Source organism: Anopheles marshallii, chromosome 3 (assembly GCF_943734725.1).
Source record: "Anopheles marshallii chromosome 3, idAnoMarsDA_429_01, whole genome shotgun sequence".
In the NCBI taxonomy this organism is placed as follows: Eukaryota; Metazoa; Arthropoda; class Insecta; order Diptera; family Culicidae; genus Anopheles; species Anopheles marshallii.
In genome coordinates this window covers 820,874-885,038 of record NC_071327.1, presented here as the reverse complement: position 1 = coordinate 885,038, position 64,165 = coordinate 820,874, and the positions used below count along the sequence as shown (strand labels likewise).

The following is a 64,165-nucleotide window of genomic DNA, read 5'->3' as shown; positions in this document are numbered from 1 at the left end:
AATTCTGTTGGAGCTACTTTAACGTCAATTTTTAAATTTAAACACTAAACTATAAGAAACAAACATTATGGAAAACGAGTGCTCCATTTACTAATCATCTGCAAATCGACCATTTAAAATGTAACAAATGCACACATTAATCATAACAAGCTGCTTCCATAATGTTTTCCACTGTCAGCTATGTCTTTGCTGTGCGTTTGCGTTTTCATCGGCAAGTAAAACATTTTTCCACAAATTAATCGCATTTACTCGTAGCAGTGTACACGCGTATGCGAACGAGACAGTACGCCAATGCCGTGCGATTCCGACAACCGACACACTCGAACGCACATGCACAAAATGCATCCTTCCGTTTGCCCCTTTGTGGCCGCTAGGTGGGTGCGTAGGTGTTGATTTCTGCCACTAAATAAATCCTGAAGACACGCAGAAAAACGAGAGTGGGAATGGAAGAAATCTGGGCCACTTGCACGTTAGGCTAGTCGGGCAGGGAAATGCAGAAAAGTGAATAGGGAAAAACTTCCTCCTTTGCATTATCGATGCGAGTCCCTTGGCCCTTTGGCGCGTTACGAGAGCAACAAATAAACGCACGTACCTTGCGTGTGCTAGTGCTCTAGGGGGGGGGTTGTGGAAAACTTTTCCACCTGATTGGTCTCGGTATGCTTCGAGTATGCACGAGGCACGACTTATATCACACAACCCCGAAAGAGGAAACACTTGATGGGTGGTGAACTCGGGTGATTTTCCGATTACTGATTCCTTCTGCCTGGCAGTCCCCCCCCCCTTTCGGAGGTCAGGACAGTCGATGGGTAAGTGTACCGGCATGGTGCTCTTGAGTCTGGCAGCAACGTTTAAACTTAATTACACATCGTACGTACCCAAGATGCTCGCATCAGGCAGCACTCACATCGTGTGAACCGGTTCGAAAGTGTATCACCCGATGCATATGATATGGTCGGGCCCTAATCGTTTCCCTACTGCCTTTCTTCGTGCATATATTCGATCGAATAATAATTGGTGGGCTTCACGCACGTACAAAGTGTTGATGGAAGATCAAAGGATGTTCGTCCCATCAGGTTTCCTCCTCGGTCTCGGTTGGGGATTACTGGTGCAAGAGTTTTATTTGCCAGTAAGGTACTTCCGCATGTTTGTCACCTGGGTGGTTGGATGGATCGGAGATCTGCTTTTAACAGACCGGTTGGATGGAAATAATTTTCAATTATGCAATATCCATCGGGTGACAAAGTTATTTTTGATTGCACGATAAAGGCTGGTGTTTGACCGATGTATAGAAATCTTGGACCGACATTAAGGAAGTGGTACATTGGATATGATTTGTAGGATATCAATCATTGAGATTGATCGGTAGTGTTTCATAAATAATGTTAGTAACGTAAATAATTTCTTTTCAAATTTAAAACCTCAGTCCGTATTCGATGGTTGTATTTATGAAACCAATAACTTAAAAATACGAAAGGTAGAATTACTGAGCAACATCTAGCAGCAAGATTATCGAAATGATAATCTACTTTACCGTAATTGATATGATAACTACGTACAAATAGCTTAATTACTAACCTAATGTTTAATGTGCAACGTACCGATTTTTCCTTCCACGCTTGATGCAATAGATCATACAAGCATTCGAGCGCACTAATTACAAGTTATCCGTCAAGATCTGTACCGTCAGGCGCTGTTAATGACTGTGGGTAATAGGATGTATAAAACATTTTATCTGATTTTAAAGAGCAACGAGTGAGAGCGCTATGGTGGTAGGTGCTAGCCCATAAATCGCACTGGGAAACCGTTTAGTTATGGTTGTAAGTATTTGCCGACTCCATTTAATGATAGTGCTCAGTGTAAACTAGTGTGGATTTTTCCTGAGTGTGGACAAAGAAAACACTTCATGAATCATACATCATTATTGATTTAGCCTATCAAATAGGCGTTTGCCTTGTTATGACAGTTGTGGAAAATTGGGAAGTTGTGGGAATGGCAGGGGTTTTTATGAACAGTACAGTATCAGGTATTAGGGTAAGTGTACCAATAGTAGTGCAATTATTCAACCAGCTAATGATTGAAACTATATTTGAGGTGTTTCGATGGATAGGAGTATGTTTTAAACGATTCGTAGAAGACCACCCAACATTTCGTGTTACTAGAAATATCTTTATAGTTCTTAGTATGTCGTAGTGATGGTATTTTATTCCACTACCACCACTATTGGTACACTTAGTCTACATGATTTGTTTGGATTACTGAATTACTTGAAACTATAATGTTTCATTTGCAGGAGAATAAACTGACAGACAAAACATGCATGTTCACGCTGTCTGTTAACGAAATACGCCTAAATATCTGCAATTGAATGTACACTCGTGCTATAAATTATTTATGGCATAAGAAAAGCGGGTTGATTTGCTCAACGCATAGATGGCAACTGTGATGAGAAACTTTGTAAAAAATAAACCAATTCAAAATAATTGTTATTTTTAAGGTAAATTATGATTTGTTTAGCTATTCAACTTGCTACAAAACACCTTAGGAGGAGAATAGTTGTAATGAGATGTTGTATTGTTGAAAGAAGAGTAATCTAAAAATATTGAATATGCGACAGATTTATACTTTTAGCCAGCATAAAAAGACTTAATTACTTTAATTGTATCAATTCTTCGATGCATACATTATTTTTCCATTTCTTCCATTATAATTTAATAACTAAAACTTACACCATTAGTTGAATTCCTCAGACGAAACATTTTGCAATATCCAACGGTCATACTTGAGCTACTGATCTTCAAGCACCCACAACACCCATCATCATCATACGGTACAAGATCACCCATCAGGATGTTCCCGCTGTGCTGTAACCGATCTCGAGAGCCCTTCTAAGCAGCATAAATTGCACACCGCACACCGTCGCTCTTATACGAACGACTCAAACAAACGGTGGCACTGCCATAATTGATGCAAAGATCTTCGCTCAACACTTTCAAAATCCATCATCCGTCGCGTACCTTGACCTCGGCACGCGGGCCCATCGGTTTCCCGTGCACCATTGTGCAAGCGAGGCTGCTGGCAGCTCATGAGCGTATGCGACGGCGCATGCGAACATCAAAAACCGATGGTCATCGGAAGACATCCATCAGATGCTCCAGATGATGGGTTTCTGTGGGAGAAGGCCGGTTTTTGCATTGTGCTGTCGATTTGACATCGTTTTTCACCTTTAAGCTTCGATCAGAGCGACCGTTTGCTAATGGTCAAGGGTCATCCGATGACCGGTTGGGTGAAGTTAAAGTAGGTCAACTGTTTGATCAGAGCGCATAATTAGCATAATACATAGCATAGTGTGATGTGTCCAGAAGGCATGATTCATCGGCCGGCAGAATGTCTAATTCAGACAGCCAGAAACTTCTATTAAGCTCGGGTGAAGAGTAGATCTTACGAAATTTTCTTCTTTTATACTCTACAGTGATTGTCGTTCGTAGTATGTGACCTTGTCCTAACGGTAGGGAGCTTGTGAGTTGAGTCACTCGTACTTATCTAATCAGACCAACGTGCGCTAGACCAGATACTTCTTTCAGTACAACGACAACAAAAGAAAACCTCAGTTTGATATTTTTTTATATTTTTTATTACATTTTTTTCATGTCTCATCTGTTTCTGCGTTTTTTTTTACATGTGTACTTACAGAAGTGTAAGACAGGGTAAAATAATTTATGTACAGTTGACAACACGCTGAAAATGGTGGGGATTACGCAGTTCCGTTGTTCTTCCGTTTGATATCGGGAAAGTCAACTCTGATTGCTTTGGTGTACAGAAAGAATGCGATGTATCGTTGAGATGTGGGAAGGAGATCAAGTAGAGTGTGGTGAGTTCGAGGTTTTGCTTGTGAAATGATCGCTTCGTTAGATCGTGGAGGTGCCGGAGCGCTGTAGAATGGTCGACGGGAGATCTTCGAAGAAAATTGTTAGATGGATGCAGTGCAGAGTCATCACAGCGAGGAACGTTGTTGCCAAACCGAGGATCACAATCAAACGGTACTGGTGTGAGTGTTGCTGTGTGTGTGATGTATCTTTGTGTATGACGATGTGGTGCATGCTTTTATCAGCGGGATAGGATAGTTAGAGCACATCTCGCACCGTCTGATAAAAGCATCTCACCCGGTGGATAGTTCCAGTTTACCACGAGTGGAACTCGGAGTACGAGTGGGAATGAGGTTCCCATCCGTGCGACTTGACGACGACCGGGACGTGCTTCTCAACGTACACTGGCTTCTTCACGATAACTGGGACGTGTTTCTCCACGTGCACCGGGTAGGGCTTCGGCACCTCGACGTACTCCTTGTGCACCACCTTGACCGGGACCTTGACTGGGTAGGGAACCGGACGGTCAACGTGCACCGGAACATGCTTCTCGACGTACACCGGCACCTTCTTCTCCACCACAACCGGGACGTGCTTCTCGACGGTGACCGGGTATGGCACCTTCACCGGGTATGGGACGTGCTTCTCCACCTCGACCGGGTACGGGACGTGAACCTTCTTGGTGATGGTGGTTACATGCGGCTCCTCCCAGCCGTGCTTGGGCGAATCCCAACCGTGCGACTCATAACCGTAGCCAAGATCCCACAGGCCACGCTTTTCCTGCTTCTTTTCACCCTCCTTGGGAGCAACCGCCTCAGCATCCTTCTTCTCGACGGCGGCACTCGCCACCAGGGCAATTGCCATCGCAAACACTACGAATCCCTACGGATGGAATGGAATGGAGAAGGCACACAGAGAATTGGTTAGCTTATCATCACTAAAAGCACACAGATCGTCCCGAAACAGTCACTGGCACTGGAAGAAATTCACTTCTGGACGAGCAACACCAAGCACACCCAACGCACCTTCATTTTCGGCTGTCTTTATCACGTAAAACTGGTAGACTCTGAACTGGTGCGAAGACCGAATGATGACTTCCCAAAACTAACTGGCCATATTTATACTGGCACCGTGTCGCTGGATCCGTTGGCAGACCTGGTCGCCAGATCCCACACCTCGATGCCACCGAAAAAACAATGCTCACCGCATTCGTCCCATCCCGCTCCGTCCCTCCGTAACGTGGCTCTGCACGTGGAAAGGAGAGGGCAAATTGTGGCAGCGTGTCGTCAAATTATTCCACCAAAGATCACTTGCACTTCGCCCCACCGTGCAATGTTGGGGAACTTCGTGGGCATTCGCTAGAACGCATTCATCTCCCTCTTACAACACACATCTGCAGGCTCTGTTCGAGAGTGTACGTGGTGAGTGTCGCACCAGCAACAACGTGTGGGCTTGTGTGTGCCCGGTCGAGTTTTTGGCGCGCATTCGATACCTAACATCCAAACAACCCCGTTGGTGCATGTGGACATTTAATGAGGCGCCACTCCACAACGCGGATCCTCATCGGCGCAAAGTGGGGGACACCAGACGGTTTACCGAGAGGCTCTAGAGGACCCCTGAAAAAAGGTATCCTCCTTGTATCGCAACTTGGTGCCCAGCACATGATCCCCATTGTTGAGTAGTGTGCGCTCCCTGGTCATCGCTGGAACAGCTGATTGAGAGCTCCCCACGGTAGCGTTTTCGCTTTTCAATTCTCGCAATCCGGTTTACATGGGAAGGGTGAAGATGTTTCTAACCCTGCGTGCGGTGGTAATCTGCGAGGGGCCTGCTACACTAAACACTAGTATTTGTGTGCGAAAACAAATCCCGACCCGGGGCAAAATTAGGCCATTCGTTGTTTTGGGGCCGTGCTGTGGAAAGAGTGTGACCCGGTCCCGGTCGTTGCCGTTGCCGTGGTCGATCGCTTTCGGTTTCACGTCTCCATGCAACTGGTTCTGGGGCTGTGTTCGGGATGCGAAACGTGCGAATCGTCCACGCGCGGTTCGCTCGCGGAATCAGTTGATCTGAGTTTTCCGTATGAGTAACAGTGCGTGGCCAACGCTCTGTCGGTACCGGTTGTGTCGGTTTTTGGTTTTGCATAAACGGTTTTATCTCGTCCTCGTACGCGAATGGTAATGAGTTTTAATTCGTCGCCATTACAACACGAGATTCAATTGTGTTTTAATCGATTGGTTTGTCAGGCTGGGCGGTTTGTTTCATGTGTGTTGGGAACTGTCACCGATTTGCGCTTTATGTTAGTATGTGAGGTAAAATTTAAGTTGCATTTTGTGATACAATTTGTTTTATTACTGCGTTGAGCGAATGGCAGTCAGTTTATCAAAGCTAAGAAGATGCACGCAGAATAACCTTTTCCTCTATTGATCTACAAGCATTAAACATATTAGTTATTGTACTTCTTTATTACATTATCAGTCGCTTTAGTGAATTAATCTAATGTTATAATGTAATATTTTTCTTTATTTAGCATGACATCCTTTAATATCCCTTCAGGCCTTTCCGTTAGGTGCCAAACCGGCTTGCTTCGTAATACGTTCATTTTGGGGCGGCTTCACATGATTGATAAGTTGTTTTGCACCAATTCCACGGGGGCATATTCAATCTATGCTTGAAAATCGACAGCTTTCGGGCGGGGAAACTCACCTGGAAAGGTTACATAAAATGTCATTTAACACAAAATTTTAACTGCAACTAATTGGGGCATCGCACGCCTTGAATGTCCATCACAAACGAGTTCTGATCGATCTTTGACCAGACGACTGCCTACAATATCACTTTACAATGAAATGAAGCGCGTGGTGTTCGTGGTGCTCCACAAGGTGGTTCGTTATTCGTACCGGTTGCAAGCTGTTAACTGGTGTTACACGCATGCGAACATCCTTCTCCACCGGTGCGCAAGCCAGCAACCCTTGACGGCGCGTGTAAATTGCGTTTTAACATCTAAATTAACGTCCAAAATTAATTACGATGCTTGAACCGTGCCGTCTGCAAACTCCACAGAACAGTTTCGTGCGGCTCGTTTGGGGTAGCACATTTAGCACATTTGCTTTAACGATGGCTTGTGTCACATCATGCCGATTGTTGGTTTTGTCGAGTGTTTGTCGACCGACGGTCGCGAAACCGACTGCAGCAGTGAAACAATAACCCCCCCCTCAATCTGGCACCGCAGCTTTATTAAATGCACAACTTAAGCGGGCGGCCATGCGCAACGTGCTGGGAAAATGGTCCGATTGATACCGTTTATTGTCACACGGGCTTTCCTGGGTTTCATGGCTTCGTAGGAGCAACCGGCGGAGAGGTGTGAGTGGTTTCTGCGAGCTTAGTATTAGCACCGGTAGCAGCAGTAGAGTGTCTCACGGGAAAGGGCGATGAAGACATTTGAGCGCGGCTTCGGTTTGAATGCGAAACAGTTTTCCTCCGCTGGTGACCTTGTCGTTAAGCGAAGTCGAACGAATGAATGGTCGAGGGTTGGTGATGATGGTGAGATGACATTCGAGATAGCATAAGCTGAACGCATCGGTAAAGTCAATTACCCGTTCGGAAGAGGTTGGGCAATATGGGCAGCATCCTCGGCGAGGTTGTGCTTTGCTGTCCTTGCGATTTCCTGTAAACTGGCTGCACATCTTAATGTGACAGCTACGACAAAAGGGTTGAAGAGATAGTTTTGTTATACTTAATCTGTTAAAATAAATTCAAAATGTCGATCAAAAATACCCAAGGTCGTGGGGTTGAAGTCATCTCAGAATAGATAAAATAAAGTACTTTAGTTAAAAATTTTCCATGTTGAGTATTTACAGACCGTGTGATTGGAAAGAAAATCATCAAGAGTTACAGTTAAACGTGATTCGCTTATTTAGTTTCGAACGGTATTGTTTATTATGACACTGGTGTAACAACACGGTCCATCACTGGGAACTCCAAAACCAGATTCACTTTCCTTTTTGTTGCATTTCCAAATAGTTCGGAAACCCAACCTAATTGGAACTGGATACGTGCTGTTCACCGGTTGTTACCGGTTGTTTTTCCTTTCATTTACATAATCCCTGCACTAACTAGCTTTACTTTACAGCTCTTGGACCAGTTCTTGAACATCGTGCATCGTTGGATTGAAGTTGTTGAACCGTTGGGATAGATTAAAATTTTATTATAACTTTCTCACTTGTTGCATAAAACGAAACGCGGTATCGATAAAAGCGATAGCCAATCCTTCTCTGTACGTATCGCTTCTGAGTCGGGTGATTTTTTTTTTTTTACAACTTCTAGTGGCTCAGCTCAGGTGCAGGAATTCTTAGGAAATTCGTCGTTGCTGCGCAATGCTGGCAATCGGTAGGTAATAAGTTTTTTTTGTGCGAGTCATATGCAAAGTTACCGTGCGCTACCTAACCCTCCCCGATGGAAGTCATCTTTTCGAGCATGAAGGCTGCACGGTACGTACTCCTAGCTGCCGCGTGTAGCTTAACCCACGGTATCCAGCTGCCTCGATCTGGCGCGATCGTGTTTGGGTTAATTTCTGAGCACCGGATTCCATTGCACCATCGGCAACATACGAGGTTTTATGATAACTTGGGTAATTTTTACGCTTCACTGGTTCAGCTTCCAAGATCGTCACACTACCATCAGCACGATCTGCTGAACCGTCTTTCCATGGGAGATCGATTTTGTACGACAGCCGATGAAATGGAGGTTTTTATGATTGTGTGCTTTTTCATCGTTTTGCCGTCCACTTCTGTTGCCGCCTCGTACCATAAATGCCATTCTATATGCATCTTTCAGTCGCGTAACGTTTTTGGGAATGAATGGGGTGGTCAATTTTTCCCTCCCTTCACACGTGTCGCACACAACTGCATCATTGCAGCAGATGCTGCTTGGGGGGTTCAAGCGATTGAACTGGGAACCGGTGATCGGGTTGGCTCACTTGGGGTCGACACTCGTCACGGACTCTCCGAATGGAGGCCGGCATTGATTGAGCATGGGGCCACTCAAAAAAAAAAAATAATGCCGATTCTCCATTGTGGGTTTGCTACGAACAGGGAAGGTGTGCTGGGAGATGCTTTTCGTAAAAGGTGCGTTGCTGTTGATGAGCTACATCCGCTGCCCTGCGACGCCCGACAGCGAAAGCGTTCGTTAATTGGAATCTAATAATCATCGAGCAAAATCCCTGCCCAATCGAGCGGCGTTGGTGCGGGTTTAGTGAATGGTTTATTAATTTTGATGATGGCTTTTTTGTGCGGCACGGGTGGAACGGTTTATGCTGCAGGTCATGGGTGCTCGTAATGGGTGCAAGGTTCCCCGTTTTGTTAGCTCATTCACATCGGTCGAGTTGATAGTGTTCGGTGCACATTTTTCATTTGATCACGATGGATTGGGAGAGCTATCGCATTGGGAGGGAACTAGAATAAAGCAAAAATGGAAGGATAATTAAACGTGCTGTCTTATGATAATTATTGAACACTATAATAATACACCAAAATATCTATCAGATCTTACCATTACGTAGGGGCTTTTAACATGCTTTTAAAGTATGCAAATAAATAGATACACAGTTTTGGTTTGAAAGCTAATATGATTCGAAATTGCTTGCTATTGCGTAAATACCGCAACCGAGCTAAACAGCTTTCGATTCAAATAACCGGCGCTGACTCGACCGTTCCCTATCAATCATACCGCGTTCCATTCAGAACTGACTGCCGCTTAGTCCAAGATCTCATTCAGACCTTCATTAGCAGCGGCTTTACATCATCACGGATCTAATGATCATCGCTGGAGAATCCCCCCAAAGAAGCTTTTACTCCACGAAGGATAGGTCGTGATCGGTGATCGCAAAACCAGAACCCTTCAGGCAGACGGCTAGTTAATGTAACTCATTTGTTTCACGGTTTGCATTCGACGGTAGAATTTCATTTGCCAACTGGTACGAATGCCCGGCACCTGGTGGCACTCGTCGTACCGTGACGTACAACAGTTTATGATTCTTCTTTGCTGCGTGTTTCCACCGCTCCGGTCACAATTCCGTTGCACTCTTGAGGTTGGAAATCACTCGGAAAAGCTTACGGATTGGTAGGAAACGAAGTTTTGTGCGGCCTTGTGGAAAATGCTTTTAGTGCGTTCGGTCCGTTTCCGGTAGAATTTTTCATTTCCGGCTATCGGATGCTGGCTGTTCTCATCATTACCATTAAATTGAAATGATTTAATTGAATATTTAGCAACAAGGGCAATTGACGAGGGTAAATATGTGGTGTAATAAAAAGGTATCGCCGAAAATAAAAAACCTACATCAAGCTGATGATGGTGGTTTCATTGAAATAGTTTCACATTTTCATAGGACCATTTTTGGGTTATGGTCCCTTTCGATGAACGGTCTCAAAATCGCGGACCAGAATGTACCGTAGCTTCGTACCAAGAGCGTGCCTAGTCGCAGCTGAAATAATTGGACGTAACTTCTCTAGGTCAGTAGGTAGTCGTCGTCTATCAAGGTCGTTGGTCCCGAGAGGCGCCACTCTCGGACTGTCCGCTGGCGCAACACTACAACCGACCTTCTCCTCATCGTCTTTTTCCTTTCTGTCTCTGGACCTCTGCCGCCACCACCGTCACCAGTATCACCGTGTCCAGTCGGTGGTTGTGGCGGCGGAAAACATATAATTTACATCCGACGGAAGCTACGCAGCTGACCGGCCAGAGACTCCGCTGGTCGTACAAGGTGTGCAGCAGGGTGAAATCATTAGACGTTACATGGGGCATTGTAGATGGAAGTGGAAGAAGTAAAAACACGAGCTAAAACAGTGCACTGAAATAGATTGACCTCTCACTTGGCCCCAGCAGTGGCAGAGAAAAACGTTACGAATTAAACAGAGTAAGGCAGAGTGCAGAAAGAGGGGATGCGTACTTGAGAGTTTAGTTGTAAAATTGGGTTAAATTTCTGTACTGTCATTGTGGAGATGTTTCAGGATTGTGTTTGCTCGCATCTGTACCTTGCAGTGCTCGGATGAGTCGATAATAGCTATTAATATAATAGTAGCGGGAACAAAAAGCGACTAAAAACACTTTGAGGCATAGAGTTTTGCTGAAATTCATAGTAAAAAATAAAAGTATGTTGAAAACAACTCCATTGAAATGAATAAGCGAGGTTGAGAAAAAAAAAAGTATTTTAGTATTTACTCTGATTAGCTAACTATCACGAAACTTTTACTAAAACTACCAGAAATAATCATAATTTAATTGATTTGTTTGAGCTATTACTCTTAACTAACATGAAGTGAGCGATCGGTACGATTAATTTCGGTTTGTAGAAACTGAATTGAATGCGCTATTGAGAGGCTTGCTGGTGGACTAACTCGTCCGAACGAGGTTTCTGTGTTTACTGTGTAGTTTAAGCCACGCTACTACAAACCTTCAAAAACAACATTACCATGAGCACCGTTAGGTTCGAGTATGCAAATGCTAATGTTTCTTACGGCGCAAACGTACAGCACTGTTTGTGAAACATGAATTAATTTATAACCGGCATTGCAACAACACTTCCACTCGCTTAATGAGACGTGTCAAAACCGGTAGCAATTCGATCTGCTCGTATACCGTTCCGCCGTGTCACTGCAGATGGGAATATGTCATTTATTCTAGTTGGATCTAGCTTATGCATGGGGCCAAAGAGCCAATGTAACACTATTTACCATGTTATTTTCGAAATAATTATCTATTAACATTGATGTTACCGATTCAACTGCCGTCTTGCAAGAGTAAATGCACCAAAATGTGCAGAAGGTGACACCATACTTTGTTTGCGTACGGATTGAGCTAATTTTTCACTTAGTAAAGTAGCCAGCGTGATGGCGATAATACGATGACCGATTTAATCATGCTTACTTTAGGTGTGAAAATGTCGAAACGTTTGCATTTGCGAATCGTGTCCTCGACACTATCCGTTTGTTCGAATGCGCTAAACGTCGCATGCGAATTCAACGCAATGCGCATCGTGAACAATAGCACTTGATGGTGATTATCGTGGCTGATCGCTGATGAGAAAGACGGATAATGAGAAGGGTTGGAAAGAAACTACGATGGTAAAGCCGGCCAGGCCGGGGTGTACCCAGGTGGAAGGTAAAACCGGAGCGTCACCAAAATGGAACGCCAATAAAGTTAAACGTTACGATAAGCGACGAACTCTGTCTCAAGTTTTCTAATATTTTTCTCTCTTATGTCTCATCTTTAAGCCACAAAATTAATGCAACCATATTAATCAAAATAATTACCATTTTGGCACATTTGCCCGGTATATTCGTACCGTTTTGACTGACTTTTTCGCACCGTTGTGTTTTCTTCCAGCCATTTTGCTCGTGACAAAGGCTTCATCACCTTAGCGGCACTAGCACCGGCAGGTGGCAATAATGATGGTGATGAATCAGCCACTCAATCTGCATGATGGATCTTCCGCCGGCTTCACAACTTGTCTCATGTTGCAGCAATTTTATCCCTCACTCTATCAGCATGCAGCTGGAATGCTATGACTGTGTCCGGGGTTTGTCGGTGCGTTGCAATACTCGCCATACCTCCCTGGGCAGTGATGTTGAGAAAATTCATTTATAATTTTATTTTCATTACCCGGTCGCGTCCATCGCTGCAATCAATCGGTGTCGGTACTGCGCAGTTTCTCTGCTCGCATCGAAAGAGGAAGCTCCGGGAGGCCGAAAGGAGGAGGCTCTCGAAATTGCAACAGCGGTAGCAGCACGGAGAATGTGTCATCTACCAGCTGTACTTTACCGCATTGCAATCCTCGTACAGTTGCAAGGCTACTGACATTTGGTATGCAGCGCGAGAATCGCATCAAAACATGCTGTCCGCGCGCTGCGGTGAAGCAGCGGATCGGGCAAAACAGGAGGAATTGCAATAATTAATTTACATAACACACTGACCGACTGAAACGGCCGATAGGCGCCTGTACAGACGAGCCGACGAAGAGTGGGTGTTCTGGTCGCGAAGAAATTTCCGACCGGTAACGTTAAACGCGTACTTATGCTGTGTGCAATTCCAGGCACATCGTACTCGTATCTGTCACAATGTCCTCGCAACCATTTCTATCTACGCCCCAATCGGGGAGAAGTATGGAGGGCGGATAATAGTTTCGGTTTGGCAAGTGTTGTCGCCCTGCCGCCACTCCCAGACGGTGTGCATCCTTCCGTTCCGTGCGTTGCATGACTTTGTGCAACGAATGAAACATGTGGTGAGATGATTAATGGTGAGAATTTTTTGTAAATAACTACGATTCCACCAATTAACTACGATTTTCCAATTTTGTAATGTGCTGTGATCAAAAACTTCACAGACCCTCCTTTATGGCTCGGTTAATTTGGAAGCCATATTTTGAGCCGAATGTTCGATGATTTTGCAAACTCGCCACCATCCCAATCAACACTCTATTATCATCGCCAGATTCTATTGTATCGCTTACCCATCGGGGTACGGTTTAATTCCATCGTCAACTTGTTGGGCCACTGGACTCTTGTAAACTTGTGGACCTCCGCTCAAAAAGAGAGAAACCGGTCAACCTATTTATTTATTGAACGGCCGGTAAAGAAACAAAGGAAAAGCCCCGCCGCCGATATAAGCCGGCGTTTGGATGGAATCGCGATTTGGCAACTAGAGGGTATCGGGGCTGGACAAACAACAACAACAACAACAATAACAACAGCAACAAACATAAAGCCATGATTATCTAATGCGAAAACTCAAACAAACTCCCGACAGCGCCGTTTTTCACAGATAAATAATAACCTATGAACGTATGGTGAAGGGCTTGGGAGGTTGTATTACAGTTGGGAGAACCACACGCTCGCGCTCGTTGACCCAAAAGTGTATTGCTTTGCGCGTCATAAAAATGGGGCTGCTTCTCGTTCACGACGCCGTACAGCTTAACATGCCGGGGGTTTCCATCTCTACCAATTACGTGCAAAAGTTGGTCAAGATATCGCGTCAAGAGCGTCCTGAGTGTTCCGGACAATATCTAATTCATGTTTATCGAAATGATAAAGTTATTTATTTGGTGTCTATTACTCCCAATTTCGCAGTAATGCTGTTCACCTCCATAAATAACTCATAAATTTGAAGCAATGGCCAAACAATGGGTATTGTTTCATTCCCGAACGAAGACATGCAACCGTCCCGTGTACATCAAATCATCACCGGACTTAAGGTTATTTTTCTATTATTTATTTTCCTGCTCGACGACTCCCTGTCCACTTTTGGGGCCACTTTCAGCAGTTTACATAACCGAGCGAACGGGCCTCAAGTTTTATGCTGTACCGGACGGGTGTCACTGTTAGTTTGTTTTTCGGGTAGGTTTAGTCGGGTTCGTCACTTACAGCTTTTGGTACGATTCCCCTAATTAATTGTGTCGGTTTATAAGGAGCACGCCCTTCACCTAGTGCCGAAGCTCGTGGCAGTTATTTTCTTATTCATTTCCCTTCTCTGTTTCGTTTTGCTTTCCTTTTCGCCTTTATGCGGGAAAGGTTGTTTCTTTTCTGTTTGCTTTGCAGCATAATCAAGCCCCGAATCAAACCAACCATTTTCCGTTTTTTTTCAAGGCCTCCATTGGGGCTGCAAGCTGAAAAGAAGAGTCTTTCGGTTACGAAGTTGCTTGACTGACCGATTGGATTCGTCGGTGATCGGTGAGTTGATCTTCACCTAATTTACACACCTATTATTATGATGTATCGCCCACTTTGGCCAATCCATCAAGTTCACGCAAGGGCGGTGCGGGAAGGGGAGGAAGGTGCGCAGGAAGTTATGCAGTATGTTTTTCGCACAAGAAGGGATGACCATCACCCTCAGCATGCAGATTTGGTTTTGTCTCGTCGTTTCACGGTGCTACACGCGAAAGGTGAAACCAAAAGTCGTCACTACGAAACAAAAAAACAAAACAAACAAACCCCACCGTGATACGATGACGAATATTTTATTAGTAGCAAATAGCTCCGAACGTACGGTGGCAGCGTTTTTGGACCAGTGACGTCCAAAAGCAGACGTGTGGTTGGGACTGGCAGTTACAGCGATTCCATAAAAGGTTAATCGTTGTTGTAGATCGATGTCTTAATTCACGATTGTTAGCGTATGACAAACGAAATGGTTTCGGTGGCACACGAACAACAATAAAACATCATGTTTCTACCGAAAATGGGCGAGCAAACAGCAGCTTTTAAGGAATGCGTAGCCATTTTCTTTCGAATTGTTTAACTTTACCATTCCACAACTCTGCTTCTCTGCAGATTTTGTTAATTAGAAATATTTAGTTATAATGTTTTCTATAAAATTTAAACAAAGACTTACTAACGATACGCAAAATGACTCGCTCTAATATTAATGGTGTGTCTAGTTAATTAACCCTTTTTAAGACTATCACTGTTAAGCTTTGTTATTTATGAGCTCACAATAAAATGACGCTCTTGCAATACATAAACAACTCCGTTCGGTGCGCGCATGCACGTTTGGCACGATCACCATGTCACGATCCAAATCACGCGCCAATGCAATCACACATACTCACAGCTATCATCACCATCGATGGTTATCGTTAAAACGCACCTAGTGGAGAAAAAAAAAGTCCTATAAATCCCCCGTTTTTTTCCCCATCGGCTTTCCCCGCTGGCCGTCTGTTTTCACTTTCATAACCATGAGCGCTCGTGTAGATCGCGTCCGGCTAGTACGCGTCCTTTGCCTGTTAACCCATTTCCCATGGGTTATTTCCAAAACAGGGACAAAAAGTGGTATCAAAACGGTGTCTGGACGCCTGAGGCAAACCCGATCGTGAATGCGTGCCGTGTGCAGTTTTTGCTTATAACCGTAACCGGTGGGTAAGCTTACAACCGACGAAGGAAATGGTGTGCTACTGAATTGAAATCGTACCGGAAACACCTTGCCATTCGTTGCCGTCCACGAATTCATTCATAAGTTTGGCGCAGCGACTGGTTTTCGCATCCGGGGTCACATGAAAGTGCTTTGCTTCATTGATTCTTTCTACGGAGCCATCAAAATCACACAACAACGAACGGAGCTCCGAGATCAGCGATCAGAGCATGTCATGCGTGTTGATTCGGAATTTTTCGATTTGTCTTTAATGTTTTTATGAGTTAATTTTCTAGACGATCTTTACTGCAGTATTCTGTTTAGTTTATGTTGGAATACATTTCAAAATGAACGTCTTATTGATCAACTTATCAAAACATAGAGGTTTTGTCCATAAAATAGTGGGATAATAATGAAACAATTTTTTTTAGTAGAAAAAATACATTTTATTCTTAAAGAGCATCCTATTCCTGTTTATATAGAATAATACATCAGTAAAGCTTATCTGACTCTCGTGAAAGGTGAGAATATCCAAAACGGCGTCATAAACTTGCAGTCAAACATGAGGAATTCTTACACACCTTACCATCCGTGATGATGAAGATGGTGTTTATGCTTGTTGAAGGTTTTCTCGAACGTAATCGTCTTGGTGAACGATGCGCCACCATGACCTCCACCATGGCTAGCTCCTCCATATCCACCTCCACCAACATTTCCACCATGTCCGCCACCGTAACCTCCGCCAGTATTGCCACCACTACCTCCGTAGCCACCTCCGTTAGAACCGCCATAGCTACCACCGAACCCACCGGCACTGGCACCAGCATGCGCGCTAGCACTTGCACTCGCACTGGCTGCAGCATGTCCCGCACCACTTCCGTAGCCACCTCCACTACTTCCTCCTGTGGGAACTGGGACCTCTTTCACCACCGTGACAGGTACCTCCTTCTCGATGTACACCGGATAAGGTCGATCGACCGGTACTGGTATCGGCTTTTCGATGACGATCGGACGCGGCGGAGGACTGTGATCGACGTGTTTGGTGATCGTGATTTGTTTGGTGAAACCATGGCCACCATGTCCACCATGAACGCCTGAAGGAGCTGGACCTGACACCCCATGTGATTGTTGGGGTGATCCACCATGATAAGAGCCTCCAGCGGATCCCTGAGGTGCACTAGCGTGTCCACCGGCACTAGCTCCAGCACTAGCGTAACTGTTTGCATAACTGTGAGAAGCTCCACCAGTTCCTTGGTAACCGCCGTTGCCTACCGGAGGAGTAAGATGATCGGACGGAGCATGTACAGATCCACCAATATTACCACCATTGTGTCCGTATCCAGACGATCCTCCATGTGCTCCACCAACATTACCACCATTGTGTCCATATCCCGATGATCCACCATATGCTGGACTGTAACTGGAATGATCACCTTGTCCGGCGTGAACTGAGGATCCACTTCCTGCACTTGCACTTGCACTTGCACTTGCAAAAGCGCTGCTTCCAGCTATTTGATGCCCACCGCCTCCACCAGTACCCGAATGACTTGGTGCACCGCCACCATAACCTCCCCCATATCCACCGGTCGAGTGGCTAGGTCCACCGGACGCTCCTCCATAACCTCCACCAGCAGAACCTCCATGGCCACCGCCAGCTCCCGCACCTGCTCCATGCAATCCACCTCCAAATGAAAGTCCAAAACTTCCGCCTCCTAAGGAAAAACTACCTCCTCCACCACCACTATGGCCACCGTCAGATTCCGAGCTGAGGATGAGTTTTTTCTTAAACAAATGTGCGTTTGCAAGTGACAGAGAAAGAAGTGTAACAAGCTGTAATTAAATGAAAAAGAGAAATGCAACGATAGAATTGTAATGACGGAATCAAACGAGAGAACTTAATAAAATACAAAAATTAACAACGCGTGCATGACGCTTAGAGCGACCACTGTGCAGCACAAACTCGCGTGAAGCATTTCCAAGAAACGCTTCAACTTCTTTGGAACGCAGGAAATCAAAAATATTTCTCGCAGAGCAGTAGCCATTTTTTCATAAACATAATGAATAAATAAAAGGCGATAAACTAGTTTGCACTTTGTTTCACATTAATGTGTCACTCCAATCATGGCATCATGTTGAATCCAATCAAAGACACGAATATTTGAATTTGTACATTAGTTAAGCAATGTACTGTACTGAAGAGCCTTTGTTTGGTTAGCACGTTTTTTTTAAACTATTTTCGTTTGTTGATTTTCATGGCACTATTTCATGCTTCATGCGATGCTCAACTCACCAAGAAACACTTCATTTTGATCGTTTAGTATTGTGATACTTCTTATTTATTCAACACCGTTTAAAACTATCGATCGATCGAAGGATTGTAACTCCGACTGTATCAATCCCGAAAGACAAATTGAGCAGGTGCAGCGGTGTTCTCCTGTTTTTATACGTGATCAAGGCACACCCAAACAAGCGTTTGATGCGTTAGAACAATCGTTCCTGTACTGCAATTATCATGCTAATAGAAACATCTCACTCACGAATCATCGCAGCCAGTTGCAATGGGATATTCCGGGCTGGGCGCTCATTGCGGTATAGCACCACAGACACCGGTTTGGCACCGGATCAACAATGACTACAAACGAAATTGAAAGTGATTCACGCTAAGCTGAGAAGGTGGGTAATGATGCAGTTTCCTTGATTCTTGATTATTTATGGTAATATTGTCTCACAAACTTCGTTATTCCTTCGGTCGTGAGTTCATACAGCTGGCGTAAGCGGCTGCCAATAAAACTATTTGAATTTCCAAACATGTTCCACGTGTGTCTGCGTTGGGGAAATCAATCACGACTTGAAGTTGGTAACTTCAGTGCACACTAACGTTGCAAACTTTCTAAGAACCATAGGTAAAATAAATGTCTATAACCACTTTGGAATTCGTTTACTTTTAGTCGATTAGCAAAGTATTCGATGATGTATTGTTGTTAAAGCGTCTCTAAAAAAGAAGGGTAATTTTCCTGCTTCATCGAAGCGCACGTGACTATTGATGAGCAGCTCATTAATCAATTATTCCAAGTATCGCGTGTTATTTATGGAGCTAAAACAGGATCTTTAATGCAACTGCCTGCACCAGGCTTACGGTGCTACTTGCACCGACTTCTAATGGTGCAATTGTGTACGTGTGTTACTATTGAAAGAATTGTTATGTTTGATGAAAGAATTGTGAATTGTTTAGTTTCATATAATTTTCTTATTATTGCTACAGAATTGATGTCTATGTTCCACAAAGTATGGATATAAATGGATGTTAATAAATATAAACCTGTATTTTAAATATTATTAATATTGAAATTTTCCTATAATATTATAGCAATTTATAAGAAATTATAGTAATTTCCCCTTGGAAAGGAATAATACTGAAATTTTTCAAATCGGTTGAGTGTTCGCGTTAGTTATCGGCACAGCCAACAATAGTGTGTAAAAACGAAACCGTTGTCTAACACCTAATGGATGGGTTTTAACTCTTAAAGGCTGTGCAGAAAACATGTGAAGTGTTTATTATATTTATGCTGTCTTTATTATTGAATTCCCATGGTTTAATTTAGACCACCCTGTGCCATTATCTAAACTGCTCCCTAATTAACTGATACAGAGGAATATTATTATGCAATAAAGCATTTATTTAGTGAATTTTGACTAGTCTTCGATAGACTTCTCGTCTCGTTCTTAGTTTTTCATTTGTTTTGGTACGTTCCTGTAAAAAATTGAGATTAGTTTTGGGATTTATTGGAGGGGTGAATTTCAGAGAAGACACTTTTCAGGTAAGTTTCGAGATACTGTTTAACATAATTTCTTAATGATTAGTTGTAATAATTTTTCTTATATTACTTCTACTTATTGTATACACTTTTTCATTTAATTTCCTGTTAAAACTATTGTAAAAGAGATGTAACACCTTTTCAAAACTTTATATCAATTGGGAACGAAGAGCTGTGTGACACACGAATTATATGAAATAAATTACCTTTGATTGCTAAATTCATGTCGCTTGTAATTTCTTCTTCATGAATGTATTTTCCAACTCTGCAACATATTTCCCCTCATGTTTCATATTTCACGCGTCAAGCTTGGGGGAAAAAGTTGCAAGGCTTTATCCTGCAACGCCTGTTGCCGATTAAGTGAATCAAATTTCCCCAGCGACTTTTTCAAGGATTGTCGCTGTTACACAACCCATCCACTTACCTCTGCAACAATTCTGTCGCGTATTACTGCTGTTTAAATGAAACAGAAATTTATTCATGTAACACTCTGTAGCTACGACAATTTTCTGGGGAAATGTTGCATCATTTTCTCCTCGAGGAAAATCACACCGATTTTCCCCATTTTGAGGGAAAATAATTTCTCCTGCAGTGAATTTGTTCATGTGCTATAAAATCGGAAATGTTTCAACGTCCAAATTTAAAATTTTTGTTCACGCCGTGACCGTTAATAACGTTTCATTTCTCCGCATTTCGTCATTTCGTCAACCCCGTTTTTGTGTTCACTTCTCTGCATCGGTTATCGAGAGGATGTTGTTTTCGACACACAACGAGATGTTTTTATCGCCCCTAAATTCTTAACGGATTGTACCTCCGTACCTTTTGGTTTCACAAAGTGCACTCTACCGGGATACGTTAGGTCTCGCTTTTCATTTTGGGCTTATCATTATCCCAGTCGGTTCGCTAGGAGTGGTATTAGTTCCAGAGTAGAGTTTTACATTCTTCTCAAAGCAAAATAAAACGAAACGGACGGATGAAAATGGGAGAAAGGAAAAGACGGTAATAAACATGCCCAAACTGCTGCCGCTGTCCACACTCGTACTCGTGATGAGCGCAATTAAAATCCTTTATTAAAGATGTAAACCTTCGTTTTGTCAGATCACACGGGAGGCGTCCGTGTGGACTCGGTTATCGCCGCACAGTACAAAACACATAATTTCCAACCGTTCCGTTGGTGATGTGAGTTCTGTTTTAAACATGCATACACACCGGGGATGTGAGATGTGATGAAATGTAGGAAATCTCAATAAATTCAACTCCCAACATTAACGTGCACAGGAGGCTTTAAAAATGGTGACCCCTGACGTATCCATTAAATGTAGACATTCCACATTCAATTCTCTTTCTCCGGAGTGCCGGAGTTGTACGCTGGTGGAATGGAATAGCTATGGAAGGAATTTTCACAACCACAACCACTTTTCCTGCTGGCAACTCGTGTTAGCGTCCCTCTCAAATGAGGATATTAATTCAATTTAATACCGGTGTATTGTCTCACCGCTTCTCGTTCGCTTAGTCATTTCGATCGCAACGGTTTTTCGGTTTGTTTTTCCTTTGCTTGTGCAACTAGAACGATAGGCAATGTTGAGGCAGAGGAAGGTTTTTCTTTGTCACTTAAACGCGCGGAAATAGGCTCCCTCCTACGGCTATTTTACCTTTGGGAGGTGAGAGTTTGTTTCGGTTTCGTTTCGTTTTCCCTTTGCCACCCAAACCAAGCGGAACGGGGATTTTGCTCAAAAATTACAAAGCGTGAAAAACCCTCCAAAGAGCCGCGTCCCCGTTCACGTGGGCTAACTTGGCCACACTTTACCGCGCGTACCGTGCAGGTGTCCTAAGCAAACGAGAACCATCTGCTCACCTGAGATTTGCACTGTGGCTGTATTTTTTTTTGCTGGACGCTTTGCGTTTTGTTTTGTTTGCTTGTCTTTATTTGCACTTTTCTACAGAACAGTTTCCATTCCACGGTATTCGCTCATCCGAAGGATATGCTGCTGCTTGTGCGGACGGTGTACCATCCCACTCTAGTAGGATAAAAAAGAATTACAAGAAGTTTGGCGTAATTGTAATTAAGAGATGGTTTAGAAAAATTAGGAATGGTAATTGGTGTCCGCAAATTTGTCACCATAAAGTGTGGAATCGCTACGCGGAAGGGTTCGCTTCCGGGCAATGGTTGGTCCCGGCACCGGGACGCTCGAGTGTGCCCAACAAGTTGCTAATCGTTTGCCGTCCGATTGGGACTGTCCGTGGGGTCCGTTGTTTTTTGTTGTTTTTTTCTTTGCCATGAACCCAATTATCCAGCCCAGTTTTTCGATAGGCTCTCAGCTCCCTGATGATAGCCGGGGGATACTTTGGCACGCAAAATGTCCGTTTACTTTGGATAGATGGTGTAGCGTTTGTTTTACTGCCCAACTTGTACAATTGCGCACGGCAGGATATTACTCTGAATGAGTGACGCAAAACTTCGCGATAAGCGATGTTGGCTTAAAGAACGAAACGGGTGTTTAGCTTTTGGGGCGTCATTATCATCCCAGTTGGTTGATGTGCAATTAGGCTGTTTTCGAATGGAACGAGATTGTTAAATTAGGGTAAAGTAGCTAATAGCATTGGCCATGCCAACAAAAAAATATTTTCATCACAAGGATGAAGAATTGACTTATCTTTTTATCAATTTAAAGAGTATTAATATGAGGTTATGGGTAATGTATTCTAGATCAAAGAGAATAATTAAATGTCTTTAACCATATTGAAAACTGTTAAGTATATCAAAATTACAACAAAGGGTTTGTTAAAGCGATCAATTCAATCGTTTCATCTTTGAACTTCTAGAAAAGAATTTTTACTAATTTTAGTCATGTACATTTAATGTACAATTTTTAAGGTTTCGACAGCCAACTATGATAAATGCCCCTGAAAGCAAGCTATGTGGAATGTTTCGAAAAATACAAATAATATTGCCTACCTTCAGGCGTTTATTTCAGTTGCGAATCGTTCCGCGCCTGCGGATGTACGCTTGCGGAAAATTTTGTCAAAAAACAGCGCTTCCAATTACACGCATATTCCGAAACAATTAATATATTACCCTGTAGAGTATTCTGATCAATATTTACAAAGGAAATTGATTTGTTTAAATATTACTTACAAGTTGAAAGCTTTCCACATAGTTTCCATCGTAAAATAGTCGCTACTGCTACCATGTTGCAAACGCTATTAACGATAACTAAAATATTGAGTGCAGTTGCTAGAAAAGACTTGAAATCAACTATATGCAAGTCCATTCACAATAATGCAGTTAACTTTCAAATGTTGGTCGACGTATGCAGACCGTTGCGCATCAGCTATTAACGGCCTCTTTCTACAGTTCAACATGCACTTCAAAAGCATTGGAATCCACCAACATCCCGCGTAGGCAAAGTGCATTAGTGCAGCTTAGAGCAAACATATCAAACCACCAAATCTACAAGCTTCAATGCAGCACGTAGTACGGCATGCCTTCCTGGATCTTTAACACATCAAAGTTCATCGTCCCTGCAGCAGGCTCCGTTGAGGGTAGAAATAAAAATAAAATAAAATATATAACAACCACCCAACAACCACACAGCACTCCCCTGCACACGGTCTAGACCGGAGAAAAGTGTATGCAAACGGTAGAAAGGCCATTAAAGCAAAATGTTCCGTTTGATTGAACTTTTACCGCGCGTGATACAGTGCGAGGAAACGATTAGAACTTTCCGAACATTTCATCAGCCGAACAAAAACACTCTCTTCGCTCCCCTTGGTTGGTAGGAAAATGATGAACGAAGGGAAAGTACGGGTAAAAAGCTCAAACCAACGCCAACGGATTGGAAGTATTGGTTATCGAGCAAAAACTCACGGTGAAACCATGCAGCATAAAATAAAACAAAACGCAACAGAAATGGGAAATAAAAATCAATCAGCGTACGCCAAACGTGCGCACACAAAAACTACGTTTTTCCCGAAAACTGGGTCCATTAGGTATTGACAGACTCCAACCAGATCCGTGCAGTTGTGCGTGTATGTGTAGGTGAATAGAGAGTTGTATTTAAAGCGAAAAACGGTTTAAAAATCACTCAAATAAAACTAAATAGTTTGACAGCAAAAACAATGCAATTGACAGGCTGCGTCGGGGCGCACTAGCACTAAATAGTGCAGAATTTATCGAGACCAGTATTAGGAGAAATAATAATAATAATAACGCAAAAGCAAACAAAAAACACGCGATAGAAAACTACCCTTTGGCCGGGTTTTTTTTGTATATGTTTGTGTGTGTCTGTGTTATGCTCGACCCCATCTTGTCCCACCATTGTGACGGGTTTTTCTGTTTCAATAAATTTCAATTTGCAGCAATTTGCTCGACCATAACAGGCGTCGTGCTGGCTGACGTATCACCCTGTGTTTTGCAGCTCGGTGTGTTTTGTTTTTCCTTTTACACCCTTTCATTTGCTAGCTCGGGTAGTTTATTGGTGAGGTTTAAATTGGTAAGGTTGGTGCGAATGCCGTAGTTTTGTCGCATTGATCTTCGCAAAATTGTAGTCTTATCTGTTTGTAATGGCCCAGGCATAAAGAAGGAAGTGTTTGAAATCCAACACGGCCCTACAAAACGATGTTATAGTTATGTACAAGTACCTATGTAAAAATGTGTTCGTTTTACGCAAGCTTACAGACTAATAGAGAACAATCCTATTGTTATCGCAATTAGTACTATTTTGTTACCTTTAGTTTAGCAAATGATATGTTGGAAATAACCCGTTGAAAACCTTTCAACAGCCAAATTACACGTAAATACATCTTGAAGTCTCTTTTAAGTAACATTCCCCTGCTCTGTTTTACTGTTTCCAATCGACTGAAGCACACGGCGAAAAGTAAAAGGCCGCGAATTGGAATTGATTGCGGTGTTTCGGTTTGAAAGTGCATATCCTTAATGAAAAGTGAATGAACTTTATTTTTCTGTACGAGGTAACTTGAGATAGATGGCCTAAATAGTGGCAATAGTGCACTGCTCTTCGAAAATATATTTATTAATATGGACACACTAACGATCAAATACTTTGCAGTGTTCTCCTAAAAGCATCCCGAAGCTTTTTATTTGTTATAGTAAACTATGGTTATAAAATAAATCTTTCAAAGTTTTATTCCACTATCCACATTCCCATTGACAAGTATGTTCTGTCAGTTGGCTTGAATGGATCTGAATTATATTTTGCTTAGAAATATCGGTAAGAAAAAGGTCCACCTCAAAACACCCCTAATGCGATGTACAACGGTTTCCCACGCATTGTTTGGGGTGAACTCTAATAAATTATGAAGCAGAAAAAGCATCATTTTGATTGAAAGAGAGAATTAATATTAATTGAATGGTGCGAATATCAAAACAAATACTGATAATACGCAACACTGCGCTTTAAATGATGACCTAATCAAGGGCCCTGCTATTAGAAGGGCATTATTATTTAACAAAACGTAACAAATTATTTGAAAGCAACCGTTAATGATCACTACAACGAGATTGAAATTATGTCTCAGTAAATCGCACCATGTTGGAAATCTCCCTTTACTGATAGAAATTATAATTCATTCAAAGAAACGAATTATCTGCAGTATCTTTCAGACGCTTTTTGTTCACAACTAATTAATCAAATCAATTTCGCTCATAATCATTATTTGATTTTAAAAAGCAACCCCCGAAAGAAAATACAGGTCATTGCATTCCCAGCCTGTTGCAATAAGCTCATCAAACCCAGCACAATCTTCAAACCCTTCGTTACCTTCCGCGTGTTTGTTTAAGCATTTACCTATAATAATCCGAAATTATGTTTTGAGCCACGTTTCATGGCCCACGGCGTACGAAAACGATACGCATTACAATCTCGGATCGGTTTCAGTTACATCTGTGTTTGTCTCGACCACGCTTTTCGGAGACTGGAGGGAGCTTACGTTGATTCGATTTTTCTTGGGCCGATTCTGTGGCTTTACGTTGCCCATTTCCTTCCAGTCTGGCATACTCCACCAAAAGCTCGCGTCAACGAATTACTTAATATCCACGATCATTCGCTGTCTGCCGTCCGGAAAGGGGGTCGATCATGAAGATCTTCTCGAATCCCGTTGCAAATCATCTCAGCGATCGGTGTTACCGGGCGACCATACTCTTCCCGGGGTTTTGCTTGTGTGCGACGAATCGAAACGAAATTAAGTTTAGCGGAAGAGAGCCCCGAACCGCGCATGGGAGGGGCAGGTGTGTGGGCCTTTGGTTCATTTCCACCGTGAGCCATATCTAACGAACGATCGAGATCGAGCGACGATGGTGGGCATGCGTGCGTCGTCCGGGCGAAAGCAACGGTCCATGTAACAAGGGTAAAAGTGTAAGTTATTGAGCAATAAGCTCGAGCATGGTTGTATCATCGATCATCACCGAGAGAGAAAACGATGGAAATCTGGGTCAACCCCAAACGGTTCACGTACCATCGAGAGGAAAATGATCCCCATCGGTACGGTTGGATCGCTGGATCGCAAAGACGCCAAGTGCTGTTAGTTTTTCATTGTGACATTTTCGTTTTGTTTATTTACTTATTTCGTTTCACGCTTATCTTTGAGGGAGGGGATGATTTGTTTTGATGCGTAAGCTTCACTTGTAACTGGAACAAGCATACATCTTCGTTGGTACGAAAGTGTACGATTTGAGACTAGAGAGTTGGTGGTTATAATTCTTAGCTATAAAACAAAATCTTCTCCTTTGGGTGTGTGTGTGGCTTAAGTAGTGGCATGACAACTAAGTAAGTAACTCAGCTAAGAATGGAGGGTATGCATGGAAAATGAATGTGACACTATAAAACTAAACTAGGGAGTAACAACGGATTACTGGGAGGATTCTTTATCGGTGGGCTTTTCCGTCTCTTTCGCTTGTTCGCTGGCAGCATCCGTTGCTGACTTCTGGTTGCTCTCCACCTTGCGCTCGATCTTCTGCGACTCCTCGCCGTACTGATGCTCGTGTTCCGGGACGTGGATAGGTTCGGAGATGAAGTCGGTAGACTTGATGCCAACTGGGCGAATGTTGTGATGTACGGTGTGTTCCTGCTCGTGGCTGTGCTCATGGCTATGCTCATGTTCGTGACTCTGCAGTTCATGGCTAGCGTGCTCGTGACTGTGTAGCTCGTGGCTCTGCTCGTGCTCATGGCTGTGCTCATGCTCGTGCGCATCCACCTGCTCCACCAGTACTTGTTTCTCCACATACACTGGGTAGGGCTTCTCGACTTCTACTCGATGGACGACTGGGACGTGGACCTCCTTTTCGATGTACACTGGGTATGGTTTGGGAATGTGCACCGGGTATGGTTTGGGCACTTCAACTTCCACCTTGTGGTAGACCGGGACCTTCACCTTTACCGGATACGGCACAGGGCGATCGACATGGACCTTCTTCTCGACGTACACCGGCACCTTCTTCTCCACCTCCACGCGGTATGGCACGTGCACCTTAACCGGCACATGCACCGGGACCTTCTTTTCGATGACCACCTGCTTCTCCACGTTCACCGGGTATGGGACGGGCACTTTCTTCGTGATGATGGTGTGCTTCTCCTCCTTCCAGTTGTACACGGAAGGTTCCTTATGGAACGGAGCGTACTGGTTGTGATGGTAGTCTGGGGCAGCGTAGGTCTTAAACTGTGGAACATGATGCTCGTTTACAGTGATGTCATATCCGAAGGAAGGCTTGAAGCCACCCTGTAGCTCTGGTTCTTTGGAGTAACCGTAACCGTAATCGAGCAAACCACGCTTGCCATGGTTCTTGGACTGTACGTCCAACTTACGATCCTGTGCTTCCTTGGCCGACGACTTGTCCAGGCTGGCACCGGCCACCAGTGCCACCGCCAGACTCAACACAATGAACGTCTGCAAGAGATGGGATGGGTGGAAAGAAAACACAAAGATATTTTATTAGCCACACGTCATACACGTCACTGAATGATTTATTCTCCTAAAAAAGTCCACCAATGTATTGTTTGTATGGAAAATCTCCAGATCACTTGAGGAGTTAGTTAGATCACTTCAACAAATTAGTTCTTATTATATCACACATGTCCCAAAGTCCTTCATCACTTAATGTCCTCAATCATACACTCACACTGGAACGCACCTTCATAATTGAGTTCAACTACAATCTTCTGCTGTGTTGAGTTGACTGTGTACCAATATCGAAACACACTGCACCGTTTCAACAATAATGTTGAGGAATTGCGAAACCTCAGCCTCAAACTCTCTAACACGATTGGGATGGTACGAACGATCGCTAGCGACTGATGCTTCCCACCGTGGATCGTAATCAATTTATACCGCGCCCGAATTTTCCATCGACGCACAAGAGTTTTCCACTTCGAGACGAGACCGCGTCTCGACCGATATGAATTGTTTTTGTGGCATCTCTTTCATTCGTGTTGGTGTTGTCCGGTCTCTGCGCTCTCTATCTGTCGCATCCGGATGGAATCTTACACACGTGCCCAGCCTTGCTGTTATTGCACGATCACCACGGGCGATGATGAAAATGCTCGCATGTCTCGGCAGAAGCAAAACATGACAACAAATTAGCGCGATGGAGGACATGAAATGTGCCTGCTTTTCCGTCTTTATCTTGCCAACTTCCACAGCACGATAACGCTGTGACCCGAAAATGTGATGCGTTTTTCATCGATTATTAAAGTAACTGTGAGAGCGAAAGGTTCCGAAACGTCGGTGTTCGAGGGACCGAAATGGAATCGATGTACCGCCGGTTTCGACACACATCCTCTACCTCCGGGGTAACGGAACGGAAAAGCTTGTCACACCCATCGGTTATCGAAAGGAAGATTGACGAAAGAGGGCAAAAAAAATATACAAAAAAGAGAAAAATAAAGCCATCTATTTGGCAGTAATGTCGAGATTAGTCAATTTGGCAAACGGTTACGAAAATGTGAACCACGTGTTACCGTCGCATCTTGGGCCTGGCAGTTGATAAAGCAAACCTCGCCACCTCTCAATTGTGCCATCAAATGATGGAGGCTTCTTCTGGAGGCTTCTTCAACACACCCAAAAGTCATTTCGATCGGTCATCCGTGATCGGTTGATTGAATTCGATTGGTGCGTTCAAAATTTCGCTTTTCGATAGTTTTGTGACCGAAGAAGTTGCAATCAGCCGCACCGCGATCGTATACCCGCGATATGACGACCCAGGGCATGGAAAATGGTTTTTCGATGCGCCAAAATCACGTTGCGGTACTCTGATTGGCCCAATAAAGCCATCTCTCACGTGAGAGATGATAAACGGTGATTTTGGGGATGTCATAAAAACCGATTGGCCCTTTTTTTTGGGCGATAGCGCGTTGGTTACGAAATGTAATGAACGAACGCGTGCGAGCCCATTTGGCGTTCTGCAGCTTCTGGACAGATAAAGGTAGATAAATAAGCGTTTTGTGTACAATGAATGTATGTCAATCGCATTATGCAGCATTTATTTTGCACAACTAATGCGGATTAATGCAGCCGATCGAGTACGGGTGAATGAGCTGAACAGTGTTTAAGCAATTGACTTTACTGAATGATGGGCATTTGAGAGAAGAAAAAAAACACGATGGCGTTTCATGCATAACTGATTGGATGCAGTTATTTGTCAGAGATCAAATAAAATTGCACTCGCACAAGAAAAGAGATAAAAAATAGTTATATATTATCATAACTTAATAGGGCAAATCACACATGGCGAAGGATTTATTTCAAAGAGTCGTTTTTGTTTAATCAGAGCTTGTTTCAATGCTTGGGACTTATTTAAACCTTTTTACCCATTATCCAATGATTGTTGAGTTGTTTTTAAGCAATTCGTTTGGTTTGTTGAGAGTAATGCTTTTTATTGAGGATAAGCTGATTATTTCGGTACAGTGAGCAATTCAACTTCAAATTTATGCAATTAAACACGTACCACCGCCTAAATAGACGTACCAATATTCCATATTTGCTGTTAGTACCCTTAAAGATCCGTAATGAATTGTCCGAAGCACTTTAAAACATTGGCAACTTGGATGAGGGATTTGTGGCCATCGTTTGCCGCATGAGCAGTTCAAGATGCTAGCCGCAACCGCAGGGAAACGTCCCGACACCTTGCGTATATATCCGATCCGAACAAACGAGATATCCCGAAGACAGGATATCCGTTCAGGCGCAATAAATTGCGAGAGGAAACACAATTTTCGGCCCCGATGGCAACGATCCGGAACCGGTCTACTACCATTGGTTTCACAGTGTCGTTTTCCGATCGGTATCGGGGTGGTGAAGATGAACTGATAAACTGACCAGTATGCAAAAGGTTGACTGACCAAGCGAACCGAAGGGAAGGTAGTGGCAAGAGAAGGACAAGGGGGAGTGCAAGGTAGAAGTGCTGCTGCAGCTAATGCCGAAAAGACTGACATCCGGAAATAATTGAATGTACGTTAGCGATAATTTATGGTGCTCATAAAACAATATCCCATTACAGGGACGTCGATGATGTTTCGATGAAGCTCGGTAAGTGATTTTCTGACGTGAGGCTTTCTCGTTAGTACAAGGAGCTTTTTGCGTGAGAAATGCAGCTAACAGACAACTTTAAGCAATTGTTTTGGGATTTATTTGTTTAAAAATAGAAATTATAGAATGGAAGTGTGATTGAAGCGACAAAAGAAAAATGTTTTTAGAAGCTAACTCAGCCAATGGTTTCGAAGACTAGCTACTTTTATAGATACTGCTAGGTCTACAAAGTTTTAGGCCATAGAATTCTTGTGATGTAGCATCATTGGATCCAGCAGAGAGACTTTATGGATATAAGACATCTTAGACATCTTAGACGCATCTGACACAAAATAAAATACTTCGCATATCACTAACTATGTGTGCCTTCAACCGGCCGCTAACCAACACAAAATAACGTGAAATTAAAGTGAAAGACCATCGGGTTCGGCTATGAAAATTAAAAGCCTATTAGTAGCCTTTCGGTTCATTTCCACTGCGTCGTATTTGCATTTCTTAATATTATCAGAACCAGTACACCGTCACCCACGACAAACACCCATGCTTCACGTGGTTTGACGTTTTGTAATGAATAATGCAAACAACGTACTCATCCCACCGCTGTCCAATCCCTCGCAGATGGTTAATTATTTATCAAAAACCATATCACAACGGACGACCGTCCGTTTGATCTTGTCTGCAGCATGCGGACGCTCGTGGATGGTAGCATCTACGCGAGACCGTGACCGTTTGGTTACGGTTGCATGACAATTTAAACCGATGAATTGATTGCATCACCAGTTGAGGTAAGCGATGCCGCAGATTAGACTAATCAAGTTCGTTTTTTACCTTTATCATGCGGCAGCATAAGTAGCCACCTTTCGGTAGGACACAATCGTCCGATTTGAGGTGTTTGGTAAGATTTTATGGAAATGGAGGATGGTTGACGTTATTTGTCTGTTCTTAAAAACCGGTAGATAATCTATGCTGTTGGAAATAGGAAAATAAAAGCATTAAAAGGTGTAAACTTATTGCTTCTTCCCTCCCCGTGTAAAAGATCTTCAAATTCGTACCATTGATTCAGTGTAAACGTAATTAAATTCGGATCGATTAGCCCAAGTACTGTGCAAGGGGCTTTTCCTGGTACGGACACGAACGTAATAAGCGCAAACAACCGTTGGCATGATCCCACGCCGTGGTGAACCCTCCCGCGCTCTCCGACGTCCCGGGTACTGGTGTACAAATACTCGAGAAAAGCTAAAATAGAAAAAGGTGTTTCTCAGAGGATACAGTATATCCTTTCCCTTTAGGCCAGGCCAGGCCCGGTACTTTGATGAGGTGAAATTGAACGCGATCACTGGAAAGACGTTCGGAAAAAGGTGTACATCTGAAGGATGCTTAAAGGTTGAAGGATGAAAAGTCCGGAATTTCAATTCCATCCCGGGGCCCCCATTTACTATAATTGCTGCTAAGAAGTGGGCCGCTTCCGTCGGGCCGGGTATTGCTGTGCAGTAAGCAATTTTAAAGAATAAATAAAACAGCAATATACCTCTTCAACAAGAATGGAAGAAACAAAACAACCATCACAGGTGGTTGCTAACATCAGACGCTTTGCATATTCATCTCCTTCCGTTTGCTGTCGAGGCTTTATGTGCGCATGGAGCACTTCTAGTTGCTTCGTGCTGTCAATCGACGGTAGCTTGGCCTCGTGACGACGGGTTTTTGTCGGCCGGCCCAGAATATTGGCTGATGAGTGACGAGGGTCAAGGGTCAATTAAGGGCCTAGACGTTCGGTTTGGCTGATTGAAATACTTTTTTCCGGTCGGGTCCTTGTTTCGTGCTGCACCACGGTACGGTACGCTTTATAAAGTTGTGTTTTTTGCGATGTATAATTCATTTTCAGTGTGTCATTGTGCACATGGACGTGTTTTTAAGAACTACAATGTTGTATGTATGTTTTTTTGGTTACAATGTTTATTAAATATTAACGGGTTGTTTCTTATAAACGGGTTGTGTTTGAACGGAGTACATGTCTCTTAGATTTATTGGGTGTATATTAGGTATGAAATGTTCGGTAAACGGTTTTCTTCCAATCGGTTTGCAAGCTATATAGATGGATTTTTGTTATCCGATATATCGGAGTTTCGGTAACTTCTTTAGTCACTTCAAATCTTCTCTGAACCAAAGACCCCGATTAGAGAGTGATGTAGATAAGTTATTGAAGATCCTTCGTTAGTAGATCCTTCATAATTAAATTACTCGTAACGAGCAAAATAAATTTCACATCCACAAATTTCTAAATATTTGTTTCCCAACCCTCATGCGTAGATTATCCGCTTATTTCCCATTTATTATCTGATGACATCGCACATCAGACAAACCCAAGGAAGCAGATGGCGAAAACATACACGCATTGTAAGCCACAAGCCACTCACTTAAACAATTCATTCATCTACACCGAGCATTGATGCTGTGATGAGCAAACATGCTGTAAAAAAATTCACGAACACTTCCTGCGTTCCGGCCGGCGAGTTTTCCGCCGGGTGCCATTTGCGACCAGCGAGAGACGTCTCGCTACATTTCACTTTCATGATTCATGATGCAAACCCGGCCTGTAACGATCGCTGCAAAGAAGTGCTTCAATAGCAGCAGACAGCAAATCTTCAAGACGCAACGACCCGTGCGATGTCGCAGGTGAGCGTGGGGTTGATTGCACTAAATCATTGCTGCTTTTACGCATTTGACATTAGTACACCTTTTTGGTCCGTTAAGTGTCCATCCATCCCCGTTCACTTGACCGAGGTCACTACAGTTGAAGCGAAGGGCTGTTATCAGCGAGGCGGTTAGTAGTGTCGCAAGGAATGAGTGAGTGTGTTGCTTCGCGTGGACGATCATCCTTTGCAATAAGGCGAGTCAAAACGCTCCACACCCAACAAAGAAGGCAGCAAAACGGTGGTCACTGCAAAAAGCGCACCAAATACCCGGTGGACCATTGGCAAACTGAGGGCGACGCTGCTGTGTAACTGGAGCGTTGAACTGCATGAAAATGCAATCAAAACCTACCTTCAAAGATGGACAAACGCCGAAAAAAACAGAACAAATGGCAACATTCGACTGGTGGTGTTGGTGGTTTTACTTTAGCCGGTGTCGATGACGCAATCAGCATTAGGTCGGGCGCATTTCTCGCACTGCTAACGATCGCACGGTGGGCAGCGGTTGGGCGAAGGGATTGTTTACGGTGTATGTCATACGTGTTTCGGTGGCGGGTTGCCCCGTTGAGCCTTAACCGTGAACGGGGCCAATTTGAGTTGTGGCGGGTCGGTGTCGGTTGGAGCTTTTGGAGGCGATTTAGCGCACTCATTAGGTTTGCTTTAGCACCGGTGGTGTCGAACAATGTACGCAGACGTATATAAAGTACGGGCGGGCCACCGGTAAAGACATCAGTTAGTTGCGATCTGTTCAGTAGTAAGCAAGTGTTTCAAGCTCCATTTTAGCTCACACCGGCACACAAACACTCAACGTTCAATGATGAAGGTAATGCGGGTGCAAAGTGAAAGTGTGTCCTACGATCGTTTGTTCCTCTTATCTGGTTTCATTCTTCTATCCTCCGTTGCAGACGTTTATTGTGCTTTCGATTGCGGTGGCACTGGTGGCCGGAGCAGCCATTGAGTCGGGCGAGAAAAACATCGAGAAGCGTGGTCTGAGTGAGATCGAAAGTCGGTCGGATCACCACCATGTGAAGCATGTTACCATTACCAAGAAGGTCCCGGTACCGTACCCGGTCGAGGTGGAGAAACATGTGCCGGTACCGGTGAAGATCCCGTACCCAGTGCACGTAGAGAAGAAGGTCCCGGTCATCATTGAGAAGAAGGTGCCAGTATACGTCGAGAAGAAGGTGCCAGTGCACGTTGATCGTCCCGTGCCGGTGGAAGTGAAGGTACCGTATGAGGTGCCAGTCATCCACAAGGAGTACGTCGAGGTGCCAAAGCCATACCCGGTGCATGTCGAGAAACCGTACCCGGTGTACGTGAAGAAGCCAGTCTACATCGAAAAGGCAGTCCCGGTCAGTGTGCACATCAAGAAGGTGAAGAAGCACCATCACTGAGAGCGGGTCTGCAAGGGACCGTTCGGGTTGACACTGTTTTTAGGTGTAAAACGATCGGTGATTGTTGTGATGTGAGGGCGATAAGAAATAAATCTCGGTGCGGAACATAGCACCAAACAGTCAGTCACGGCATGAATGTCTTGACAACAATATTAACCAACCGTATTTTTTGTTATTTATTCTCCGAAGAAGATGATAAGAAATGTGTAAAAAAAAGGATGGAGGCGGTTTTTGGTCATAACAATGTTAAGTTAATTGCATAACTCAATTGACGTATAACTCATAACTCATATGCCAGGTACATGTTGATACATTCAGATAGTTTTATAGGATTCCGTCAGAATATAGGATAAATGCCCAATTCAGCAGTAATTTTCCAGCAATAAGTCATGCTTTTTCATTAAGATATCTAAATGACATTTGAAAATGAACAAAGAATACTTTCAAACGTGATGCATAAAGTGCAAGTTAATAATTTCTCACAAAAAATCCTTCAGAATAAGCTACATTTGCCATTTTGCTTTTTTAAAATGTTTGTCTCCAAGCACCAGGCGTCTCCATTAAGTGAACCACGTTGACCTCGTTCTGAGCGACAGTACAGCGCCATCTACCGGGACGCTAATAGATTGTTTCTGTAGCTGGCAGAGAGTAATTTATTGCATTTCTTTCAAGGTTTTTACATCTGCCAGGTAATGAGAGCATTCTTCCTGTGTTGCTGTGCCTTTTGATAAAAGAATTAAAAGAGGAAAGAAAGCCAAACGCACACAGCTACGGTCCACAGGGGAAACAAAACGGTTTGGCAGGAAAATGGGTGTCCATTCAATGTTGCCTTCCGGGGTTTTATTAAATTTAAACTCAAAAGTTGACATTTTCTTACGTGGCATCGTTTTGGGTTGGCAAAGAGCGATAGTGCAGCAAGAAAAAAAAATGCGCTTTTGTACTGCAAAGGGTAAAACTGTGAGGTAAACAAAAATTAAGAGCACAACTATTATTTTCTCTTTTTGCTACGGGATCGTTTCATTGAATATTTGTGCCCGGGGTTCTTGTGCGCGACCCATAAATTCAAATTTCAAATCATGCTGCACGCGCGCGTTGTGAGTCTTGTTTTCCGCTGCCATTTTTACGTTACGGTGTGTTTTGTTTTCGGACGCGTTCGTTTCATGTTCCATGAAATATCTCTCCACTGCAAACGGGTCGCGTCCCGTTGTTGCAGCGATGAATGCAAAAGTGCAACAATAAAAATCTCGAAAGTCTCAAAGAAACGCCACGGCCAGCGAGCGTTGGCGGTGGTATTTATGGAATGGGTAGTGGCGGACCCAAGTGGAAGGGAGGGAGATGGTACCGTTTTTGTGTATTGTTGTGAGTGAGCTTTGGCCGTAGCTTTTGCGTCGGTATTTGCGCCTTTCTTCCCAAATACGGCTACCCCGGGTATTTCTTTTGGGTGTCAGTTCCCATTGCAACTTTCATGTTTCTTCTTCCCCGAACTGCCAGGTTGCATACCATGCAGTTGGTGTTCGTTTTGTTGCTGGAAACGAATCCTTCTTTTCCCGCAGTTTGGGACCACCTCCCACCACTCGCACCAACTCATGGAGGCCATATTTATGAGCGCGCGAAAATTCCCTTCATTTTGCTGTTTTATTTTTCGCACGAACAATGCATCCATAATTTATACACGAATGAATGGTGGGTGCGGACGGGAACGCAACAGTGGAATGTTTTTTTCGGGAAGGCGATATTACGAAGTGGGGAATGAAGCCGATCTATGCGATCGGGGTAGAGTATAGACGTAACGTAAGCTGGAGTGCCGGAGAGCTGGTAAAATCTAATAACGCAACCACAAAACAAAGAAACCATTCTGCTGGTCGGTATCCCTTGTTAGACGAGTCTGTACGCGCGTGTGTGTGAGTTCGTGTAGTGGAGCGTAGCCCTGGTTCTGGAATCCGTGAGGAGTGTGCATAAAAATGGTTCCTCACAAAAAACAGAAACAATGCAAGGCACACACATCCATTCGGTCGGGTAGATACTTTCCCAACAGGGAATGCAAGATCGTTCGGGATAAGGCTGCACCATAGCATGTTAGCACTAACACACAAATGCCAGGCGTTGGGCGTTTCATTATAGCTACATGCAAAACGTGTCGTAAAAAATCTTTACACAAATCCTGTCAACGAGCAACGAGTGCGAAGAACAGCATCGTCTGAACAAAAACTTCCTTCAGGATCCTCGTTCCGGGAGGGCAATTCTGTGCACCCGGAATCGCAAATCATTGCTACTGGCATTGGAAGAATAGCCCCGCTGGTACAATGACAACCCTTACAGGAAGCAGGAACCATCATCACCATCTCCTACCCACGCACGGTTTGAACATTGATAGTGACGTTCACTAACGCCATCAAAGGCATGGAAGACGAGCTTTAAAGCTCAACATCACGAAGAAAGTTCGCGCCATAGCCATATCTGCATAAAAGGTTGACAGACAGTAAAGCTCCGTAGGCGGTTTTGGGTGGCCAGAAGCGAACTATCCAATAAAAGAGTTGATTCATTGCGTAGCGTTTTATGGCTTTGTGGTATCGGGTAGCGAAGGTATTTGAAGTCTTTCGAGTGTATAACTTTTGAAGCATCTTTTTGTTTTACTCATATACAACGGCAAGGCTGAAGTAAGAGAAGTATATCATAAGTGAAATAGTTAGACCTTGCTCTAGAATGAATACACAATTTTCAGAGATATCAGAAAACCACGGGATTTTCAAATATCATCAGAAATAAAAAAACAAAGGAATTGTGGAAATTATACTAAGTCGTCCTGTCCTCAAGCCAAGAAAAATATTGACTTGATCAGCTCTAAACAGGTGGTTGTCGATGACGGATCTGAGAAGAATTATTACTTAACTCTTTTAGAAATAAAACTGTAATATTCCGACGGGGATAGAAATCAAATATTCTCTTTGTGAAGAAATCCCAATTCTAGTTTAGTGGCTTATAACAAAGTACAACAAAAGGGTACACCCGTATTGCGCTAAAATTACAACCTATTTTTTTAATTCTTCCACGTCACGTTAAACTAATTTTGTCTACGAAACGAACACAAAACGATTTTTCTTTACCTTGGGATGTCCTTCACGAAAAAAAGAAAACAATTAGCCGTTCTTCTCGAAAGTCCAGCAGAACGCTTAACTTTCCTTTGGAGCAATTTAACCGTCAGCCAGAAAAGAAATATCTAAATGAAAAGCGGAAGAACAAGCATGAGGAAAAAAAGCAAACCGACATGCAAATCCAAGCACTTCCAGCGTGTGGTCACTTTTTAGGCAGTTCCACTGGCACAAGGATGGGACAAAGCGGCCCAGAAGTAGCAGTACCGCAGTTAGAAGAAAAACATTTCGCACAGATGACGCTGATCCGCACTGAATCGTTGCATGTGTGGCTATCTGTCTGTGTGGGGGAAAAAACAACAAACTATTATTACTATTCGCTAGCCAATGCGACTGACCACAATTCATCCACGGGGTGGTGCTGGTCCTTGCCGTACGCGAGTTGGTGTCTCTTGTTCCATCGGGCCCGGAACACAGCATGTTGCATGTAACAGCCACGAGGCTGCTAAATCTTAAATGTTTGTGTTTCTGGACAAGGATTTAGTCTGGTGCTGGATGTTGTTGCTGGTGTTGGTGGTTTCACCCGCCTGCAGTCTTCCCTCCCTGCTGTTCCGCCACCATTTTGATAGCAGGTCGCGTTTCATTTCCAACAGTTCCAACCGTTTTGCTTTCCCGGGCAACTCCCGACAACTACAACAACAAAAAAATCGTGTGCTAGCATGGTTGGCAATTATTATTAGTCCATTTTTCATGCAGTTTTTCCAATTTTCTCATGAATTTATTACAACGCGAAATTGATGGCGTTTGAATTGCTTCTTTTTTGCTGTTGTTGTTTCGTGTTTTGTGGCCGTGGAAGCAGGCCGTGAAGTTAGGTGTGAGGTGGTGCGAAGGCTGGTGGACCATGTCGCTTTGCATGTTGTTGATGTTGTTTAGAGCCGTTTTTCTTTTTGGTGTGTATTTTAATGTTTCCATTGTTTCCACCCGGTTCGTTACAAGTTCCGGGGTTTGTCATTTTTTGTGTTTGCGTTATTTCTTCCGACACACGCTCACACGAAACAGATACAAAAGAGCGGAGATGTGATTGTGATACCAGTGATAGCAGGGTATTTGTTCGCAACACGGGCTGTTCACAATTCTACGAACGACGGCGATGAGTTGAGTCTAGATAGTTTCGTTGCTGGTACTGGTTTTTCTATCACTCCCAGTTAAGCCGGTTTTGTTCTATTTGCAAAACTTTATCCCACACTGCGTTTAAAACGATTCCTGGAAGATCTTTGTCTGTCTTTGGCTAAAGCGATAACCAGTGTAGCGTTGCAAGTAACAAGCGAACGATTCATGCTGCATGCATTTCTATTTTATTCCACGCTGTCCCCTTTTGTTCAACTACTGGACGCATCTGATGGTGAAATCAGGTGGCGGAACGGGGAACGTTCACTGGGAGGAGTATGTCGAAGAACATTATAGAGTTCGGATTTGCTGCATGTTTGGTCCGAGTTTTTGGTTGGTTTGCAACAGTTTAATTGGCCGTTCTTTGCTTTTTGCCTACCTTCCAATGTTTTCCGAGCTTATGTTTTGTTCTATTTTGTCCTACTGATTCGAAAATGCTCTCTGCCATTTGTTACACCCACGATGAGGTTTTTTTTTTTATTTTATTTTAGTTTTGCTACTTTTTTGTTTGTTGGTTTGGAGACGAAAAATTGAAAAATGTTTGCTTCCACCAACTACGTTACTATGAATCTGGGTGGAACGTGTTACTAGAATGGCATTCTCTTCTCTCTTGTACTCCATCGTTTCCAATTGTCCAATTTTACTTGCCCGGAAATAAGACCAAATAAAAGCATCTATTCTACGCAATCACTGACAATGTGCATTAAATTATTGTCAACGGGTAAACAGAAGATTAAACGATGTACATATGCACACAAATAGTTTGTGGAAAGGAGGAAATTGTAAATTGTTCTATTTATTATTTCAGTTCCGAAATTTTGCTGTTATATTGACTTAGTACACCATTTATATAGATCAGCAATATCTGGTTAGAAGTTACACATTATTGAGCAATCAAAGTGAGTTATGTGTTACAGCCACGTTTTGTACGGCTGAATTGTAAAGAAACGATCTTGCCAGAAGAGACAGTTTGTAAGAAGAGACAGCAAAGTGCTTGAATGCATTTAATTTTCCAACACTCACCTGGACACGATGGGGATGGCAAGTGAAAACGAATCAAACTGTAGGTTAACAAGAGGCAAAGTAATGGGTAACAGCACAAAGGAAGGACATAATTGGTCGGTATCGTGCAGCATTCATGGTAAGAATATGAAATGACTCCGAATGGAAGATAAAGCGTAGATGGTACGACGAAACGTAACGTCATGAAGTCAAACCGCAAACTACGGCCATCGCAAACCAAGCACCGAGCACCATGCTCCAGAAAAGGTTCCATTTTCAGCACGGTACAACAACTGCATCGGGTGTTCCACGCCTGGAAGACGCTAGCAGGCTGTCCTGTCCGTTGTTCACCACGGAAACCGACCGACGCCGGTGCGAATGTGGCCCGAACACGAACACGGGAAGCGAAAACATTAGCAGTACATCCATTATTATCACGGCTCGGGAGACACCAATTAAAGTTAATATCGCACATAAATTAGGATATGAAGAAAACCACATTAAATAATTACAAAACATCCTAAATTTATACGTCTTGATAACGCAATTTACAGCCCGGTGGCCCCAGTTTTGGTGGGCCATCATCCCGTGCCGGAGCTTTTCACCGAGCGAAGAAAGTTGCACAGCTCGGTCTCGGTATTCGGAGCAAAACGGTTTGGAGCGCACCATGTTTACAGCGACACCATTCATCTCTTCCACTAACGAGGCAGGATTCTGCGGGTGATGGTACGACTGGCAGTTTGACTGCCCTGCCCGGGGTTGCAGGTGTGCGAAGGTGCCGAAGAAGAACGACTACCAAAGTAACCGTTCGATGTAATGTACGGCAAGTGGGGCCAGGTTCCTCACCGCCCGGTTCGATCCATTTTGTTTGGGTTTTGCAGTTATTTACAGGCGAAATCTCTTCGCACAGCTTCAATAAATTGTAAATGGCTTAGTATCGAAGATGGTTGGCGGTTGTACGAGTTTGTACATGGTGTGGCATCAACACACACAGATGGTATGTGTTAATCAATGGGAAGCCGGTGGCAACAGCGTGATCAATAGCTCTCGAAATAGTGAAAATACGGCTGACATTAGCACATATGATTAGAGGAATCAATACTAGTTAGGTACTAGTGCTACTAGTTTTAGGTAATGGTTAGGATTGTTTTAATGTTTTTCAATAATTCTGTTATTGGTTTGAGGAGTCTTGAGGAGAGGACTTTGTGTGAAACAAGTGATTTCTAATTAAAGTTCCAGAAATTTGTTCTTAAATTTACTTCGAAATTAAACAACGGAACGGTGTCTAAAGTGTCTGTTTTATAGTAAATAATATTTTTCCTAACAATTTATATTAAATTAAACTAAAACCAAACTGAAACGATAAATTTGTCTTTCTCTCAGCTGTTCCGAGTGTAGATCTACTGAGTTTTTTAGACAAAAATGTTCCAGCGTGGAATGAAATCGATTTGCCAAAAGCGAGCAATGGCAATGTTGTGCAAAATGGATTGACCAACCATTATACATTGCCTTACTCCACACGGTTTTCGCAGCAGGACGGTTTGCAGTGCTTCAAACGCACGAAGGAAATGTCCTAATGCACACAATAAAATCAATAAAGCCCCATCAATAAACCGATTGCCGGTGTAGTCAACAAGCGGTGATCTGGATGAAGGCATGCTGGTCGCAAAGCGTTTTTAGCTTAACCACGACTTGGTATAAAACCTGTCACCCATTACCCGAACGAGTATCACTTCTTCACTGTGCATCGACGGCAATCGACGCTTAACAACACCATGAAGGTAAAACTGTTCACGCTGCATATCAGAATATCTTGCCCACGGAGTTCTAGAAATGCGTTGAAATGCAAGAACAAAAAATAGTTGCATTCAATGTTGTTTGTTTGGAATTAATTATACTTTCTCGTCTCATTCCTTTCCGTCCAAGTCCTTCGAGGTTGGGTTTTGGCTGCTTATCGTGCTCGCGACAGTCTGCCTATCCGAGGGCAGGTTCAGGAATCGTCGGGAACTCTGTTACCGACCGAACGTAGCCTACGCCTACCAGTATCGAACGGATCAGATCGCGAGCATACAAAAGGTACCGGTCGTACCAGTTGGCTCGGTTCGGTTGGCTCCAAATCAACTGCTGCAGCATGGCAAGACGAGACCGACAGTGCCGACACACGTGCTCCACTTTCCAACACGCCGGCCGATGCAGGCCCTAGATCAGCTGCATACGCGCGTAGACATTGGGCAGCATCGTCGTAGAGGAACTGTTCCCGTAGTGCCAGTCGTTCCTGTGGTGCCAGTTGTGCCTGTGGTACCAGCTGTGTCTGGCACGGTTGTAGCTCATTCGCATACTGAGATCTACCGAAAATATAAATGAGCGATGGAGCGAAAAGGAGTGCAGGAAAAAAAAACAAATAAATGAGTAAAAATTCTCTGACGAACGGTTTTGAATTTATTATTGATTGAAATTGATCAAAATCACTTATAAGGGTCTAGAGTTTCTAATCCTGTGATTTGATTTCCCCATCACAAGCATCCAAATATCAATTCCACGCCTGAGTAAATGATAAATAACCAGAAAGGCTTCTCACTCGCATAGATTTATTCAAATTCACCAAATTTATAACGTTACATAAATGGTCACTATCAATATTTCAACGCTAATTCCACCTTTAAATGTCTGTTATATCTCAGGTCGTCTATTCCTCGTGGTAACTCATTCATAAACGGCTTACTTACGATAGCTCAGTGTGAAAGTTGTGCTAAATTAAATCAAACAAACACTCTCAGCACATGCGTTGCAGCATTGTTCACCTTTAACTCGTCCATTGGTCTCGCATTTCTTGTACAAAACACGGCTCGCGAAAATCCGGCCACCGGCCGAACCCAAAAACAACTCATGCCAAATCTGCACCAATTAAGCGCTATCCGATGGTGAGGTTGTGACTAAATCTTATTAGCAATCATCATCGAAACTGATCACCTGGCACGGCTGGCTGGCGTTAGCAAAATGGCTCGACACCTGCAATTGGGCTTATCATGCGTGCCACGCGCGTGGGTGTGCGATGTTGTGATCTTCCTTGTGACCGTCCATCCGTTACGCTGGCATGCCGGTTGCACGTTGTTCGGTGGCATAGAAAAATAGACAGCCGTTTGCGTAACACCTGAACGCGTGGATGCATTTTCACGCGTGATGAAGACGAAAGCGATCGTGTTGGATGTTGGGTAGCGATCATTTATGCTGCAATGAATATACCGGATTGGTTGATAATGATGTTGCAGATCATACTCGCTGATAAAGCAATATTTGCGAGGATATTGTATAGGGCATTTGGTTGGTAGTAACAAGCGCATCAAAGCGTTAAATATTTTGCGTTAAAGGAAGTAAACAATAGAATTAGTATACTGGGAAACGGAAATGCAACAGTATACTATTTCTGTTTATTAAGCAATGGGATACAACAGAGTGAAGTTCAAATCAAAACTTGTCTTACTGTTACGGTTTCTTTAAACTATCACTTTACTTAACCTCAACCACACAATTTTATTAACCACAATTAAATAAACACTGCAGAACAAAAACTGCTAATGTAACACTACGCTCAAATTGTTACACGAATGAACGTGAAGAGGACTGCAATGTAACTTAAAAACGGACGAAACTTTCATCAAATTGAGTAGCTTGTTTGGACACACAGGTGTTTAATGAAAACAGCAAAACCTGTGTTCCTTTTTTCCTGAGCTCTAGCTTTTGGCAGATGATGGTTTTTGATTTCGATTCCAGTGCACTCCATTAGCAGTGCTGAGTGCCTTTCTCTTTCTCTCTCTCGTCTCTGGACTGACGCTTCTGAGGGTAAACTTACATTCCGTTGCAGTTTTGGGCACCGCACGGAACCCGATCCGACCGTATTTCATTACACAAAAAGCAATGGCCATTGATTATCCCATCCGAAAAATCTGGCTCCTGTCAACCTGGGCATTCGGAAGCTTGTAGCAATTTTCCGTTCCAGCACTACAGCAACATCATCAAAGCGCGCACATGCTCTACAACAGACGGTACCTATGGGTTACTTTATGCGGACCCAAAACACAAAAAAAAGGTAAACCGTGAACCACAGTCGAAACAAGCCTAGAATAATAGTCCGAGAATGATTGGTGCAAGCAGTAGCAAAAGTGTGCCATACTGGGGTAGGCCCGATACATTGCCAAACGGAGCAACAATCCGTGTACCGGTCGTACCCGGCAGACACTTCCGGCCTGGCACTCCTCGATCGGCACTCGTCAAAAGCCATAAAACTCATCGATCAATCATGGTGATGGATTCGACTTTTATACCATCGCTGGCTTTTCCCAAACTCTCTCTCACACACACACACCCTCTATCTCTCTCCAATGCCACCCGTGAAGGATGGAAACTTCATGAAAAGTGCTGGTGCTGCCAGCTTGGCGTAGTGGCAATCGAATTCTCGAACAAAGTTCTTTATCTTCCGTGTGCCAAGCGTTTGTTGCTGAAGGCGTCCGGGCAGAAGACAGGCAGGCGGTGACGCGTGATTGCAAATTTCGGTAATGAAGATGGGCAATTTAATAACGCAAACATTCGGGGCGCATCTGGTTTTTTCTGGTTCCGTCTGAAGCACTTCCTGGTTAGCTAGATGTACACGAATCAAGGGGTAGTCGGTCTCTGCAGGACGGTTAACCACTGGTTAGGGGAAATATCTCGTTGTGCTTCACAACAGCAGTAATAATCTGAGTAGATCCTGTACCATCATAACGAGATGCGCATGGAAAAAAGAAAGGAACGGTCCGGTGCGGAAAAGCACTTCATTCAGATGAAGGCTGGGTTTATTTTCAAAGAAAAAAAGAAACCCCACCATTTACTGCTCCAGCACCAGCCATACACCATACTTTTGCGGTTATGGGGAGATGAATGTCCAACGTTGCTCCGTTTAGCAATACTTACCGATATTACGGTAAACGTTAGCTTAACACAGCATCCAACACGCGTCCCCTATGTCCATTTGCACCCGGTGTCCTCAAGGGTTGTCCTGCGTCAATTTAATATTGCACGTAGTCTGACAATGATCTAAGAACTACCGACTCCTTTCGTTTCTGACATGCAAGACCACCACAAATCCCGCACACAAAAGGGAAACAACCGAGCAGAGGACTCTTTTTCCTGTTGTGAGGCGTCTCTACACCATTGTAGTTGCTATTGTCGATTTAAGTTCCCTCCCATTCGGCCCCAAAGGGCTGGTGGGAGTCAGAAAAGTCACCTCCCCGCACTATTGTGTTCCCGTGGTTCAATGACAGCATTAAGGTCGGTGGTTATATCATTGTGTGGAAGAAATATCATGCTCATCATCAGCGAGAAACCAATCTTCGTGTTTTTTTTTTGCCTCACTTGTCCAACTCGTTTAGAGCAACCACACGGGCATCGCTCGAACCGGAGATGTTTGGTTGAAAAGTTTCCGCAGGCTCTTACGGCGTTTTGGCGTTTGCTTCCATCACTTGCGATTAGCGTTACGCATGAAACGTGCTGCATGAAACTGTCAGCTCGCAGAAGCGCTACCTTCGTTTAAAAGTTTGACGGCATAGTGAAGCAGCGCAGGCATCACGATTACCTTCCAAGTGACGTTCCGATGCAAAAACCACCTCCTTAAGCGCGGAACTCCTATCAAAGTGGCCGTCGTCAGTGCTGAGCGCCGGAGCCAACTCTACAAAGCCTGAAACTGTTGTTTTAAATTGAATTTTGACACCTTACCCGAAAAAAGGGAACCGGCCGGGATGCATTCATCGTTTCTATTCGACACAACAGTGTTCGACGTGCTGGGAAACTTTGCACCGCACCCGCAGTATGTATGGGATAGAAGTATGTAACTCTCTTTTTGTGCCATGGTTACAAGTTGGCCCACCAGCAGCAACACGACAGCATCCAAGAGTGCATCGATGCAGCTTTGTTGCGTGCACGCTTTTCCTACATGGGGCTGCACTTTTCCCGGAAGGAACCAATCGCCCTGATGTATTCTATTTTAACGAGCCCGCAGCTTAAAATCACAGGGTTGTGGAAGATGTGGATAGTGAAACATAATTTATGAAAAGTTATTAATTTGCTGTTTGTAGAACGAATTGTAGGTGAAAAATTTGGGATTTTTTTAAAGTTTAAATTCAAACTCAATAATTAAAGGAAAAAATAGAGCTTAAAAAAAGTTTTTTATGTTCTTTACACCTTCGTAGCACCCAAGAAATTGCATTTAGTTTGACATAAATGAACGATGAATAACAAATTTATGTTTTCCTTAGAATTATGTTTTACTATATGAATATAATCATTTGAAGAGCTTCCATTTATGTTTCCCACAGGAATACCCTGCTTGAAGTGGAGATAAAAAAAAAACTAGAAATGAACCACACACTTCACAACAGAATCACTACAAATTGAATCCCTTTCCTTCGATTTGCGTTCCAGTTGCAGTTACATTTGCTGCGACACTGCTGTATCCTTCGGCCATCAACGGATACCGTAACCAGATACGCCGAGCTATCCCCATCACGACCGTACCAAACAGCCAGCGCATCGTTCTTCTGCAAACGACAGCAATTCTTTGTAACGCTTCACGAAAGCATCACCATCACCCCGGAGCGAATCATAAACTCATCATAGTTCCATGTTTATAGATACCATGTGTAGATTGCATGATCCCTATTCGACCCCCGTTCGGAGGGAGGAAACACGGTTGCGAAAAGCGCTCAAACGGTCTCCATTACAGCGTTCCTTTCTTCGTATGCACTGGGCAGGGTTTGTAGCGCACAGGGCACCTTCCGGGCATTACGTGGAAAGGGTCCTTCGATCCCCATAAAACGATATGTCCGACATCTCAGCATCGTGCGCCCTCACTAAGCGATAATATCGTCAACAAACGGTTACGAGATTTGTGTGTGTTCCGATATGGGTTCGGAAGAAGCTCTGGTCCAATTTTTTTTTGTTTGTTTGGTGTACTTTTCTTTCCTTCAGAGTTTTGTTTCATGTCATCCACTTTATTCCTGTCGCTGCACATTGGCCGCCCGATGTCCGCCGGGTTGCACTATCTTTGCACTGCCGATGGTATGGTCCGGTGGTTCTTTTTTTCTGTACCCCATTTTGCCGTTTCAGGTTATGGTTTCATCTTCAAATTGCATGTTCGTTACGGAGTTCCTCTCTGCGTTCGCCACTGTCCCTATATGTAAGTACCCTCCAGCTCGATCTGTCCGTTACCTCACCCATTAGATGCACTTTATCTAATGCACAAAATGGAGGTACGGACTGCATGCTGCACGTGCAGAAGAAGGCAGTTACTGCTGCTTCTGCTGCAAATCATAACAGTTTAGACAGACCATCGGCAGGATTGAATCCATTGTGTACTGGATGAACTGGACTGGATCATGTGGAGAGGGGGCGTATGCTTCTGTTTTCCGTCCGCAAAAAAAACCTGCGACCGATCGTATTGGCAGGCAGGCCAACCGCATAACAGGATGCCAACCTAAATGGAACAATGGTCGACCAAGGTTCTGGACCGTAGGCTAACCGGAAGAAGAAATATGAACCACATTTTACGTATCTGAAAAAAACGTACATGGTGTGCATCGGTGTACTCAATTTATTTGGGGTCGGTAGCCTTGTTCTTTTAATGGCGTTTGTGAGTTAGAAGCGATGCAGCGCATGGTATTGTAGAAATTTATATTTCATGCTGAATTAGAGATGGGTCCTATAGGTCGTGCGACGAAAGTGTGAGTGTGAACTTGTGTGAAGTAATCGATAGTACAGTTATCTTAAAGTATGTCCATGTCTAAGCGCTTTTCGGAATTCTGAACAACATACCAGGATATTTCTAAATGTTGGTTGTCCTTGTTCGAATGTTAATAAAACGCATTTAAAAACAGTTCAGAGTATGAAAATGGAGCTATCATGACACTGGCAGCTCGTTCAAACGTGCCATGTTCTGTTTCAATTGATGCTAAAGGAGTTTTAGAAGTGTACGAAGATAGTAGATAATTTACCTTCAAAGAACTTTTGCTGCAGGCCAAGATCTCTAAGTGGTTGTAGTGATTGATTAATAGTAGTACTAATTGCTTTTTTTGCGGTTAAAAACCGATAAGAAGCATCTTTACAGGTAGGTGTTTGTGAAGCATGTGAGAAATTTTGCATTACGAACATCGCCGTTTGATCGATTTAACGAAAACTGTGAATCTTATATGAAATATACTACATCCAAAAGGATTACTTTGAAGTGTGGTCATCTTCACAGGTCCGTTGCTGCAGAACTGGATCTCTAGTACACACAAGAGTACTATTAGTAGACATGAAGGCCTTGCAAGTTTGTTTTACCAAGTTTGATTAGTGTTGTACTAGTTTAGTAGGATTGGTCAGGGTTACAGGTTTCATTGAGACATTTACTAAATCTTTGGCTAGTAATAAATGGCATTAAGAGAGTTTGAAAATATGCTATTATAACAATTATTGAAGATTTTGAAGTATTGGAAAGATCAAGACGGAGGTAGAATTTCCTCTGTAAAATATCTGCATATGTTGGATTCCAATTTAAATCCCTTTGCGCCAAGTTATCTTTAGCCTATGATGATGAGGGCATTGATACCGAGCATCGCTTATAATCAAGGAATTCTTATTGCTACGGGACTATGGTATGATAGTAACTTCTAATTGTTCAATGCGTTCAACGTATGATTGTTAGCCGTCCTTTGCTTAAATGCTCCTTGGATGATTTGATCACCAGAAACTATGATGTGTGTCATGCTTGAAATGTGCTGTTTAAAGTGAATTAAACCTCTACCACGATGACCGTATTGACTTTATTTGATGATTGTATAACGAGGATATACTGTCGTTTTAACTGTCTTCGGTTATTTAATCCTAACGGCATAACTTACAATTAACAACTTGCCATTCTTATTCTAATGCACAACTTGTTGGATGAACGAACACTGTAAAGTTACGTAAAGTGTGTCAATGTCCAACGGTCAATTATGCGTTTCACCTTTTATCGCACCCTTACATTTTCTCTTCAATCATTCACACTCGTCAATTCTCTTCAATTTCTAAACAAACTTCGATGATACTGCCTGCGAGCGAGCCAGACATCAGAGAGACAGAGAAAAAGTGGGAACTTTCGCGTGCCTCGATGAGATAACAACTCATCGGAGCTAACACTGACTAATAAGTACCACCTTTACAAGTGGGCGATTAATTTGCATGGATTATTGTTGGATGATGGAGTCCGTGGCACCAGTCCCAAATTTGTAGCTTCAAGCGAATGAAAGCAAGGGGCACGACAAAAAAAATCACCAACATCACTTACACACCGATCCGTCAACCGTACCGAAACACGAAACGAAACGAGCGTGTATAAGCATAATAGGCGCAGTAGAAGCATTGGCAATCGCTACGGTCAAAAGGCCCAAACAGACAAAAGGCTCTTGTTACTTTGTTTTTCTTCGCCTTCTCTGGGTTACGTGAAGAGCCACACGAAGAAGACAGAGCGGTGCAGTGCCAAAGCAGCATACGGCGTGTTTGGGTTAGTTTGTGCGTTTCACTGATTTATTCGTCTCCCACCATCCTCAGGAAAGCGGTGCGGATATAGCCGAGGACCGTTACCTAAGGCTGGTTTCCCCGAAAATTGGCGAACGGATTAGACGCAGTGGTCAAACGGCCCACACTAACTCTCCGTCTTTAAAGTGCACAGTTCATTGACGTTTGTTTTTCCGATGTTTTCTTGTACCATTCCAATCGCGTTAGCACTACCACTCATTGGCAACTTTCATCAGCTTCCCATTTTCACTTCGTCGACGATGGAGCTTCATTTGGACACTGTCACTCGTAAAACTGTCACTGTTTAGTAGCGAGTTCTCGATTTGATCAACACTTTGAATGGTCGGTACTTCTCCACGAACACAGTCCGATGCACATACACCGGGTAAGGTCGATCGACGTTGAAGACGATCGGTTTGGGAACGTGTACCACTTCCTTTTCGAGGACGGGCACTTGCACTGGAACAGGCACTTCGTAGGGTCGATCGACCGGTACTTCAACCTTCTTCTCCACGATCACCGGGACCTTCTTCTCGATGAACACGGGAACCTTGCGCTCGATGTGTACGGGATACGGAACAGCGATCGTGACCGGTGGGGGTCTAGATTTTCTCCCCTTTTTCTTCGCCCGTGGAGTTTTATGTTGGAGACCTAGCTGCGCCAGTAGCTCGGAGTTGTTGAAGGAATCGGGTTGATCTTCGCTGGATTCTTCAGACGCAGCCACGCCGTTGGGTAGATTGTGATGGTGGTGATCGAGCTCTTCGTATTCAATTTCCACGGAATCTTTATCGGCATGTAGAGTAGATGCACCGAGATTTATCCCACCTGTTACGTGATGTTTGTCATCTTCGTCCGTCTCGTAGCTATCATCCGTTTCGTAGTAATCGTCATCGGATTTGTACAGTTTCGCCGAATTTCTCCAAGATGCACCCTGTGCGGGTGACTGCTGCCAGCAGAATACTAACAACATCAGCATGCAGCAATGTCCTAGCAGTACGTCTCGTCCAAATTTCCGCCTTCGTTGGAATGTTCCTCCAAAAGCCAGTATCGCAAGGGTTTCGAAAAAAAGTGATGAACAGATCTGCCACACGCGTTCAAGATGATCAACGTTTTGAAAAGATACGAAGTGGGAGATAGATTGCTGAGTAAGATGAAATCCGAATATTCAGTGTGTCTCTTCAACAGGTACTTACTTCCATGTTCGAACTTTCCAAAGGGTTCGTAACACCCACCACGGACGTCTAGCCACCGGAACCGATCATACAGCACTGGCCGCATGCATCTTCCGTTCGGATACTTTTATAACCTCGGCCAAGCGTCTCGGTACGACCGGATACGGACAAACAGTTCCATTACGTCTCCATGCGGACCAGGTCATCTTCAACGTCGGAAGCATATCTCTCCACTACCCACACAGACACACGCACACGGTGGAGGGAGACCAATAGAAACGTTATGCTGCGAAGATGTGCGGTGAGATGCCTACATTTGCATCTCGCACACATTGCTTCAAATCATACGGCATATTGCGCGCGGTCCACCATTCATTCCCCAAACAGTTAGCCCTTCTTCTGCATTCGATGCAGCACACCAGTCAAAGCTCATCGCGCAGATGAACTTTCTCAGCTGACAGCTGTGGTGTGCGCTTCGATGCTGTGTATACATTTGTGTGTTACAATGTTGCATCATCACCGTCCGGTACCATTTGTGGGGACGGGTCAGACCCATCGAATGACAGCCGTTCGCAGGAGGTGCGGATTTATGACTGGAGCATCAATATTATTTGAACACGAAGGTTACGATTGCACTGCGTAGGCAAGCGCTACAATTATCACAATACATTATTCATGCTTTAAAGCACCGACAAAAGACCATCCCGACCAAATGAAGCACAAAGGGGAAAGGAAAACAATGGACGTTAGTTGTTATTCGGAGCTGTGTAAGGGAGCTTTAACCTCTGCTGTTAGCCCTAGGAGGGTTATGATGTTAAAGATATTATAAAATATAACTTCCTCGACGGGTTAAGTATATCATTTTCACGCTACCACGATGACGGGATATGAAAGATCTGAGAAATGAGAGAGATAAATCGTATCTTCAATTGAAGAGTTCATCGCTTAATCAATGAAGCGGTTATTGGGGTTTATTTAAATACATTATTAAATATGAATTGCTTGCATAACATTTTCAAAGCTGTGGAATATTCTATATCATTGCGCTTGTCTCATGTAGCCTATTAATTCGTGTGCAAGACGAAGTTGTGCTCTTATGGAGCAAATTGTCTTAATTGATCAAAATTGAATTTACTATCTAAAGACCATTGCAACATTATTACAAGCATAAAGCATTGCTACGGTCAGTTCAATAAAAGCTCAATTGTAGCAATCATTGCAAGCGGCAAATAAATTTCTCAAATTGCAACGAAGTAGGACATGGTCGTGTTTCAATATCTTCATCGCTCCAAAACCATTCAATAGGGTACGAGCCGCCCTGCAGTCGATATGAATTAAAATAATTCAATCATTGTGCTACAAGTGCACTACAACGTATTCAAGCCCTGCGGGACCTTTTGGAAATTATGCATGCGAAGTATCTCGCTTTAGTTTCTGATATCGAAATCAATCATCCGCACACCAGCCAGTTTGATAATCTGATAATTTATTTTCCCACCACCAATCCGTACCGCCCTCCCGGGCCAGCGTGGGTTTCCTTTGCCAACTACGGTAGCCGGAAGGGAATTATTGCAAATATTGTTTTCCACTACATGAAGGGCACACTCCGGGCGCACCGAACATTTGGATCCCTTGCAGCCAAACGGACGGCAGCCATTCGAAATTAGAGTGATTTTATGAATGCATTCGTAATTAAAAGTGTACCACCTACCGGGCACCGCCAACCAGGCCCGTTGCTTTCCCTTTTTTTCCTCTCCAGCTAAACCCGAGCATGTCCTTCCTCGATATGCTCTCGTGCGAACTATGACGGTGCGCGTGTGTGTGTGTGTGTGGGTGCGCGAGGTTAAATACAAAAAAAAACGCGCATTGACGAATTGCAACCCTGGATGCATTTCTCCCGCTGGTAGCAGCTGTAGCTTGTGGTATATTATGCCCAACAATCCATCCGTTTCCTTTATCGTTTCCCAGGGCAAATCACTGCAACTGCATCAAATTATAACAGTGTGCACCTCCAAAAGGCATCGATTTGAATGTACTCTTGCATTGGTGGGCACTGCCCAATGCAAAAGGGCCTCAATTAGGGAACGCGTTGAAAGGCGCACAGACGATGGAAAACAGGACATTTTAATCAAATGTGACTACCGAAACATGTGACTCTCTCTCTCTCTCTCTCTCTCCCACTCTCTCTCTCTTTCTCTCTCTCTCACTTTTTCTGTTCGAGGTTTGCCCGCAATGGTTTAATTAGAGAGTGTGGTAGGCGTTAATTTCTTGCGCCGAAAGTGACACAGCTGGAGTTTCGCTTTTTTCAACACCCGGCCAGTTTCGTTGTACCGATTCGCATGCTGCGAAATTTGTTGGCACGCTGGTTTTGATCGACCGAATGCTGTTTTCTGATAGGCGAGGATTAATTTCTAGCATGAATGATCGATGATTTACTTTGTAATTGCGGAAACTGTTAAGTTAATTTATCGATTATTGCGAACTTATAAGTTGCATATGCGTTGGATTGAATAATTATTACGTATTGCCAATGGACTTTTCGTTTATAAAACGAAAGGCTTTACTATTTAAACTAGAAATTACAATCACTCAAAACTTATTGCATATTCATGCAATTTTACTTACGAAATAGGGTAGCAACGACATACTACATGATTAATTCTAAGTTTAATTGCACAACATAAAATATTTTTCAACGATTGTTTGTTCGGCGTTCAATCAATCCATTAGCAGCTCACATGAAACAGATCCCTCGGTTCATTAATATCCGTCACACGACTTGCTTTGGAAAGTTCGTTAAATTGCATCCACATCAATTCCTCTCCGTAACCTTTAACATGATGTGTAAGTCTATTTTCGATCCGCTAGAACTGTTACAATATATTCCACAAAATTCACCGTACATATGAGAGCGCAAATTGCGTCACTAAACATACCTGTGCATCGTGCTTCATTGCTAACCAACGGAAACCCATCCAATGAACAATGTTCTCTGTTCGCCTTATCCTTGCTCGATCGATACAGATTGTTTCTAAAAGAACCGAAATCAACCTATTTCAGAGTACCTGTCGTCCTGCTACCATACAAAGCACTGTTTGTGTCAGGGATAAGTTGACGTTCAGCAACAGCAGTGTAACATTGTTTTCGTTCAGTTCGATGGATTTGAAGAAACCACTCGTCTGTTTTAAAACATTCTCATCCACACGGGGCAACGGCCCCCGGGCCGGAATGTGTTTGCTGGCGATACAGCTGTACCGTGCTGATAATGCCATCAAATGCACTGGAGGTCCTTAATGCCGTAAGTGTTTTGCAAACAGTTTGTGCCGTCCCGTATGCGAAAGCATCCAGGTATGAGGTGTGGAAGCGATTGGAGGTACTGCTTGTCCATCCACTTCATTGCTACAGCGTTGTCATTGCGCTGTTCATCGGAAAATTGAAGCGCGGTGAAACGCTTCCCAGTGAACATCGATGGCCGATGGTGCACAAAACACAAAAAGCTCTTCTCGAGCGCTCCTCTTCGCAACATTTAAAATACGGAACTGAGCAGAAGAAATGGATGCCGATGGAAGAAGTGTATCACACATCGCATTGATACGGTAAGCAGCTGTTTCCGCAAACCAGAAGTTCTTTCCTGCTGGTTTAGGCCGGGGATCTGTGAAAAACGGGTTGATCTAGGATGCCTGGAAGCAGACGTAAGAGAACCAATAAATAAATTATCATCAGGTGTTCCCTTACATCCGGTTGCTAAAGAAAGTGCATTTATGTTTTCCTTTTAATCGGAGCAGCGAATAGAGAAAAAACGGATCGGTTTGTTCGAAGGAACAAAGCATCGACGACCCCGTACCTTCCAATATTTCCACAAAAAGCTGTCTGCTCTTTAGAAAAATGTCCCTCAAATGAGTCGCATTCGACCAGCCACAGCAAGCGATTGGCAATGAGATAAGTTCGAGAATGCTGTGAAATGCACGCGTTCCCTCCGTAAAGCTTCCAGGAATGGTTCTACCAATCACCAAGCGACTGGAATCGAACTGCAGCATCAGAAAGAACACAGGATAAACAAGCAGCTTAAGGTCGATGGGATCGAGTACCCACCACGTCTCACGTGTGCTGTCGCCCTCCCTCTGTTCAATACTGTGACTGATACACGCCTGAATGCAGGCTCTCCGTGTGGCAGGAGTCTCGCTTTAGGAAAACTAATTCTTTGGCGGTATTATTTCAATCAACCGGAACGATGCACTTGTTTTATGGCACCTAGAAGGTTTTTTTTACAGGACCCTTTTCCTTTTTTCGTTCCACCAAGCACCAGGCGACGAGCTTCGTTTTGTTTTACAGTTCTGTTTCAAATACGTTTTTGTCCCTGTCCCATGGGTTTGTTGTGCTTCACGGAAGTTTATTCTCACGTGACCATTTGTTCACGTGGGCATACGAGGGAAGCTCCTATGCAAACCGTTCCCCAACCGACCGACCGGATGTATCTCCGAGGGATTCTACATATGAGCTTGTGTGTTACATTTTTTTTTCTTCGCTCTGTAAAACTTTTTCCTTCACCGGCATAGCGAAAAACCGGGATAGACTTTGAGTGAATGGAGCTAGTTTATTTTTATTTTCAATCTGAGCCGACAGTTTTCCACGTTTCACCATTATTCTTGTTCGAGTGAATCGGTTTCGCTGTGGTACGTTAAGTGAATATGAGAATATGAAATCCACTGACGCCGAACCATCCAACCGGTGCTGGATTTTCAGTGACAGACAAACGAGCCAACACCGTCAGTGTGGGGATGCTATAAATTTTCCCCACCCCTTTTAAAACGCGCTCCATGTCTAGGAGGTGAAGCTCGCTCGCTTAACCTGCGCGGTCGCTTTGTTTTTTGTGTAAAGCCATGCCATGCCGTGAATTGGTGCATTTATGTCCCACTAACGGTGCGCTTATTGAGTTTAGCTAGTTTTATGCTCGCTGCAAAGGATCTCGATGCTTTTCTTCTCCAATACCATCCAGCGCCTCCGTGCTTCTTTTTATGTGTTCTCCTCGACTCGCAGCGAAAGAACAGTCGTGGTAGACAGTCTTCTTGAATATGGTTTCGGTCTCCACCTGCCAATATTATTATTTATGGAGCCAAACTGTCGAATGCCTCGGGTGTCTCGGTTGTGCATATTTCAGCTGCATTTGTCTCGGGTTCCCATTGCCAAGGGTCTGAGGTGGACCCAGGTAGTCTTCCGTTTGGTGGATCTCTTATGTCCTCGGGTGTGTCGAAATGCAACTGCTCCGTTCATCCCCCTTTCAGTTGATGGGAAATCTATACGTGCAAAGCGACTAAACTCGACATATGCCCGTAATGGTCCTACTCATAGCAGTAACCCGATAATGTTTATGGATAAATTACCGGTAACCAGAGCGCGACGACTGTAGGACAATCGTACACAGCAATTCAATAAACGTTTGCAATAACTTTGAAGCTTTGGTAACGAGTGTGCATCGAGAGTATTCTTTCCGAAGCATTCGCGGGCGCTTTTGGATCGCCTGACGTGCGATACTTCCGATACGGAGACACAGTTCTTTGCCAGGTTTCTTTCATAGTGGTTCTACGTTACCCGGTTAAATCGATAGTTTAATGATAATAATAAATTTGATCTTTGCAAGGTGGTCGCGACACATTAAACGCAACTATAACTATTTATTAACGGTTGTTAACCATGTGCACGAAATGGATATTTCGTTTATTGGATTTAACATTCGATTTTGATTTCGATGTAATATATCATATGTGCCTTGTTGTTAGAATCTATAAAATTGCCGATCAAATACAATCATTAGATTACGAGATATATTGCACAAAATAGCGTCTTTCAATCCGCAAAAAAGGCGCTTAGTTTCGTGGTAACACTTCAATCACTAATTTATATCTGACAGAAGAATTTGTACAATTAATTCAGGGTGTTAAAAGTTATTATAGCTCCATTTGTTCTAAACATACTTTGTCTAAAAAGGCATCGTCTAGAAACTCTCAAAGATGCTTTGTGTTTATAACGTTATTGCATAATAATAGAGGCATACATCGTGTCACACCATATTAAAGTATTAATGTTATATATTCACAGGTTCTCCTGTTTATGTGTTGCTCATACCTTGGGTGTTCCAATTTACAAGGAAATTAGCAAATTTTGCGCTAAAAAGTCGTAAAAGTTAATTTGTCATCAACACCTTCATCGACCCTTTGCAAAAGCTACTACGTGCTTGTTGGCACAGATCGTCCGATACGGTTATGAGTTACATTTATCGACTTCGATATTTCGAACTCTCTTCCAACACGGTGCTATTTCCATATCCTTCTCGCTTAAGCTTCAGCAGACCCTTTTTTCAACTAAACACATATCAGCCGCTTCCAGGATCTTCATGCAAAATCACTCCACGCTCTATTTTTCATTACCGTTATCTAATTGTCCTGTCTGCTCCCATATTTCCCGGCCGTAGCTTGAGCTTGAGCTTCGTGCCATGTTCCGACAGGATCTCTAGACCTAACTTCGATCGCGGTATGGAAAAAAATCGTTGCCAACAACTCATCTAGTTCGAGGCGGCAAACGAACGAAGCTGAACTGTAAACACGGATTTTCATGCCAACTGCACGTATTTCATCGTAAATCGTTCGCGTGGGAAAATTTTGCCGCGAGCTTGCCTCGCCGCGTCTTCGCACAGGACTTGGTCTCGGCGAAGGACAGTCACGAAGTTCGGTTCACTGGAGGCAGCACTTGAACACGTTTCACGAGCGAAGCATGTAAAGGTACCACACGCTCCACACACCACCGCGCCAGGATGGGAGCATTTTCGGTGACGTGTGGCTCCAGCGAGTGAGGCATTAGCATATCGGCATCAGATAAGCGCGTTGAAATAGTGCTTTCGATTCCTTTCCGCAGCTCGTTATTTTAATTCACGTTCGAAATTAGAAATAAGCTCATTTTCTTCACCGGTTTAACTGGTGCGCTCTTGTTCGATTCATTCAAGATTGGACGGGTACGATAAGGGGGTTGGGAAGTGGTTTGAGCAGGCGAGTGCACCGGGAAGCTTCTTGGCTGGAAATTCCGGAGACGCTTCATCGATGTAAGTACAAGCCATTATTCGTACCGAGCGCCTACGAAGGCGATGAGTAGGATGGCATCGCGGTGCTTTGTGGATTATTAATTTCCATTGTGTGCAGCGCACAATAAGGGCAACGGTTTTGTGTGTGGAAGCAATTTGCCCTATAGTGCCCGCAAAAACAATGGTTTCGATCTGCGACCAGGTCCTTGAGTGAGCACAGTCGAACGGGGCTGCAAAGCCGAATCGATGCGAATTTGATTAGGAACGCTGGGCTGAGCGTGCGTGTGGGCAAGCAGGGTTGACTGGATCCTTGCTGGATCTCTTCACAAGGACACCGTTGCTGTCTCGCCCAAACCGACCGCTGGCAAAATTATCCCCATCGAAAGGACACACAGTAAACGGCCCGGTGGCACGATTCACACAGACGGGAAAGTTTGTACGCACCTTTACGGAGAAGAGTGGCCAGGGTAAGGTCCTCAAGAAAGTGCATCAGAAGAAGGGTCGTTGGAAACAATGACTTCATTGAATGTGCTTTGCAAGCGCACTGCGTGCAGTGGGGATGTACTGGGGCACACGTTTTTCATCTGACCTGGGCACACCGACACCGACCGGAAACCACCGTCCTCAACCGATGCAAACAGTGGGCAAGGCATTCCAATTAGGGCGTAATGAATTAGGGCTCGTCCACGGTTTCGACCTGCTTTCTAACCGGCCTTCGAAGCACTGGCCCGGGATCTTGAGGATCCGGATAAATGCAACGGATCCATTTATCGATGATATATCTTTATGGTTTGTTTACCGACAGCGAATTTCTGCGCTGTATCCGCAGGTATCGATGACAAAGAAGCACTACGGGACCAGAAAGGGACGCGAAATGGGTCGCAATCACATTTGCCATGGGTCAGCGGCGGGAGCGACTTTGTTGATTGGTTTGGAGTTGACGCAGGGTAAGTGGGAAAGGTAATAAATTTTCTTGTACAGCGAATTAATCGCTGCATTTCGTGGTACCCAGAGCGATAAGGCTTGGAGAAGCGATTGAAGTCACAGGATAATGATGCTTCGTTTACTGAAACTTCAAATTCGTCCACTGGTTCAATACTGGTTCGATGCAATGACAATTTAATGAACCATATTTCGCTTTATGAGCCAGATACGGAATGAAAGGCACATTTTATCGGTGAAATTGTTTCTAACAAGTTGTTGGGACAAACAGTTTTAAGCATGAATTAATGCAAATTCAATCTTAATTTAATGCGGTAGACGTACTTCACAGGGACGAATAGCAATAGTGTAAATACACAGAATAACGTCAAAGTGATTTTCTGATCTGTCAATTTATGTCACAAGCTTTTTATCTAACCCCTAGAAACCCCTAGAAGACGGTGTCGTCTACGATTGGTTTTCCTCTTCTGTCTAAAAAGACTTGACAGGGTAGATTGTATAATTTTATTCCCATGATCAACCTACCGGATGCTAGCGAAACTGATTCGACTCCCGAGTAGTGAGTTCATCGTATTACTCATGATGTTTCTAATGAGGAATCCGCAAAGAGAATGAAGATCAATGTTTACATTAAAACTGTATTAACTGTGATCGTTGTTATATACCTATAGCAGGTATGTTATTTCAATACATTTCTTCTTTTCCTGCATTTCGATCATAGCAATAAAGCAACACGTCGAAAACATGAAAATAAGCGTATGTTACAATGGTTTCGATTTTGCATGTCAAACGAGACCCAATACAACTAAATTCCACATTCCTTGCCGGGCTTATAGATGTAAGTTGCGTTGCGCCTTTCCTTTACAATATTATACTAATTGTGCAGAAAAAAAATCATTGGTACCCTAATTACCTATGTATGTACTGCGGCACCTAGAGTTCATGCCGCCTAAACTTATAACAAGTATCGCTTCCACTTACTTCCAAACCCTAATGAGGATTTAGAGTAATTCCGAGTATACCACCGAGTACCAGCGGCATCAATCGGCGCCGGTTGTGGCACGCGCATCGAAGTCGAGCGTAGCAAGTATAAATATGCCAGTTGTGGGTGGTTGCTCAATCATTGCAGTGTGCAACATTGGAACGATCGGTAGGACAGGATGAAAGTAAGTAGCAAGTGAACGCAGTAGTGTAGTGTATCTAGTGAGCTCAAGCAGTAAACCGCCTTTGTTCTTATCCTTCGTAGAGCATTGTGTTAACTATTCTGGTGTTGGTGACGCATCGAGCTTTGGCGGAAATAGCATCCCAACGGGGTGCTCCAACGAAACGTTTCATTCCCCTGGGCACTACTGAACATGTGATTTCGGCACACACTTTCGACACCAAGAATCCGGAACCGTGGGGTAACAAGCAGTTTAAGGAGATCACTATTACCAAAAATGTGCCCGTACCGTACCCGATCAAGGTGGAGCGACATGTAGCCGTTCCAGTAAAGATACCGGTACCGATCGCAATTCATAACAAGATACCGATCGTGGTCGAGCGCAAGATTCCGGTGTACGTGGAGAAACCGATACCGGTACAGGTTGATCGTCCGGTACCGTATGCACTGCCCGTTGAGATTCCCGTCTTCCATAAGGTGGCTGTTGAGGTTCCAAAACCTTACCCGGTGCACGTCCCGAAACCCTACCCAGTGTACATCAAGAAACCGATCTTTGTGAAGCAGAAGGTGCAGCATCAGAAAACCACCGTCAAACGCGTGAAGAAAAGTCCCAGGCTAGGCCAAGTTGCCAAGACGCTGAAAGCTTAAGTCGATGTCGATGAACCGGTCATTCCAACCGGTTCATGCTGTCATTTCATCCATGTTGGATCGTTATTGTTATTTTGTTTAACCTACTACAATAAAACGCACAGCGGCAAACGGGTTGGAAAGTGCGAGGTAATTGTTGCACTACATATTTCCCGTCTGTAGCATTTGTTAAGTAGTGAATCGGTGCATCGTTTGTTTGTTGTTTGGTAAAATATCGCATCCGTTGGGCGTCGCTCGATGAAAAATGGCAACCATTGCAATGGTTCGTGCACACAGCAAATTATTCTCTTCAAGTTCAAGTACCTCATCGCTGTGAGTGCAAATATTGTTTCGTCACTCAACCATGCTTCTCTGCTAGGGCTCGCCATGGCTCCAGTTCCACCAACGAAATGTGAGTGCGAATTCATTACGCAAAGTGCTAATTAACTCGCACACGCACCACGCCCACGGGGTGGCAACGGCACCCTGCGGGGGTTCAACCGAAGTAGTACGTCTCATGGCACACTCCCACACCTAGTCGACGGTTTGGTGCTCAGTTTTCTTCCGATGCGCCTCAAACCGGAACATCTCACCGGCCTGCGATCTAAGTAATCCGATAAACGGGCCCGATCAAACTTCAAACGGAAGTGTTCATGCTCACGGCTTCGAAACCTAATTTCTTCTCTGTCGGTAATTAAATCTACCGCGGCATCGATGGCGTAACACTGGAACACTGTTAGGCAACACAAACATAAAACTGAGGGAAAATTAGGACATGCTAGCGAACTTCTATCGCTGTTGATACAAACTTTACTGTTCCTTTTTTTTGCTCCCGTCTTATTGTTGGTTGCTTTTTCCGAGCCTTTTCCTTTGGACTGCCTGAAGCGTATACGAACAACAGCAGCTGAATCGATTTACTGGACAATTGCTAGAAGCTTTCTGGTGGAAAATGTTTTATGAAATTTCTGTTAACAATGTTCTTTTTCTGTTACCAGATTTACTAACAGACTCTTGCTGCACGTTACACTTTATTAGCGCTTAACTTTTCATAGAATGAAGTATTAAAAAAAATACATGTAAGTTGGAGGGTTTGAATAAGAAGGTTAATTGGAACCAAAAATTCAATTTTAATTATTGCTTTTATTTTCCACAAGTCAGGGATACCAATCCATTTAAACAACCTCAGCCTTAATTTCTCCACTCCTTCAACCACTGTTTTCCACAATATCTTCAAATGCTTTCAAGAGACCCATCGATTTAAGATTGACTAAATCCACAAATGGTTGAGGACGTGCGATACTGAAGAACAGAATCTGAGAGTTCTTTAGGCAGCTAAACTTAAGCAAGAAAATCTTCCAAAACAATTGTAACAAACATGAATTTAGCATGAAATGGGAAAAGGAGCAGAAGCAGAGTAGAGTAAAGTATGTACTTTTAACAGTAACAGAATATAATTTGTCTCTATAAATTCAAACCATTAACATCGGGGGCTCTATAAATATTGGTTAAGTGTTCCGTTTAATTCAAACTCTCGTAAAATTCTAAATGCTTATTGCTTATTGCAATTCGTATTGCTATAGCTTTGAAATTTCATCAGCAACGACAATATCAATAAAATTCGGACACCTCTAAACGATGAAGATCGTTTCTACAAACATTATCTGCCCGGAGAAGGTACTGCGCTCGTCAATCATAACCGGCAGGCTACCGCTTCATGACGAATCATTTCAATTCCACCCGACGGATAGTACGCCATTACGGAAACTACTTTGCCATTTAATTCTTGGCACGGGTTTGTCAAATCGTGTGGTTAGCTAAATTGTGACCATTATGCAAAAGGCCCCCATCTTGCTGCTGGTGCTTGATTTTATCTATATCCGGCCACGCACGCACACATCTTCATGTTCTGTGTGGTCGATTAAGTTCTCACCCACGGCGCACGACACATTTCCACACGGCAGACCGGGGGCCACTTAACTCAAATATTGCTCCTAATTAAACCCGCTTATTCATAAATACTATCGCACGTCCCGGAAACCGGTGCGCCAACCGGCGGCCAGTATCAATCGTTATTGTTATTGAAATTAGCATAATTTTCTGCAATAAACTATAACTTAATTTAACGCAAAAATTCCCAGCAATGCTTGTGGGATGATGATGACCCCAATATCAATATATGTTAATCGTTATTGGGTGGCCATATTCGTTTTTCGGCAGCCCCACATACGCTTCGGTAACCGGCATAATGTAGTTCGATCATTCCGGGACGCACGCGGGGTTAGTTTGCGTGGGCAGGGTGGTAACGGTTCGGTGGCTACATTTGCAAGTTTACCAGCTGGCAAAACACATGTCCATATCGGTATGTGGGGTTATATTTCTGTTCGGGGAAAAACCAAGTTCGAACCGCATCCGCATCGGGACGTAGGAATTGTTTTCCCTTAATAAAATACGCTTCCATTTTGAACCTCAAATAATTACACCCTACATGCAACTGCCCGGTGTTGCACGGAGATGCATTAAAACAAACGGAACTTGAGACGCTTTCCCGATTTGCCTGCCTCTAGCAGTATCAAATATCAATGGGAAACTATGAATACCGAGAATGGGTTCTAGCTACAACCCTGCATTTAATCTCCTCCGGTTCGGTCGAATCGAAAGCGATTACGGCCAACCTAAGCGTATCGGTAAACCCCCATTTCAAAACTACTGCAATCGATAATTATCGGCATGCTGGGATGGAATATGGCCGGGGCCGGGTGAAAGAATGCTCACTCATACCACATACGAGCACGATTCGAAATCTAATCCCTAACAAGCACAATGGATTGTTCCGTGTGCTCCGGTCACTTGCGGGGCACGCTTCTTCCAGGGCAGCCTCTTTTTGAGGCTCGATTGGTGCTAAAAGCTCGACAAATTTTCATTTTCACGACGGCTTTTAATGGTAGCGTAGACGAACATTCGTACTGTTTGTACTGCCGGTCCGGTAAGCCAACGACATGCACCATACCTTTAGTGAGTTTTTGGGTAAAGCCGTGTGGCATAAAGCATGCTTTGAGGGTGCTTTTTAGTTTTTACCATAGTAACAAGCACCGGCACTCAATTCGGTTGCGCTTGTGTTGCGGTTTCATGGATCAAGGTACGATAGGATCCCTCCTATGCTGACTTGTGACTATTTTAACGTTGCATTTTTCGTTTCTCTCTTTGAATGAAAATAAATGTATTCACTATCAACGGTAAAAATGCAGTAATGAACTTGTGTGAATTAAGGGCTTTTTTGTAATAATAGTTTACTGATTTTACGTACAGAATTCTAAAATGTAACTATTTTTACAGTGTGGCGACAATTTCCTGTTAATTCATCACAAAAGTTGAGGGAAATCTTCTTGCTAAAATCATATGCTGTTAGAATAATTCGTAGTAATAATATTTGAAATTATTTCATAAGAAAGTCTATTGGAATAGCTTCACCTCTAATCAGCTCTCCCGATATCATTGTGTCCCACGCTCCGTTGACCTACCTGTAAACCGTCATCCTTTGAGCCTGCAGAAATATACGTCCCGTTTTTCATATTCCATCGCGATTTCGGTCAATCATTCGGTCTCCGGTCCACTAGTAATGATTGTGTTTCGTACAATACCCGCGGCATTAGTGAAAGTTTGACCAACCGCAACTGTCGAAGCGACCGCGGTTTTGAATGTTTTACTGCGAACAGTTTTCGCTGGCGAGGAAAATTAAATTCCAACCCACAACCCCGATATTCAATATTGAACTAAAGCTAGATTACTTTGGCCCCGTCACCAAATGGGAAGCAACCAAGTGCTGGCGAGCTATTTTCGATATCCGGTGGCGGGCGATATCCCGAACATGGCAATCATGGGCCAACTGGGTGAGAGTGAGGTTTATCGCAAATTAAAAAGATCCTCCTGTTACCGACCGAGTGCAAATGCAACTGGTCGGATGGACGCAGGTGGACGTTCGGATTGGCGTCGCATCGGCTGTGCAAAATACAACCGTACTTATTGGAGCAGCACTAATTTCCAATCAGGAATATTCTCGTCCGCGTACCTTGCTTTATGACGAGATTTAGATTTCATCACAGCCAACCAAAGCGGTTCGGCGGTGGAAGCTAGTGAAAACATTCCATGCTTTTCGAATCAAAATCACTTTCCAGTGC

At 43.7% G+C, this 64,165-nt stretch overlaps 4 protein-coding genes across 4 annotated transcripts; 2 read left to right on the top strand and 2 right to left on the bottom strand.

Moving 5' to 3' along the window:
* Positions 1-4,178: 4,178 nt before the first annotated feature.
* On the bottom strand, positions 4,179-27,719 carry LOC128716100 (uncharacterized). The gene is made up of 8 exons (XM_053811021.1): positions 27,702-27,719; positions 26,780-27,469; positions 26,439-26,692; positions 16,339-17,517; positions 12,827-12,849; positions 11,781-11,929; positions 4,683-4,745; positions 4,179-4,649 (listed from the first exon to the last, which is right to left on the bottom strand). Exons 1-8 carry the CDS (start codon positions 27,717-27,719, stop codon positions 4,179-4,181), a joined length of 2,847 nt encoding a protein of 948 aa, XP_053666996.1.
* Positions 27,720-33,613: 5,894 nt separating this feature from the next.
* Positions 33,614-34,190, top strand: LOC128716098 (zinc finger protein 512B-like). Its single transcript, XM_053811018.1, has 2 exons — positions 33,614-33,619; positions 33,702-34,190. The coding sequence occupies exons 1-2, from the start codon at positions 33,614-33,616 to the stop codon at positions 34,188-34,190; spliced, it is 495 nt and encodes a 164-aa protein (XP_053666993.1).
* A 15,129-nt stretch (positions 34,191-49,319) lies between these two features.
* LOC128716093 (uncharacterized) lies at positions 49,320-50,214 on the bottom strand. Its single transcript, XM_053811014.1, has 2 exons — positions 50,209-50,214; positions 49,320-50,096 (listed from the first exon to the last, which is right to left on the bottom strand). The coding sequence occupies exons 1-2, from the start codon at positions 50,212-50,214 to the stop codon at positions 49,320-49,322; spliced, it is 783 nt and encodes a 260-aa protein (XP_053666989.1).
* A 9,147-nt stretch (positions 50,215-59,361) lies between these two features.
* Positions 59,362-60,011, top strand: LOC128716091 (MAGE-like protein 2). Its single transcript, XM_053811012.1, has 2 exons — positions 59,362-59,367; positions 59,448-60,011. Exons 1-2 carry the CDS (start codon positions 59,362-59,364, stop codon positions 60,009-60,011), a joined length of 570 nt encoding a protein of 189 aa, XP_053666987.1.
* Positions 60,012-64,165: the final 4,154 nt, after the last annotated feature.

Coding starts and splice junctions, on each gene's coding strand:
- LOC128716100 (XM_053811021.1), bottom strand. Junction 26,693..26,779: donor AACAAGTACTGGTGGAGCAG/GTGGATGCGCAC, acceptor CATGAACTGCAG/AGTCACGAACATGAGCATAG. Junction 4,746..11,780: donor TCGACATTTTCACACCTAAA/GTAAGCATGATT, acceptor TTCCATCCGTAG/GGATTCGTAGTGTTTGCGAT.